We start from the raw sequence: 72,089 nt of genomic DNA on the forward strand, positions 1-72,089 counted from the left end.
GCTGCTGAGGAATGTAATTTAGTTAATTCACAAGCCTTCGTTAGAAACGGTACGAAATATATTTAACTGATCCTTACGCGCCTGAAAAGAAGTAATGCGTTTCTTCTAGTTATATTCTAGAAAAATTAATAGTGTGATCAATAACGAGCAGAAGAGCATAAGTACTAATAATTGACTTTATTGTGAATACTGGATGGGGAAAATTCAATCTTTAATGCATGTAACATACCTGTACATAATTATGTAACTAACTGAAAGTTAGTTATTAATGATTGGTTACTTATTATTTTATAAATTATTTTATCTTATAGAAGGTGTATGGTGAAACAATGAACGTATAATATATATATATATATATATATATATATATATATATATATATATATATATATATATATATATATATATATATATATATATATATATAAAATACGTTTAATATTGCTCTAAAAGTTGAACATTTTCAAGAATGCTGTTATTAAAGACTGAATACATATTCAAATAACAAATATTGAGTTGAACATTTTGTTGTTAGTGGTCTATGACTGTAATAAACGCTGGTTAATCTTTTAGAACCATATGGCATGGATGATTCACCACATGGTTCAGGCTGCATGCAACAAATAACCAGCATGGTCTGCTGCTGCTGCTTTACCTAGGCTAGGTAGGTGTAGTGCGTTGTTTTGTTACATTGTTTTGTGAGTATTCTGACCGGTGGAAGTGTTATTATTTATATACGTTGTATTTTAAAGTATAAATGTATTGTTATTGAAATAATCTGTTTATATTTGAAACTTTTCTAAACAGAAAATCATAACAATGGTTAGGAAAAAGATTGATAACAGAATTAGAGTTTTAATTGAAAATGGGGTTAATTTGGGTCATAGGACAATGTTTGTTGTTGTTGGCGATAAAGGAAAAGACCAGGTGAGTTCATATTTTTTTTAACTTCACTCTAAAACTACTCAATTCTGTTTTTCTTAACCAAATTGCCTTATTCTGTTGAATAAGAGGGGTAGACTTTAATAAGCGGTCTACACTCATTATTCTACAGAATAGGGTTTGATTCTTTTCATCCCAAGGAATAATTCCGAGGGTAGGGTACGATAAGTGGACCCAGTTTTTTATATCAAAGAATATAGTCATCGATACCTAATATTTGATCTCAAATCCTAGACTATCATTCGATATAAAAGTAGCCTATCTATAGTCCTCAATAACAATCATATGTTTTAAATTAAAATATGAATTTAATACTTACAGTCATCAAACGAATTAGCCTATTATAACCAAAATTAGGAAAACTGAAGACGACCATATTTGCTCCTCTCACAGTTACAGTTGTTTCTCTCACACAAATTTCACATTTACCCTAATGGGTTTTTTGGTACGAGTCCAACATGTTGAAGCCATTAAAAACATGTCTTATCATCTTTCAAAGTAATGTCATGTAGTTTTGCAACATTGATTGTCATTTTTAATAACCAAAATTACTTATGTAAAATTGAAATATTACCCTACGTGTATTATTTAAAAGTGTTTACAGCTGTTGATATAGATTATTTAAGTTAATATTTCAATATAATTAATCAGTATTGATTGATTATACGGATGGTTATGATTAAAGTTATATCGTTTGCCAGTTTTGATATAAAAACTGGGTCTGCTTATCGTATCCTACCCTAATTTGATATTACAATTTATTTAACTTAGCATATGATTTTAACTCATTAGTTATAGTAATTTTAATGTAAACAATACACAACAAGAAGTAAATAATATTTTGAGTCTTTGAAAATTGTGATGAATATGAGGTTCGAGATATTTCTCACAAATTGAATAAATGAATAAGATAAGATAAGATAAGAATCTCTTTATTCATAGTTGTATACATTTTATACATGAATAGTGTCAGCATTGTATATACAATATAATTGACTAATCTTTACATTAACAAATTAGAATTCTGGGTATATTTTCCAATTTAAAATAGCCATACATAATATATAATGGTTCATATTATAAATTAAAGAGAACTTTAAATTATTTTCTTTATTGCCACTTCTCCTGTAGAACAGACTTAAAACTTTAAACACGAAAATATGTAGTAAGACGTAAGACCTTAAAGACGGAAAGGTAGTATATTTAACGTTTGGTATAATGGAAAGGAGGTTTCCCTTTTCTGTTGTATTTAAAATAATACGTAAAATATAATTTTGAGAGATTCGTAATTTATCAATCAGAGTTTTAAATGTGCCTCCAAAGCAGACGATACCATATTGTATACGCGAGTGAATTAAAGCAAAATACAACGATCTTAACAATGACGTTTCACAGAAATTTCTTAAAAAATAAAAAGTTCGAATAGATGATTTTATTTTCCTGTGTAGAGATAATATATGTTCGTCCCATTTAAGTTTGTTATCAAAAATAATTCCCAAATATTTAATGCTTTTCACACATTGGATTGTTCCACAGTTACAAACAAGTAAATCACAATTAGTGGAATGGAACTTTATCTCAAAAGGTAAATCGCCACCACCTGGATCAAAAAGTATCGATTTCGTTTTATTAACATTTACTTGCATTTTATTAAAATTGCACCAATCCCTTAATAATTTTAAATCATTATTTATGTAATTATCTAACAGTGTTAATTGCTTATCATTGTAAAACAGTACAATTACGAGATTTGTTTAAGTGGCTTCAACATTTTGCTTTTACTGATTACTAGATTAGCGTAGAACAATATTTCGTCAATATAAAACAGGAATTGTCTTATTGCAAACCCCTCCCCATCCTCAGACAGAGGTCAAAGTCCAGCGGTCTAGTAGATAACGTGACTGCAGAGTCTCGCCGCCCGTCCATTAGAAGCAGCAGGTTTTGAACATTTCACCGTTAACCATCAGTACAATTTTGTCGACCCGGAAACCGGTGCTAATACTCAACAGGTTGAGCGAATGTGGGGTTCAGCTAAATAGCGTAATAAAAAACAACGAGGAACAGCACAACACCGTCTTGACTCATACCTAGCTGAATACATGTGGCGGTTGGCAGTTGCGGCTGAAGGCGGAAATCCACTACACTCACTCATCCTTGATATTGCTGCATTCTGGGCATCATAGGAAAACCATTAACAATTGATAATCGTTGTAAGTTTGTAATTAAAGAGTAGTTTTTTCGTTCTATAATGTTTTTTTCTATAAATTTATATTTTTGTGTTTCTCATACTGGTGTGGTCGGTATAATCCCAAAGTACCATTTTTTATAAGTCTTATTGTGTACGATTTTTACGTATCGAATTTGGATAATATATTGAACTGTTCAATAATAGCAATCGAATAACGAGTGTAGGCCGCTTATTAAAGTCTCCTCAATGAGAGACATCACTCTTTCTATCATTAAAAGTTTCATTATATGACCTAAAATTTGGTATCTGCTTATAAAAACTCACAATATCAGGGGATGAATAAGTTAGATGGTAAGAAAAACCTAGTTTATTACATTACATCAATTCAATTTCTGAATTCTTCAAGCACGCGTCCAGTGCCTACAAACACAGAAATGATGATGCAGTAATGCCCAGGCTCGGGGGTTTAGCCCATTACCTGTGACAGTTTCTTTCATTTCACACGTGTATTCCTTTGACCATTAGTACTGAGTATATATTTTACTCATGCAACTCTCCCCTCCCATGTTTCGTGTTTGTAGAACTAGTAAAAGTACTTGTAACTCTACACCCTTTGTCATGTCTTTTCATAGGGGTTTTTAAGCCCCCCATTGAAAATTGGGATGTTAAAAAATGTTTGTTTTGTTTTCCTGAAAATAAAAATAATTTGCTATCGGATAACTTTTATAAAAGAGGGTCATGGAACCCTTCTAAGTAGGGCCATTTACAAAATAATGGTTTAATACAGATGATCTAAAGTTTGGCAAATGTTTGCTTTAGCCACTTCACAATATTTATTGTTAAACAAATGCTTAAAGAGTAAATAAGAAATAGCAGAAAACAATTAACTTTTGAAAAAGCCGAAAATTTCAAACAATTTCGAGAAAAGAACTAGAAATTGAACGGGTTGACAGTAATGCCTCTGGCCATCAGTCAGGCTATGGCAGCACCTTCAGTATCGAATGAATAACATCTCTCTAGGAAGTACCTGTCAGTAAAATATAAAACTCTATATAGCTGATCATTAATGTTTCAGAGCTAAACATATTACAACCTCACCACACCACTTTATTCTATGTAGGAGGGTAATAGCCACTACTGTAGAAGTTTACAAAGATTTTATATTCCTATTTCGTAGTGAAAGGAAACACACAATCTCTTTTTTGTCCATTCTGACACAATAAGAGTATACTTTAAAGTTCACTCATAACATACATTTTAATCTAATTTGTATTTATGAATCAAATGTAAGGGAAGTTAACTTCATTAATCTACATACTAGTCTTAGCTGATTAGTCCTATTTTAAAATTTCCTGTGACAATGTGATCTGACGGAAAAGTTGGACGATCTGGGACGTGATCAGGCGTTGAGAAATTATCGATCAGAAATGCCTCTGGCCATCAGAGTGGGCCTCAGTGGCGCCTTCGTACAGGACACATTTATTTGTGCTGGTTTTAGCAATGTCTTATGCTTTTGCCAAAAAACTAAAAATGTCCCTTGAGACAGTACCTAAAAATCAAGGTCAGATCACATGAGCACTTCAACCTCTCTTCAGGATGGATGAGATAAGCAGCGGAGTGGTATGTGAAAAACATATTATCGCTGCCAACATTTCGATTGATCTTTTCATCTTCAGTCAACTTTGCTTTTTCCTTTATTTTTATTTTGAAAACAACATGTTTAAGTTATCACAAACTAAACATGGAATAGTTTAAAATCATGTAGTTGAAATAGAAGATGACAGAATATATCATGTATTATTCTTTTTCCATTTATTTTGTCTTTACAATAGTTAAAACCATCTGTCTATATCAATATTAATTGATGTTAATACCCAGCAGTAAAATAATGAACATGTCTATAGTATTATAACAGGGCGTTGACAACTATTATTTGTGATTATAGTCTGATTTGTGTAATTATTTACTTTATTAAATATTGTGTTTCACAGGTAGTAATTTTGCATCACATGTTATCAAAGGCAACAGTGAAAGCTCGTCCATCAGTTTTGTGGTGCTACAAAAAAGAATTGGGATTCAGCAGGTAATAAAATAAGCCTAGTCTGTTTAGCTTACAGTTTTTATTAAGTTGAGTTATATATTTTTCATATTCTACTAATGTTATAAATAAGAGAGCTTAAATAAATTTGAACTTTGAAGGAAGTACTAATAAAAATAAAATTGATTGATACACAGTTTTATGAACTGTCTTTGAGCACTGGACTGTGATATAAGTCCATTTATAATCAATCAGCCTTAAGTAATATTCAAAAGGTTGAAATTCTCTTAAACATTAAGATTTAATAAATAATATATAAAATGATAGCATTGTTTATTTTCATAAGTGCTCATTAAGTAACTATTTCTTTTTTGATCTTATAACCCTGGCCTGCTGGCTTTTTAAACGTAAATAATCTAGAAACTACATATTTGTTTTAAACTACACAACATAAAAACAACAAAAACATAAAAACTACTAAAATCTCTAAAACACTGAACTGAATACATACAATTTTGCACAGAATTGATGTTGACTTGGTGTCACTAAGAAAAGGTCATGGTTTTTTTCACTGACAACTGTGCTTCACTGGGCATTGAAATTAGAAAGACCAGATTGATTTTCTACTGGGCATTTAAATAGGAAAAACATCCTTATTTACTGTAATTTATATTTGTATGGTATTTTTTTAAATTGTATGTTGTCTTGGTAGGGAGAGTATTTATCCATATTTTTTAACTTCAAAGCTTTTCAGGTATGCAGTTGAAAACGGTGGAATTTGTTTCTGGAACCACATGACCATATCCATAGATTTGCTAGATCACAGATGCAAGTTAAAAGCTAAACCACTAAATTACTATTCCTGCTGTCCCTGCCAAGGGAAAATTTAATATTAAATTTGTTAAGTGTTCTGTGTTCAGACCAAATATTCTATTTTTACTTAGTTGTTTTTGTACCTGTCTTGAGGTGTAGTTGTACTGCTCTGAAAAAAATATGTTAAGCGCAAGTCTAGTGTGTTTTAAGGATTTTCTATATATCTTTCATTGTTGTCTCTTGGCTTGAAAGTTATTTGTAGATATTTTTGGAAAGTCTTGACTGTAGCGGGCATGTCAACTTATTAGCGACATTGTTTTTCATTGTATGTTTTTCTTTACTCAGCTCACACCCTGTTGTCTATGAACAATGAACAAAATTCTGTTGTTTTTGTAAACTAATAGGATAAGAATAATAATAATTTTAAAATTATATTTAATATTAAGAATTTCTATGAATGTTTGTTACAGCAATAGAAAAAAGCGTATGAAACAGCTGCAAAAGAAGATAAAAACAGGAAAGTTGAATGTAAATGAAGATGATCCTTTTGAACTATTTGTAGCGTCTACAACAATCCGTTACTGTTATTATGCTGAGACCCAGAAGATATTGGGTAACACGTATGGGATGTGTGTTTTACAGGTCAGTTTTAAATAAAATTATTCCTTAACGAAATATCCGAAATCTTATTATCCTTTCCAATCTTTCATCGTCAATACCAAATTTTAAACAAACAATAATCCTTAAATTGTACAGTGTCAGAGTCAAATGTCCCGTTACTATTACCATTGCATGTAAAGTTATTACTGTTTGGAATATTTGGAATATTAAAGTATAATTATCTAATAGTTAGAACAAAATTTCAGATTCCAAGGTTATTGGTTTAAACATGATCAGTTAAAAGCACAGACAGAATGAGGTTTCACAGTTATGGAAAGTTGTTGATTCATAACAAAAGTGGGTTTAGTTCTAAGATGATTTGAAATTTATTGTGAGTTTCTTATGAATTTACTTTAACCACAAAATAATTTAATAATGTATAATTAATGCTTGTTTAGGATTTTGAAGCCCTGCAACCCAACTTGTTGGCCCGCACCGTTGAGACAGTGGAGGGAGGAGGTATCGTAGTACTGCTGCTGCGCTCAGTCTCCTCACTCCGTCAGCTGTACACCATGACCATGGATGTGCATGAACGTTACCGCACTGAAGCGCATAAGGACGTAGTTGCACGCTTCAATGAAAGGTTAACAATTCTTAATCTTAAAAGCTGAGTTAAATTATTTTGATTGTTTAGAAAAACTTGAAGGATTCACATCCCTCTACTAATTGTGTAGAGGTTGAAGTTTTTATAATTTTGAGAAAGTGAATCTGATGTGGTAGATTTGTTCATTACAGTTCTGTCTCTAGATCAGGACTTAGGTATAAATAGGATTAAAGTTGTTTATAAATAGAGAAGGTAAAAATTGTTTTCTTTTCTCGCATGAAATTAGTCCAATCGGGCACCTGGGTTAGGCCTAAATGATTATATGAAATAAGACATTTTTATATTGAAATAACATATATCTAAGTGTGTGGGGTTTCTTTTAAATAATTTAAGTAGTAATTGCTCTTTGGATATAATTTTTATTAATTTCAGTAGGCATATTTGGATCTGTTACTTTGGCCAAAAATTTCAGAAACTATGTATTGTCTCTTTATATCCTGTATTTTGTTTGAAGACCGCTTTATTGAAGATAATGAACATTATTTTGTTTTTAATAGGTTTCTTTTGTCACTGTCTTCGTGTCAGCGCTGTTTGGTTGTGGATGATCAGTTGACAGTGTTACCAATCTCGTCACATGTGCTAGACCTAGAACCAGTTTCAAGAGAGAATGTTGACTCCCGTTCATCTCAAGAGTTGGCAGAACTGAAGGAGAGCTTGCAGGACACACAGCCTGTCAGCTCACTACTGAACTGCTGCAAGACGCTCGACCAGGTGAATTACCTGTTTAGAATTAAATTGTAAAAATGTATACTTTGAAGTATTGTATTTTAAGATGTAAACATATATTAATGTTATTGTATTGCAGGGTAAAGCACTATTGAAGTTTATTGAGGCCATATCGGAGAAAACACTAAGGAGCACAGTGTCCCTGACAGCAGCGAGAGGTAGAGGCAAGTCAGCGGCTCTAGGGCTGGCTGTTGCAGCAGCAGTGGCATTTGGCTATGCGAACATCTTCGTCACTTCACCCTCACCAGAGAATCTTAAGACATTTTTTGAATTCGTCTTTAAAGGTCAGTATTAGGAAGTCTTTCAGCACTACCTCCGCCTTGATAAACATTATGGATGAGCTGCATGTAGCGAAAGATAAAGGTTTTGGAAGTATTTTGGCGACGCTTGATTTCTCTGAAGCGTTCGACTCAGTGAATTATGAACTGTTTCTTGCCAAATTAAATTTCTATAGGTTTAATGAAATCGCTATAAAATGGTTTGGCTCATATTTGAGCGGACGGAGTCAGGTGACGAAGTTAAAAGAAAAATGCTCTTCCTCGCTGTCGAAGGATACAGGGGTTCCTCAAGGGTCATGTTTAGGGCCTGTTATGTTCATTTTATATACTGCTGATCTTGAACTTGCATTGTCCTCGTGTTCACTCTACTCCTATGCGGATGACTCTCAGATGCTTCTAACATATCCCCCTCCAGGTGTCCATGAAGCGGTGCAGTGTTTCAATGCTGATCTGCGTAGGGTTAGGGTTAAAGACTGGTCGGAAGGACATGGCCTAAAGTTGAATGCAGATAAGTGTTCTGTGGTGCATTTTTGCTCACCGTCCATTAAAGAGACCATGAACAGGAGTATTCTCTCTGTTTCTGTTGAGGGTATTTGTTTGGAAGATCGTGTTTTTGTTAAAGTCCTGGGAGTTATAATTGACAATCAGCTAAACTTTCTTAAACATGTTGAATTGATTTCTCAACGTGCAATGTGTAAATTGAGAGTTTTGAATAGATACAGAGCGTTAATTCCAATGCTTTCAAAGCTGCATATTGTAAATTCTCTGGTATTTCCATCAATATATTACGCCCTTCCAGTGTTTGGTAGCTGCTTAACTCAAGAGGCAAATGTCATCCTTGCACGGATACAGAACAGTGCGCTGAGGTTTGTTTATAATCTAAAAAAATTTGACCACATCTCACCTTATCGCAAAAGAGCAAATTTACACTCTGTTCAAGATATTTGTAGGCTCCAAACTGTGACATTGGTGCATAAGGTTTTGGTAACTGGTGAACCCTCTTACCTGAGACGGAAACTAGTGGCGCGAGCGACTCTAAGAGAACGGCACACTCGACAGGACGACAAGCTGCAACTGCCGCGTGTGCGGTTGGAGGCTACAAAAAGGTCCTTCTCGTACTTTGGACCCCAGGAGTACAATGCCTTACCACCAGTTATAAAGACTTTGTCTGTTAAAACTTTCAAAAAGGAAGTTAAAACTGTATAGGTACCTTAATGATGTATTGTTGTTTAAGTATGAATTTTCTATGTAAATTACCAGCACGCAATATTTGGGTGTCACAGTTTTAAAATACAAATTGTACTGTTATGATTAGTTTGACGTGAGTCGATTTGTAAAACAGATTGTAAACTGAAATCCGCTCAAGAATAAAGGCCTTATTTATTTATTTATTTTAATAGTATATAATCATTTCAATGTAAAAATAAGCCTGTGTGTTGTTAAAAAACCTGGCAATAATAGCATTTATTCTTAATTTGTTTTGTTTCGTTGTTAGATGATGTTGGGATCGATAGATAAAAGTCCTATATGTAGTATACTGTTATCCAAGGTATAGCTGTGTCCAAATCACAGAAATTGGACAGCATGCTTGGTTGGATGACAATGAATGAATGAATGTTTATTCCAGCAACTGTACATGAGATACACTTAAAAATTACAACAGTAATGCACTAAACAGAATTATTTTGAAAACAATAGTTTTACTAGTTATCTAGCTCAGATATAAATTCTATAATTAATAAGGAATAAAGCTTGCATAGGCATTCAGCCTGTGTGCAGACATCATCCGCCACGATACCTTAAAATGACTTATTAATGAGTATCTTTAGATTAAAAATGGATCTATCACTATATTCACAAATTGAAAATTACAACTAAAACTAGACAAACTATTAGTTTATTCAAACTAGATAATATCTGACAAACTTTGCTTTGCCTGTAAGTAAAGTGGCATCGAACTTCTTCTCTGCCTATCAGTACAATATATCACTCTACAAACAAGTCAAGTGTATATTTAATTTTATTACTATATTCTTTAAGTTATTATGATAGAATATTTTATTAAGTTTGTTGTTAACATACATAATAGTTCAGCACAAGTTCTTGAAAAAAGGAAAACTTAAATTCTAAACTAAAATCATTGTACTGTGTACAGGTTTTGATGCCTTAGCCTACCAAGAACATCTTGACTACAGTTTGGTGCAGTCAACAAACCCAGAGTACAATAAGGCTTTGGTCAGAGTGAACATTTTCAGGGATCATCGTCAAACTATTCAGGTAACCTATACTAGCTTGAAATATTTAAAAAAATGTTTCGTTTTGTAATGTAGACACCACAATTTTGAAATCGAAGTTTTATAAACCTAACAAGTATGTTATATTATTAACTTTACAATATAGGGTTATATTTATAATTAAACAAAATAGCAAACTAACACTTTAAACAATTTATTGTACAGTAAAATAATTAAAAATTGTTTTAGTTTGCTTTTTCCTATATAATGAAAAATTAATTTATTTTAAATATATATTTCGATAAAGTTGTTCTCATTGAACAAATATAATTAGTTTAATTTATTGTTAATATTAGAATGTTAAATGACATGAGTTTCCTGAAGATATTACATACTATTAAGAATGCAAAACAAATATGATGCAAAAACAAGAAATAAATATAACTAATAATATGTTATATGACTTTCACTGCGATTCTCATTAACCCTCTGAGTGCCACAACCTTGGCATATCAGACACCTTAAAAACCTTGTAAATTTCCAGTGTCAATTGGCTTGTTGATCCGTATTTAGATGATATTTAACATAGTACACATTTGAAATATCCAAGTAACCATATAGCTGCACTCAATATGTTTCGATGTAACGATTAATGCCTTTTTTCTTTTCATAGATCTTTAGAATGATAATTAATGGTGATGTTGTTATGGTCTGTGAGCTGATGGATTTGTGAGATGTGGATTATGCGTTTTGCTAGTAGCAAAATTTAATTTATTCCGTAATTGTGTTTTGATGTAAACACAAATCATAAAACAGTGCACAAAATTTACATTTATTAGTGTAACAATATCAATATTAATATTTGGATGTTTCCATAGCAACTTGTTTTTGTTTCTATTGTATCCAGTATTGCTGCCAAGTGCTTAAAACTTGGACGATCTATTGTTGACATTAGTTTATTGCATAAGTAGTGTTATTTTGTGCTTTATCTGATGTCTTTTATTTATAACAATGAGAGAAGAAAATTTTGCAGACCGTGAAAACCGTCTCTTACAGTTTTAAACGAGAGTATTAGCTCAATATTTCTCAGTAGTAGGACGGTTGTTGCTGTGATCAAGCTGTAGTGTTTTTTTATAAATTGATTTTCATGTTTGTTTTTATTCAGTAAAATATAATATTATACATGAATTTTGTTAATAATTTCATAGGCATTCATTTGTTATAGCTAAAAATATCTAAGAAAGTAATAAATATGGACAGCTTTGAATAAAACTCAAAAGTTAAAACCATTTTCGTACTTACACATATTAAAAAATATTGTATTTTATTTTTATCAGAAAAAAGTATTTACTATTTTCTTCATTTTATTGGCAAAAAGAAATAAAACAAAAATTATGAATATCTGTCAAGTGGTTATTGAACAATGTTTTCCCAAAAAAATAATGAAAATATTAAATACAGAATATTATGAACATGTTTGTGAATTAGTTGGGTTTTTTATACAATTTACTGTCCTTAGAAAATGGTTTAAATTTAATTGAAAGATAATCTATGTATTAATGGAAAATTCTAAAATTATTTTCTTATTTTTGCATAAGAAAAGTTTGCATTTTATTATAACTTTTACTTTGTCAAAATCATTTTGGACTCAACAGTAATAAATATCATGATGATTATTTTATTAAATCTATAATGTATTTATAATAACAGATATTTCTATTTTTTAAAGTTGGGAGATATGTATCAACTTAACATAAAATAGCAAACATTGTTTTCATTTTTAGCTATTTAGTTGTAGTTCACTTTTTTCGTTTAGTTGCATGTAATTTAAAAATTAGTATATTTAATTGATTTATAAAATGTACAAACCTCCAATATTCAATTTTTCATTATATATGTTTGTAGGGACAAGATAAATTTCCTTCCCAATTCGTAGAAAGAGAATAAATAAAATAATGTTTACTTGAATTATTTAATGATCCTTTTGTAAATCTTTAGATTTTTGTGTTTTGCAAACAAGTTCAGAATTCGTACAACAGGTAATATCTCTTTCATTTTGTTTTTCACATACTCAGACAAAGATATAAATACTTATGTATTAAACATTCCATGTTATAGAATTGTATATTGAATAATGAGATACTTGACACATACAGTTTAATTAACTGTTGTATGCAATACAGTACATCCAGCCTACTGATGCTCACTACCTCAGTCAAGCAGAGCTACTGGTGATAGACGAAGCCGCTGCCATCCCTCTCCCCTTCGTCAAGTCAATGCTGGGACCTTACCTTGTCTTCCTAGCTTCAACCATCAATGGGTCAGTTTTTTAATCTTAGTTTATTCATCTAAAATTATTGAAATAGTACCAGTATCCATGTTTGTTAGGTTCTAGGTTTAGTATATTGTTTCAATCGGAATTCGTGAGGTCTGCATGCTTCTGATACACCGAACCAATTCAGTAAATATGTGATTCTGAGCCCTGTACTCTATAGTGGGAATACATCTCTACAGAATTTACAGTATAGTGAGCCATACAAAAGTAATTTTTTAAATTTGACTGCATACTATTCCTATTCATTACCCAAAAGTAAAGCTATTTTTATAATAGATAAAAATAACTTTAAAGTTTTAAGACTTTTAAAGAAGGACAATATTAGTGGTTTAAAGTTATTAAATTCTGTAAGTAGAAGCAAAATGTAAAGAAACAAGAAAGTACCTGTAGTACAAACTAGTATTATTGTACTTTGTATAGAAAGTATAAAAAATGCACTTTTTATTGTTTATAAAAAATGTACAATTGTTAAGGTATTCATTGAAGTCACTGTATCTCCATGTAATAAAGTAGGCAAATAAAAACAAAGGGATTTCTTCAAGAATCTGAAGGTACCTTTAGCTATTTAAAAAGTCTAGATGTGTGACTGAGTTGTGTCGTAATTTTTAGAAAGAAATTGTGGGGTAGTAAATTAATTAATATTACTCTCCTTGTCATTTTGAATACAGTTCCATTTTTGACTGAGCAACAATATGTTGCCTACACAGCCCGAAGAAGCCTTGTTTGATAGTTAGCTTTAAGAAACCTTCATTCTAGAATAGAATTGTATTTAAACTTTTAAATATACTTATGTGATAAGTAGCCTAACAAGACTGTATTGTTATTTAGGTATGAGGGTACTGGCCGCAGTCTGTCTTTGAAGCTACTGCAGCAGCTGCGGACGCAAGCCGTGTCTGTCGGCACTGCAGCTAATAAAGTCAAGGATCAGTCTGCAGCAACTGGTCGCTGCTTACACGAGGTTTACAATTATTTTGCTTGTACTATTATATTTAAATGCACCAGCTTAGAAATGCCTCTTGAAGTTTCGATTTTAAAATTGTAAAATTTAACATGCTGGCCACACCAGATGCCTTATTGTGTGCATAATCAGATGAGAAGTATTCAGTATAGAGCTGCAGTGAAGGTACCATACTGTCAAATGTTTTAAATACCCATTGGATAAATTCTAGATTTAAAAGTCAATGAATGCAAGAATTTGTAGTAACATTCCATTATAGTGGAGTGGTACAACTAATTGATTAATCAATGAGTGTAATCTATATTTACATTTTAGAACTATAGTGTAAATCACAGGAATATGTTTCAACAGAGTGTGTAGAAAAAATTGGACTGGTTTAAAAGTTGAAACCAACTTAAAACTTATGGAATTTTAAACTGTAAACATCATCAGAGACTTTTCATATTCTTAGAATAGACCAATTTAATTATCAGTTTAGGAGAAACTTAAAATTTGGATAACCTTGAAAAACGTTACGGCCCTTTAAGATTACTCAGTATATTGTTTTTGCATTTTTTTGTAGTTCTGAATAAAGTATAAATATTGGAATTGAAATTGGAAACATTATTCTAACCATTTTAATACTGTATTCAAGTATCGTTTAATATATTTTATTCATTGCAAAATATTTAAACTAATTAAATTCATCATTTACAAGGAAGATGTGTATGATTTCAAAGCCCTTTATGACTGTACACATTCCTTTGTTGTATTATTTTGTTTCCCTATCCAGAATAATGACAGTCTCTAAAATTGAAACTGGATTGCTAAAATTACAAACTTATACAACATACTTTTAATTAAAAGCTTCAGCTTATGATATGGTAATATATGTGTCGGTAATGTAGATTGTGCTGGAGGAGCCGATACGATACCAGGCCGGAGACAGTGTGGAGCAGTGGCTAACTGACTTGCTGTGTCTGGACGCTACCACGGTGCGACAGTTGCACTCTGGTACTCCGCCCCCAGATCTGTGTGACCTATACTACATCAACAGGTTGGAAACAAACTTACACCATCATTGTTACTGTCAGCATATTTGATCATCTATTTAACTTGATCTCTCATCCGAAAAATGTTTGCCTTGGCTCGCTGTTGTGTGCTGCAAACGTGTATTCCTTTTAAAACAAACCATTGTAATTTAAACTTTTTAAAGTGCTTAAGAAATAACAAACCTTTATTGTCATTAGCTGAGCGTTTGCGAAGCCTATTACTCGAGGGGCTCGAAAAATGTCATTTCTGCCTGTCTGTCTATGATATCTTGGGAAAGAATGTAATTTAGTTTCATTTAATGAATTTGCCTATTATATAGACTTGAAATTTTCATAAAGTTTCATTTCTATATAGGCAACATTAAGTTTAACTGTGGTGCATGACTTTTCATGAGATTTGGCTGAGTGTTAGTGAACAGTTTTACATTGGTAATCATGATGACAATGAGAAAATAACAAAATGATACATTTTTATATACACTGAGTACAATCATATGACGTACTATTACATTTAGTTATAGATTAAATTTTGTATGCTACCTCACGTAGTGTGGCGTATTCTTAGCTTGTTTATTTTTAAAGTAAGTCTAAACTGAGATAATATAAATGTTAAAATTGTGACACATCTTTAATATAAAGTGTAATAAATGTACACAATTTAATAATACAATAACTTTTCTAGGGATACATTATTCTGCTACCATAAAGCCTCTGAAGAATTCCTCCACAGAATTGTGTCATTGTTTGTCTCTTCACATTATAAGGTAAGTTTATTTTGTTTTTGGTTTATGATAAAGTCTTCAAAGAGTATCTGGCTGTAGTTGATAGCTATCCATAATACAGGGTATAACTAGGTCGCTATTGATTTTGATTTGTAAAGTAAGAATACTTGCTCTCCAATAGCAAGGGAACACTATGCCATCTTCGGTAGTTTGGACAAAGGGTAGTGAATTTCCCCAGGAGGATCTGATCGGTTGTTTTCGCCAGTTTGTAAATAGGTAAACTGTAAATAGGTTGGCATCATGGTATACTTCCGGGGTTTGTAAAACACCCTTGAGGATTAAGTGCATGGCAATAGGCCACTCCTTAGAAGAGAATAATTTTTGTCATACAGTTTATCAGTTTTCATTCTTTGAAAACCCTTGTGTTCTATGCTTACACTATTCCTCTATCTAGAAATTAATATAATTGACTTTGAGTTTTGTTTGCAAATATCATGTTTTGTACACATAACGTAGCTTTGCACATATTATGTTTTGTACACATAACGTAGCTGTGGTAGGAAGAGTCGATTCAATTGAATTTTGAGTTTAGCTCCAGTTCACTTTCCTTATGTCTGGTATCTAACACTGTCTCAGACTTCACTCCTAGAATCTGGAGTCACGTTCGTCTGAAGAAAGTCTATGAATAAGATACTCAAAACGAAGCATTTGATGTTGAAACTATGTAAATGCTTATATTAATAGCATTACCAATAGCATATCAATAATTTATTATGTAATAAGTTTACGTTGTTTCAACATCAAATGCTTCATTGTCAGATTGTACAGCTGAAAGCAGAAAAATGTAATAAACAAAGGTAGATTACCATTCACAAAAAAATCTTTAAAAAATAATTGAGACTTCTAAATATATTTTTAACAGTTTTCATTATTACTATTCCTAATGTACCAAATTGTGGGTGGTGGATACAAGGTTGTTCAATCCCACTGAGGCCCTGTTTGAGAGGTAAATTGTTCTTCAAGTAGAATTATTATTAATTCCAGAGTAATATTGTGAAAATGAGTTAGTTTCGTCATGTCTCTGTGCACACCACTTATATTATTGTGTACTGTGCAGAACAGTCCCAATGATCTGCAGATGATGTCCGATGCTCCGGCTCATCACCTGTTCTGTCTGCTCGGCCCCGTTCCTGCTGACTCCACCACTCTTCCAGAAGTTCTCTGTGTTATACAGGTTAGAGAATTACCATTTTAGACTTAAATAGTGCAGTAATTAACAGACTAAATTATTTTAGAATGTGTTGATGTGGTGAAAAATGTGTAAAGACATTTTAAATATTTATATAGTTAATGAACATGCATGAAGCACTTCTGGTGTATGTTTACAGGTCTGCCTGGAGGGGCAGGTATCCCGTAGTTCTGTCTCCCAAGGGCTGTCTCAAGGTAAGAGAGCCTCCGGAGATCTGATACCATGGACTGTAGCACAGCAGTACCAGGATCAGGACTTTCCCTCTCTATCTGGTGCCCGGGTTGTTCGGATTGCTACTCATCCTGACTATCAGAGTGTAAGTATTACATCATCCTGCTCATCCAGGTGATCAGAGTATCGTGTTTAAACTAATTATATTATTTATAGACAGTATGAGACTTTGTAGTTATGGTCTACTTGTTTCTCCCTGACATCTGAACGTAAATAATTATGAAAACATTGAATCGTAACACCCATTTCATCCTAGATGTGCCTATTACCCTAATACCTCAGACATGCCATTATTTAGCAATAAAACTTGTGTTTCTTGAATCATTAATTAATGTTATCCTTTAAAAAGAAAATTGCACACTAAAAATATTATAGTAAGATGTGTACATTTTATTTTAATTTCTAATACTAAATAAAGTATAGAAAATCTCTTGGATATTTTTTAAATAATTTGACTGTTTAATGACGGTGATATGAAAAATAAGTGAAAAATATCAGTTATTAATTAGTCTTTAAATTAATAACTGATAATACTCGCTCACTAGTATTTAAAATCTGATGATTTTAAATACTAGTGAGCGAGTCGTAATATCATGGCAGTAGTTGTTATTGCTGTGTACTATTTTAAACCAAAATACTTTTATCCTTTGAGCCTTAGGCTGAAGTACGTGAAGAGTCATATTTACATGCATTATGAAAATGTATTGAAGAATGAAATTGTATGACATTTTTTTATATAATTCCTACAAAAGTTGATTTGAATCCACTACTCAGGTATTGTTTGCTTATAAGGCCTCTAAAATGTTACTTTTAAATGGGCTTGAAATTTACTTGAGTGGGCTAAAATATAAAATGGTACATCTTAAATTTGAATTTACTTATGAATTGATAAAACATAAGTTTTGGATCTCAATAAATGAAGACAATACTGTATTATGTATGTTGGGTAAAGAAATTCATTCTTTGTAACCCTATGTTCTGCACTATGTTCTTGGCAGATCAGCATTGCTTATATAATAACACATGCAGACTCTTGTGTTCATATATAATGGTATTGTCTTTTTATAGAATCTCAGACTAAACAATTGTTAGCCAGTCATTGTAATTGCTTTTGAGTTCTGTACTGCTAGTAACACTGTAGTTTAGTAATAATGGTTTTTCCAGATGGGATATGGGACACGGGCTCTGGCTCTTCTCAAGGACTATTATGAGTTGAGAGTGACAAGCCTGGACGAGAGAGAGCGACCAGCAGAACACATAGAGAGTGTGGCAGTTGATGATGTTGGGCTGCTGGAGGAAACCATTGGTAAATTTATTTTTTGCCTAAGTGGTGTCCGATTGAAAACATTAAATTAAGTTATTTTCAAGAAACTTTTTTATGTTTTACAATACTAGTAGTTTTCTTAAAGCCTAAGTAAAATATAAATTTCATGATTGAAGTGCCAAATATGATAGAGCTGTACATCACAAACTGATCAAGAATGAAATGTTTGGTTCTGTTCATGCATTTATAAAAAATGAGTATAGTGGTCATTGTATTTCTTTAATAGAATTCTGGATAGTTTTTACGTTTACAGAAACGGATACATCAATTATTTAAAATCGTGGTGGGAAGCATACATTGTTACAGTCATCAGTTAACTGTACGGGTATAGAGAATTGTCATATATTCTTAATTTACTCTTCATCTTTTCCAATATTCTAGGAGCTCAGCCATCTTATGAAAAAGTTAAGTGAAGATATCCATCCAGTGGACTGGTGACTTGCATTACTAACAAATAGATTGTCCTTTGATGAACATTACCTCTACCTAGAGTTGCTAAACTTGGTATAGAGTTACGGATAATAATTATATAACGTAAAACATATCCAGTGATCTGCTACTTCTTCAGAGGGATGGCCCACAAGAAGTCAGAATTTAAGCATAGGTTGGTATGCACATAAGGTCTTTATTAGTACAATGCCGCAAACATGATCTCAAATGGACAACCAAACCGGAAGTGGCAGCCGTTCACAGATGGCTTGAATTTGCAATTATTAAGTAAATATAAACATGTTCAAGATATATTGATAAATTTCTTCATAGACAATACTAGAACAATTGGTGATTGCTGAATCCCATTACAATGACATAATCTAGGGATGAAATGGCAATGAATCAAGCATTAGTAGTTGATTACTGCATACAGTGCTTAATTGATCTCCAATTTTATCTGCTTACCAACCTACGCTTAAATTTTAAGATTTTCTTCTGACTCCTTGTAGGCCATCTCTCTAAGGAAGTAACAGCTCATTACATTATGTGTTACATTAGATTTTTATCTAATGTAACTCTGTATCAAGTTTTGTAGTTCTATAATAAATCTTTTCAAAAATATTTGGGCTTATTGAACACCTTGTATTTTGGGGTAGACTCCATGGCATTTGAAGAACTCTTGATTTGCTGATACGAAACTGAATAATCAAGCGTGTATAATAGTGGACTGTAATGTATTAGTCATACATTGCTAATCTACAACACTCCAACATATCTATAATTTTATTTTCTATCTGCTTAGATAAGACCATTGACATTTCCAACTGGGAATTTCATATTTTTTAAAGTTTTTAGTTGTTAATTGGTGACTTAAAATCAAATATTAAAATAGACTTGTTTTTCAATGGTGAGTTGGACAGGTTGTTCTGGATCTCCTAATCCTTGTGTAGTAATTATTATGAATGAAATGTTGATTATTTTGATCCAAACTTTTACAAAACAATATTTTGATTAAATCCCTTTGTTATGTCAATTTTAATAATGGCTAACTCTTAAATGTATGAAATTTTATTGTTAGATTGTTGTTAATATTTAAAATAACTCTCATATTTTTGTCTTTATTTGGCTGTGTCAAGACTGAACAAACACAGTTTTTGTTGTATATTTTCATGAAGTTTTTAGAAAGATTTTTAAGGTCGAGTTAAAACATACATACTATTATTTTGATTGATTCAGGCTTATGTATCCATAGTGTACACAATAGTATCTGAAAATTAGCATAAACTGTAACCTACTTTAACCTGATATTTTACAGAACCACGGAAGTCTCTTCCCCCTCTCCTGCTGAAACTAAGTGAAAGGCCACCCGAGAAGTTAGACTATCTGGGAGTGTCGTATGGTCTCACAGCACCTCTTCTCAAATTTTGGAAAAAGGCTGGCTTTGTACCTGTTTATCTGAGGTTAGAAATATATTTTGAACAATTAAACTATTTGCCACATTTTATTTTAAAATTATGTTTTATGTATGGTTTTAAAATATGTTTGTGATTTTATTAGTAAATTACGTACGTACTGTGTTTATTCTATAAATTTGTGACAAAATCATTAGTTTTCCAATTGCAATCTTTCATTAACCCCTTCACTGTTGTTTTACATAACATCACGTTCATAGTGATTGTATAAAGGTGGATTACTGACACAATATTACACTCTGTTATTTCCTGCTATATTCTGTTGTCTGCTGTAAAATTGCACCAGAAGGTTTTCTATGACAACCGCGTGTTGCACAAGTAGTTCTGCCATTTTCTACTAGATGTCAGCACTCCCTTGGTACTCTGGCATGACTTTTTGCACCTTGTTGAGTTCAATATAGTTGCAAGGTGCAGACAGCAACCTGTATTGTTGCATGTCACCCGTCCTGGAGTATTTTACGTTTTGTCAAGTGGTTATTGTACCATGGAAATGTCCAACGGATAATTAGATGATTGGCTTTGTTTGCATAATGGTGTCAAAAGTACACTGATAGTGGAGAATATATAAAAAGTTCTAAAAAGCGCTAAAAATAACTTTACTTTATAAATCTGCCTCTTTAAACAAACAGAAAAAATTACCAAACAACATAATTGTAGATTAAAAAAACTATTTATTAGGGTTAAGGGAGACTCTTAAAAATATTGTATGTAGTTTCCAAGTATTGGATTGTGTTAGTTTTTAACATATAATGTATTTGTGAAAATTAACCTATGGCATGGCAGCATATCATGTGCATTGATTTTTTGGCACACCATTCTCTCCTGATGTAAACGATTGTTAATAATACTGTACGGAATATTGGAATGTTGAATTCAGAATTATTTGTGAAGAGTCGGCTATTTCTGAGTTATTTTTTCCAGTCTATACTGTCACTCACTCAGTAATGATTTGATATTTTGAAGCCTTCACCTGCTGTTAGTGGTTTATAAATAAATACATTAAGTAGACTCTTCTGAAACAAGTTTTCAATGGAAATATATTGTTAAATATCTTCCAAAATATAAACTTTTGGATTTACCGAACTTTAATAAAAATAACATTGATATAGTAGTAAAAGTTTTTCTATAGTATATACATAATAATTATGTTTTACAATACCATGTAGTAGACTGGTAACTGGCAGAACTGTGTCAAGACTGTTGTAACATAGATAATAATGGGTGCAGGCAGACAATGAATGAGCTGACTGGAGAGCACAGTTGCATCATGCTACACTCATTACACTGTGAGAAGACAGCACAATGGCTGGTGGAGTTCTGGCTGGATTTCCGTCGCAGGTTCGTCTCTCTGCTAGCGTTCCAGTTCCGCACATTTCCCACTGCCCTGGCTCTCAGTGTGGTCGTGAACAAGGCTGCCAATCCTCCTCAACAGAGTGAGTATTCATTCTAGAATTACATCGCCAACTTTTAAACTATCATTCAACAGATAGGCAAACTTAACATTGGCGTTGGAAATATAACTCATTCTAACCAGCAGTGGACATACACATGCAACGCCCACGAAATTGCATACAAAGTAGCAGGTAACTGCTAGCAGTGCAGGTATAAGTGTAGTCCAACTTTACTTGACATGGCAACTTTACTGACAAAAGTAGGCTTTTCAGAGCTGTGTATGTATATACATATAAATATATTTTCTTTTCTTGATCGAAAAAGAGGCAAAATAAGCTGTGAAGCAAAAAATTAACATCAAAGTAATTTAAAACGGCCATAAATACACATTTTTAACATATTTTCTTGTTGTGAGAAGAAGGCAAACTTAACATTGGCGTTGGAAATATAATTCACTCAAACCAGAAGTGTACATAAATATGTAAAACCTACAAAATTGCTTGCGAAGCCACAGATAACTGCCCATTTTGATTTAAACAAAAACCAAAGTACAAGAAAAAAATTGTATTATATTCATTTGAAAGTTACACTAAAATACTATTTTTCAACATAGTCACCATACAAATTTAGACATTTATCATAGCGGTGAACTAGTTTTGAAATTCCAACATTGTAAAATTCTGCCGCCTGAGACTTCAACCAGGTAGTCACACTCTCCCGAATTTTCACATTGTCATCAAAGTGCTGCGATGCAATTCACTTGTTTTACCCAAGTCTCATCTCCTTTAATGATTCGATTGAACATCAATTCACCATCTTTTTCGTAAGTGCCCAAAAATGTCAATGAAGCAGCCTTCATCTGATTTTTATGGGTTTATTTTTTATGAGTTGATGCCCATCTTGCACAATATTTATGGTAATCTAACTTCAACATAACAACTTCGTGTAACAAACTCCTTGAAATTTGAGGAAAACTAAGTGAAAGGAAAGTTCTGTTATTTTGAATCAGCGGTCTTCTTTATCTTCTCATTGACTTTAGGGACAATTTCATCGGTAACAATACTTGGCCGTTCATCATCATGCACATTAGTTCGGACATTTTTAAGCCTAATGCACCATTGATGCATTCCACCTTCAGTAATCACATTGTTCCAATAAACTTCACATAGTTGGCACTAATCTCAAATGGTTTATTGTGCTTAGCCAACAAAAACCGTGTTACCGACTGCACTTCATAACTCGTTGGATTTTCAATTGTCTCTCACATTTTAAATTGTAATTGTAAAACAACAAAGAGCGACAGTAACCTCTCACTAGCACAGCTGGATAGCCACTGTATGGAGAAAAGCTCTGACATTAAAATGGCCGCGATAGTCGTGCCTCTAGCGGCTGCAGAGTGAAACATAATCTTTTTTCTGGATTGCCCTTGTACAATTCATCTGATTTCTTCATGTAATAACACACAGCTCATTGGTACTATTGTTTAACGTACTACTACTACTCATTTTTTCTTTCTACTACAAGTGATTTTGTTGTCAAGAAGCTACTCATGAAGATATTCCATTGGCAATTTCTGAAATATATAAAACTTAAGCCTCATCAATGTGTTGTGTATAGGAAGGACCTGCAGACTTTTTAATATTTATTGTAGTAAGAGACACATCAATTACCGCACCCCACTTCTCCCCTCATCATGCGGCGTTGCCTCATTGTCATATCAGTTGATTCTCATTATGAGGTGACACAACGACGTCTCTATTCGTTCCGTTTGTTTACATCCGTTTTGTTCTTTGGCGTTCAATTATTCTGCATGTTAAGATTTTAAATTTTTTGTTATAACACTGAGTTGCTGTTGCCAGCTGTTTTTGTTATTCTTCCGTTACAGCTGGCAACACCATGTCACAACCCAGGCTTGCATTTTTAGAATAGAATAGAATAGTTTTTATTGAATAAGCCAAAGGCAGTACAATTGTCAATACATTTTGAAATAATATGTTGATATTACAGTCTTGAAAATTGGTTTTGAGTTGTCAATATTCATCGATGTTTGTGTTTTTAAAGTCTGGTACTCAATAAAGTTCCTCTTCTAACAGAATATGTTTTATCTTTTTCTAACTGATCAGTTGTAAATGTTATGATAACATTGATGGATTGTCTGTTGCAGCACTGACCAAGCAGGAGATGGACGTGTTGTTGACCAAGTACGATGTCAAGAGGCTGGAAATGTATTGTAACAATCTGGTGGACTACCATCTCGTGGTGGACTTGCTGCCCACACTAGCCCGACTGTATTTCCTCAACAAGATGGGTGATGTTCATCTCTCAGCTGTGCAAGCGGTTAGTTTCTCCCTCTCTTGCAAGCATTGGTGGAAAATTCCAGTTTATTAAGATTTGTGATCTGATATGATGGGTGTTGTTGGCAGGCATTGCTCCTGGGAATGGGGCTGCAACACAAGATTGTGGACAGCCTATCTTCAGAGTTGGAGCTACCGGCCAGTCAACTTTTGGGACTGTTCAACCGCAGCACACGGCGCATGGTGGCGTTCCTGGTGGCACTGGTGGAAGGGGCGGTGGCGGAGACACTGCTTGCTCCTTCTCGCCCTTCTGATACTCCCCAAAGGCTCCAAAGTCTTCACAGTGAACTGAATCAAGCAGCTGATGTCAGTAACTTTGAATTTATACAATGTGAACTAAATGATATATAAATTATTAGCACACATATTTTTGTACAGGTTAATTTGTAAATATTGTAAATATCATCTACATAGACCTTTGAAATATATTTCTGTGTGCAACATCTGATTCACTATTCTCATAAGGTTTGTCTATGAAATTTTTGTGAAATATTGAAGACTTTAATCTAAAGATGCTCAAGTTGTCATATTGGGATACTTTAAATAAATGTGTATTTGCATAGATATGGAGACTTACAAGCATACAAGAGTCAGATATTATTTTATTTTCGAAGCTTGTATTATTGAACATAAACGATAACCATTTAAAGAAACATGAGTTGTTGAAAGACATCTAATAAGCATATTGTATTAAATGTCAAACATGTGGAGCTCAAACATTTCAAAATTGGCTTTAAACACATATATTCAGTTTTATATGATGTGTTCATAAACAATGTAAATTAGGTAATGGTTAACATATAAATTAATTGTGCAGATGGAATTCTCATTTCTGTATATTTTATTTCAATGCATTTCTTATTCTGGCTTTTACTGTGCATTTTGCAGGAGAAACAAATTATTTATACGTACCTAAAATGGAAATATACATGTTTTATATATATATATATATATATATATATATATATATATATATAAACTATGCATATTCATGCTTCAACCCTTAGAAAAATGAATGTAAATTTCTGCACTTTTCCCTAGCGTACTAATAACATGAAAAATAAATTTTAATTCGCTTAAAGTTGTATTGAATTTAGGTTTCTGAAGTTATTGTAGGACAAAAAAATACAAAACGTGAATTTTTAAAGATTTTTATATATTTACAAATTAAAATGTATGACAATACTAAACATGAAATTCGCCAATTTCAAAGGTTTTCTTAGTGTCAAAGCTTTTATCTGGAATAGATACAATTACAATTTAAAATAAATAAAACCTGTATTATTCACCTACAGCAGTAAACACTGCGCAGACATATCATTTAACGGTCTCAATAGTTGCACTGACACTCTTCCCATACAGAAACATCTGTCAAATGCGCAGGCAGGCGTACAGTCCAAAATGGTGGTTGGTAGCTACAAAAACCAGTTATAGATTGATAACAGGAAGTCAAGAACAATGAATGAAGCACAGCTGTTGTCTGATGTTCAGTCAACACTCAAGTGCATTATATCACCAGTTTTATAAACTACTGTTCACCACTAAAACAAAAACTTGAATTATAAGATTTCCCGTGATATGCGTTTTCAGTAAATTGAGCCGCACGAGATTTTCCGTATGCGTTGGAAGGGTTAAGAGTAATGGCCATAATAAAACTTACATTGTCTTTGCAAATTAAATGCGTACAAGAATGTAGAGTTTAACTTAAATAAGTGTATGGAAATAACATAATTTGCATTTCGTTTTACTGGTTTTAAATCACTTTCTATGATATGTAAACATCCATTTTTTTTTTTTTTTTAGGAGTTGAAGAAAAAGCAAAGTGAAGAACTGAAGAAATTGAAAAAAGAAAACCTAAGCCAGTATGCCATTAAAGGATCAGAATCAGAATGGGACAAAGCATTGTCTAAGGGGTCAAAAAACTTGATCTCAGTTAAGAGGTATGTTTGAATGTATTAAGGTTTAGCTAATGTAAGTAAGATTAACATTTTGGCTAGTTTAAGTTAAAATTATGTACATAACTAACTCACTGTATATAAAAATCTTTCTGTCAAGTGGCTTTAGATGCGTTAACCTATGAGACAATACATCGTTAAAAACAATTCGCTCACTCATTTACAAAAATTGAATTTTTTATATTTTTTATTTTATTTATTTATTTTTAACACATGATTTTACAGAATCATGGCCCCACCAAGTCAACATGACTTATTGGTGTGGTCCATAATGAAACTTTAAAAAGCAAGATATAAAGTTCCATTACAGTTTCATCAATTGTTTGTTTTGCTCAGTTTAGTTTATGCTTTTAAAAAAAATGTTATGTTGCTCTTCGTGTGGCTGTGGTGCTTCTATAACTCCAGATTTTTAAATATTGGCATTTCATATAACATTTTGGGGGTAATACATACATTATCCAGAGTATTAAATAGATAGTGAATTATATAACTGGATAACAATAAATAAAATATCGCCCATCAATAAACAGCATTCTATAAATAGTTAAAGTTATTAGTTCCAGTTAATAGTTCTAAAAATTAGAACAAATCTTACAAAATGCATTACTGTTTTTTATAATTTATTGGTATTACTTAAAACAGTAATTATACATACATTTGTGTGGAATCCATCAAATTACATGAACCATGCCTAATAATAAAGAAAGAATGGAAAGATGGAAAGAGTTTGGTTGAGAGTCAGGTTGCTGACTTGAACACACCGGAACCTTTTTGTTTTACTGGCTCTGGGAAGATGCAACCTGGTTTATGTTTCTGTGTGTGTTGTACTATCTCTAGACCATAGTGAAACAGTGTATTGTATTATTAAAAAAAAAAATTATTTTTTACTAACCATTTGAATAATTTACACTCCAAAATGCTATTCTGAAACCATTAAGTACATTTATTAGAGAACATTTATTTCACCTACCATAAAATAACCATTTTTAATTAGGTTTTATTAAGTTGTATGAAAAAGTGGTAATGTACCAACTGACTTAATAAATTTTATTTAATTACCAGGACTCTTTATCTGCTTTACCGTAAACCTTGACAGAATTTGATAAAATACACTATTTTCAAATACGGAATTCATCGGACACTGGAACTTTTTTTATAAGCTACTCCAGAAAGTTGTTTTCCTTTACATGAGTTTAAATTAGGAGCAAATATTTCAGTAGGAGTTATTAATAGTCACAATATAATATTCATTTAGATAAAAATTATTATTGCTTGTTTTATATTAAGAATTAAAAGAATTTCAAGCCACTATATTAAAATATCCAAAGTAATACAACCTAGAACGCTCACTATATATATGTCATATAAATGAAAAGTAGGATAGACCTAGGTGAGCTTTGATTGGTTTTTAAACCTATCTTCTGACAGTATAACAATAGTCTAATGTTTTAAAGTTTTAGTTTTCGCTAAGTATAACTTATTTATTTAGGACCACTTTGCTTGCAGTATTATACTATTTGTAAAAAGGAATTAAAAATTCAAATATAGATGTTATACTAAGTATTAAATTTTTCAGTGGAGAAAAAAGGCCACTCCCTTCTGAAGATCCTGTTGAAGATGAGGAACCACCAGAACACATAAAGAAAAAGAAGAAGAAGAAAAAGTTTAACAAAGTTGCAAACTTAAGTTGATAAAATGTAAAAATACAAAAAAATAATAAAATGTACATAATACAATACTTTTCCTGTGTTTATTTATAATGCCTAAATATACACACTTAGAAAATTCCTTTTAGACGTTTTGGTTATCCTGACTGTAGTGAGACAAGGTTTCAATCCAGATATGTTAAGCTTTTATTAATTCAGAACCTAAGGTCAGAATGATGTTAGAATTAAAAAAGTCAAAACAGTGCAGACCCATTGATATACACATGTTTAAATGAAAGTCACTACCCAGGATTATCAGTAAATTCTTATCCTCTTTTCATTTTTACTAAAATAAAAATTCACATTAAGACCTTTTCACCACAAATTTGCATCTTATATACATAAATAAAAAATACTTACAATGTAAATACATACACACAGTGGTTGATTTCTATAAAATGAGGTACCCTAACTGTAATCTACCAGAGAGCAGGAGGGTTATGATGAAGTAGTCCCAAAATAGCGTTGGGTGGGGGTGGGTCCAGAGGTCCATTCTTGGGCTTCTGGAATGCCATTCCCCCTCAAATGGAGTCCTACATAAACATAACAATATAAATATTTTTATTTGGGTCTTATGATGTTTACTTTGAGTGAAAGGCCTCATACAAATAACATTAATTTATTATTGGAGAGTAAAAAAAACAGTATAAAGGTGATTGTGCACAATGAGATTACTTCTTCATAATATACTTCTTCTAGATTACACTTGATTTTGTGGTCTAGGTGACTCATGTGAAAACCATACAGAGTTTGTTTTGAAAAGAAATGGATATTTTAAAAAACTAATTATATCTTGTAACTTTTCAACATGATGGAGTTTCTACACTTTTGAAAGTGTTATATTTATACAGGGTGTTAAGAAAAAAAAAGTATAACTTTAACATTTTCTCATTGATGTTCTACGGTACATTAAAGTTTCCTAATGCCGCCAGATGAAAGAGTGGTTCAAAAAGTTTAAATCAGCTTGCAATTTAATCATAATATTCTATGACTGGATTGTCTGAAAATAATTTGGTGTAGCTATGCTAGATAGCTTAAACTGCTAAAACTTATCTAAAAATATGTTTTACTCTGACAAGGCTACTTTTTATTTATGAGGCAGAGTGCACAAACAAAATGTTAGGATATGGGGACTGATAAACCACCTTATTATGAAAAACACCAGGGTTAGTGAAAAATTAAATGTTTGGTGTGTTATTTCTCAGGTTAGAGAAATTGGCCCATTTTTCTTTCAAGAAAACATAATCAATGGCAAGAAAACATAATCAATGGAAACATTTACATTGATATGTTGGAGATTTTGCTCTTACCCGACTAGAAGATTTGCACCAAACGTAATTTTTCAACAGGACTTTGCTCCCATCCACTGGAATGTGTTTTTCCAAGATTGTTTGGATGAAATATTCCCAAAACTGTTGGATTTTCTGATGGGCCAATATCTTCGCCTCCTAGGTCTCCTGGTATTACCCCGAATGATATTTTGTTTAAGGTTCTGTCACGGTTGGGATGTATACCGATAAGGTAAATTATACCAAAGAACTGAGAGAAAGAACCAGGGGAGCGTTATCTGAAATTGATGATCAGTTGTTACTTTGTGTCTAGGTCGAACTTCAATATATATTCTTTATTTACTATACTTGCATATAATATAAACATCAAAATCGGATAAATGCCTTGTCACAAATTTTGAGAATATTGCCTATATTTTGATTATAATTTTATAACTAAGTTGAAAAGTATGTTTTATGTTTATCTGAGGTTGTAAAGATTTCTTAAAAGTATTAATATCATGACAACCATTAGAGTTGATAATATAATCATTGTTCTATAAATCAATTTTAAAAACTAATAATGCACTTCCGGTTATTTGAGATGACAGCCTTTCGTGAAACCAACTAGGTAGTTTCTTCTGTTTGCATTGGTATGGAAATTTCATTTGAATGTTTTCTTTTTTCTGTCCTGACGAGAATTTGGATACTTACTTTAGCATGATGACAAGTTATACAATTCTTATGTAGATTTTAATTTAATTAGATTTTTTAGCATTTTTCTTTTTGTACTTTCACCTATACTGTTTTTTTTTCTGATGCAGGCATAACAGACGTTTATAGTGATGATTTCTAGTCTCTTTATATAGTTGTCTGATTGTGATATAACTATTTATTTATGTCTTTCAAGTGTATCAAGGTAAGAAAATATAATTTGAGACATTAACGTTTCAAATTTCAATACCCTTCCATTTAGACCTCCACTAAAAATAGCTTGGCTGAGGATCAATTCTTTCCTTTGGAAAAATTCCTCTATCGATTTCAAGAAAAACCAGATGTGTGCTTGTATAGTGCAAATAGGCTCTAAGATTTACAAGGTTTATTTATATTACTCTTTCAGAAGCCAAAATACCAACAAATATTCAGTTATCACATAATGATGTGTATCATGTCTGTTAGGGTAAGGGGAATCACTAGAACTGCAATAGCTGAAAAAAGCAAACAATTAGTGAAATTTGACCTCTTATCAAGTTTATTGCATGTTACTTTGGTTTGCTCATCAATGCAGAGGTACTGCCTATCTTTGTACTATTTTAGTACTGCATATTTTTTAGTTAATCATACTGGTTAAACAACAGTATAAAATACAATGACACTATTGAACCCCTAAAAGTCACTTATTGCTGCTATAGTCGGGCTAATGAAGAAAAGTGTAGAACACTTATGAAGGATGAATCCAGGATCACAGTTTATTGATATTTTGACCCTCCACTGTATATTAACATTTTCCTTTGAACAAAAAAGATGGTTAAGAAGACGAGGGGACCGGGATACATCACAGAACAGGTTGACTAGAGCCGTCGAAGACTGCAGGATGTATATGTCCAGCAGTTTGATGATCTACTTGAGCTTGTGTTCCACTATTGGAGGCTGAGGAATGAACAGCGCAGTCTTATTAAAGGAAGCAAGTCCAAGTTGCAGAGAAACCCACAAAGAATAGCTGTAACCCAGCCATGGCTATCTGGGAGTTTATAAATAGTCTCAGACCAGACCATCAAGTAAAATTCACTGAGGAGGTTGAGCAGTCTGGAGTATGAAGAAAAGATGACAGATCCATTAGCTATACAATCTTTAAATATGTCATATATCAATGCAGCAGAGAGAAGTCTCAATAAACAAGCATTGAAATAAACAATCTTTAAATTTCACGATACTGTCCATCAGACAATTATATTTCTTTCACAAAATTTGGTACAAGAAACACTACATTATTTAATAATAACAAATTTGGAGAAATTTTTTAAAATCTCATCAGCTTAACTTAAAGCATTTTTAATGGAGCTATCACCTGTACTCACATGTTTGTTTAACACATAAATGTCTGAGGGAGTTTTTACTACTGATCTAAAAATCACAAAAGTTATACCAAAGGCCAAACTGAAAGATAAACCAAATATAAATGTCTTCCGTCCGATTGTCTGGACTCCAGTAATATCCAAATTAAAAAAAAACGTACATAGCAGATTATACAGTTTCCTTAAATGCACAACATCCTCACACCTAATCAGCATGGCTTTAATGAATCTTAGAACACAGAAACTTCATTAGCCTATATGCTCAAGACTTCTTTCTTCCTTTGACTCTGACGAGCACACTTTAGGACTTACCTATGATCTGAGCAGATCGCTCGATGTTGCTAACCAAAATATTTTTCTCCACATGGAAAAACATGGCAACATTCTTTCATGGTTTCAATCATATCTCTCAGCCAGAGTTCAATGTCTAGCTCAAATGTCATGGAAAGGATTATATCTCAGGGGTTTTTATAATTAAAACTGGAGTACCTCAGGGATCTATCTTGGGCCCCTCTCTTTTTCTGATTTTTATTAATGATTTACTTAGGTTCGCTCTAACCCATGGGCACGATGCAAACAACACAAAGGTATCACTTTCTGCAGATGATACAAGTATAATTTTGAACTATAACGAGTTTAATGATCTTTCCGTTTGTATCTACCAAACTATGATTGAATTGAATAACTGTTTCCAATTTAACTATCTTGAATTAATTATCTCTAAAACTAATATAGTGGAGTTTCATGCCTAAGTCACATATAACTTTCATATCATATCTTCTGTAAATATCTCCCAATAAAATATGGTTGTGAAGTCAAAATATTATTATGTGTTCATTTTGAAGCTAATCTCAAATTGTAATCATATCTGAAAAACTTAAATAAGCAATATTTACTCTGAGGTGCCTCTCTAGATTTGCCTCTGAACTAATGCTCAGTCTAGGATACTGTGGCCTTTTTGAATCAAAGCTTTAGTTATAGATTCTGGGATTTCTGTAGTACCACAATGTTTGGTACTTTTGTTACTATCGGAGGCCACTATTTTTTAAAAAGTTTTTCTTAACAACGACAAAAAACTACCTTATTATAAAGAACAGAATTTATTACACTTACTGTTAATATTACATCTAATTATGACGATCGGTTCTTTTTGTTTCCTGTCCTCCAAAAGGAAGAGGTGTTGGTGAGGAGGCCACTCTGTCACTATCTACTTAGATTATCATAAATGTGTTACAAGTAGTACTACAGTTAAAGATAACCTTTACGAGTAGTCACGTGATCTGAGTTTGAATTTGGGTGCTACCTCGAGGAATGTTTTTCTTGTCACGTCAGAAGTGTAGGGTGGCTCGAAGCCCGCACTGATGGCTAGGTGTTTTCCGATCGGTACTTTCCCGACCTCAGATCGCAATCATGCAAGATCGTCCAACGTGATCTGACGTCGGAAAACTCGCAACTATATTTACGTGATCTAAAGTGCGCAACTGAAAAATCCCGAGAGTGGGAAGGTATGGAATGTCCACTAGAAGAAAGAGGAGCTTTTCCCCGAAGTGTTTGAAAATATGAGGTTCAAAACAGTTTTTATTCATTTTCCTGGGGTGGGGAAGAAAGCAACCCGCGCAGAAAGAGGCACATAAAGGATCTGGTGCATTCCGCCCCAAATCGAGCACTGTGTTCATAACAATAACAAATTGAGTTCTATTTAAATAATTAAATACAAGATTCCTTATTATCACTGGCCAGAGAGAGCTTCCAAGTGTGAGCTCGGCCGCCAAGCCGAGTCAATAGCGCCGCCGAAGCTACCCGAGTTTGTGTTCGGTCTTTGGATCGTTGGAGGTAAGTAACCAATAGAAACTAAGTATATTTCTATATCTGTACACAGAGATCTTAGTTCTTAAAACTAAATATTCAGAAATTTGTTTATTTTATTTTAGGCCAAAGTTATACCAATAATTATACTCTTATCAGAAAATAGTACTCGTATTAATAAGAAACCTACAGGACTTTTCTAAACTCATTTGGTTGTCCATATCAACTCTCTTTACATGTGTAAGCTTAATCGTAATTTAAATCCGTTTTTAAAGTGTATATTTTTAATATATCTATATTTGGCAGCACTTTTTAAACTGCACTGTGAGTGTCAGCACAGGTTGCAGAGCTTAGAGCCATCCCTGGTTGTCTCGTCAGGTTGTGGGTCTGAGTACGGTACATGTGCACTTGAGGAAGCATCTCCACAAAGTCGGAATTTTTCTGGAGGATTCGCTCTGTACATTATGTAATTAACAGAAGGAAACTGCTTAACTCCTGCTCTTTGACTGCCCTACAACACGAAGGGAGCGTTATGTCATCGTTAGCACTCTGTACAAGGGTAGTTAATTTCCCCCCAAATGTTGATGTTGATCGGTTGTCTTCGGCGGTTTTAACAACTGCTGAAAAGGTGAACAAGTAGGCCACAATGTACACTTTTTGAGGCAGCAAAAAGCTTTTGAGGCTTCAGCGCACAGTAATAGGTCGTCCCTTTAAAAAAAGAATAAGAGGAATCTATAAATTTATGTGACGACATTTTTTCTTCACGTTGTTTTTTCATAAAATTTTGGTTTAAAGTTAAAAGGCCGCCATTTTGAAACTTTTAGCAATACATATTTTAGCACATAATAAGTCATACAAACATACGAAATTACTTTCGGATATTTGCATATTTAATGGGTGGGATTTAAGTTATTAGAAAATAATTCGTAATACATTATTATAAGTAACACGTAAATCTTTTATTTCAAATGTACATTATTAAATTAAGAAACACGCACATTAAATATTGAGCTCTTCTTATGAATGTAAACAATGTCAAACATGACACAAGCCGGCTGTGTTTCATGTATGTTCAGTCCTATGAAGTCTCTTAACTGTAAGTGAAGAGATGATAATGACTAGACACAAGGATAGCGATGTTCTGTTTTGAAGGAGTTTGTCATCTACATGTGCCTCCAGACCAGCATTTGAAGGCCTTTTTGAGCCACTTTGAAGCACTTTCCTTTTCGCCTGAAGCAAACCGTAGTGATCTTTGGCGAACACTTCTCCTGCTCGGAGGTAGATATTCGTTTCCTGGTCTCTCAGCGTAAATGGCTTGGGTAAGACCAGATGTTGAACTTGATTGAGAGGCAGAACTTGATTGTGCGTAGGATTGTTGACTAGGAATAGGTATCTCAATTTGAGTTGGAGATGCCTGTCCTTGTGCAGGAGGTAAATACTCTGGACCTGGTGTTGAAGGGGTCGGTGTTGGAGATGGACTGGGAGAAGGATATGGAGATGGGCTTGGAGAAGGATATGAATATGAGGGACTTGGAGAAGGATATGAAGATGGGCTTGGAGAAGGATATGAAGATGGGCTTGGAGAAGGATATGAATATGAGGGACTTGGAGAAGGATATGAAGATGGGCTTGGAGAAGGATATGAAGATGGGCTTGGAGAAGGATATGAATATGAGGGACTTGGAGAAGGATATGAAGATGGACTTGGAGGTGGGCTTGGAGAAGGATATGAGTATGGAGGACTTGGAGAAGGATATGTGGACGGGCTTGGTGATGGAGTTGGGGAATAATAAGGAGATGTTGAGGGAGACTGATATGGAGTTGGCGATGATGATGGTGATGGAGCTGGCGCATATGTTTGAGATGGAGGCAAATATTGATTGGAAGGTGGGGGACCTGGAGTAGGTGGTGGTCGTGGAGGTGGAGGAGGTGGAGGAGGAGGAGGAGGTGGAGGTGGCGGTGGCGGCGGTGGGGGTGGAGGTGGTGGTGGAGGTGGTGGTGGTGGAGGAGGTGGTGGTGGTGGTGGAGGCGGCGGGCGCGGCGGAGTCGGAGATGGTGGAAGATATTGATTTGAAGGTGGAGGAGGTGGAGGCGGAGGAGGAGGCGGTGGAGGAGGAGGTGGTGGAGGAGGTGGTGGTGGAGGAGGTGGCGGCGGCGGCGGCGGCGGAGGAGGAGGTGGTGGTGGTGGTGGTGGAGGAGGAGGGGGAGGAGGTGGTGGGGGAGGAGGTGGTGGTGGAGGGGGACCTCGTGTAGGAGATGGTGGTAGATATTGGTTAGGGGGCGGTGGCGGTGGTGGCGGTGGTGGCGGCGGCGGCGGCGGCGGTGGTGGCGGTGGTGGCGGCGGGGGTGGTGGCGGTGGTGGAGGAGGTGGGGGAGGGGGAGGTGGCGGCGGCGGCGGCGGAGGTGGTGGCGGAGGCGGTGGCGGGGGTGGAGGAGGAGGAGGAGGCGGTGGCGGTGGTGGAGGGGGAGGTGCTGGCGGCGGTGCTACATACTCATATGGAACATTTCCACCTTGAGATTGTGGCGCTAGACCTGGAGCTTGTCCTTGAGCACCTCCTCCTGCTCCTCCTCCTCTGCCAGGTAAATTAAACGATACTTGCGGTCGGTCGTAGTTGTAACCTTGTTCGGCTGTGGAATGTGTGAAACATACTACGGCTATGAACACCTGAAACAAAAAATACAACATAATTCAATTGTTTATTTTGAATGATTTCTAACCTTGCATGTACTGTTTACATGTTTAGCTGTTGTTTTGTTTTTAAATAATATTTATATATACATATAAATTTTATTTTAAAAATATTTCTCAACCGAATTGGGGTCGTAAGAGTAACCTGCGATATTTAAGAGTGATGTATTGTGAGGAGATGGATGACAATTTCTTTCAGTTCCAGGGATTGACTTGGAATTATCACATCGATCACGTTTGTTCGAAACTGTCCTCGGGCATTTATGTTTTGGGTCTTTAGCCAAATGCTGCCCAATTCAGGTACTGATGACGGCGTATTATGGCTTGATCTACCCCCACTTCACCTACGGTTTGGTGCTGTGGGGAGCCAGCGCAACTACCAATTCTTCAGAGCATTCGAGTTGAAGAAGCAAGCGATTCGTATAATCGCACAGTTAAGGTTCAGAGAAACATTCAAGGAAGCTTTTAAAAAACTGCAACTGTTGACTCTGCCGTCCTTCTACATTTTGGAGACAATCTTGTTTTGTATGTCTAAATGACACGTGGCCGAGACATACATTCGTATGAGACAAGAGGCAGAGATATCTACCGAACTGTAATTCACAGGATGGAGGTTTACGAACCCTTGCCCTCGCAGGCAGAAGTTCTTTTTATCAACTAATTGCCAAATTCAATAAAAAATGCCCCAACGCTTAAGGCGTTAAAAACTTGTTTAAAGCGGTTTCTAGCGCCTCAAGCATTTTATAGTGCTGACGAGTTTACGGCATTCGACTGGGTGACCGCACAATTGGAAGACTAGTAATCGGCGTTGTAAAACGGAAAAATTGGCATGAATGAATATGATGCGACAGAAAATACTGTATGTTTGACTGTCGTCTTGATGTGTAGTGCTTGCTCAAAATTGTAGAAAATATGACGATTGCTATACATTTCTTATAATATCCTGGCAAAAAGGATTTTAATTTTAATTTGAATTTTTTATAAATCCAAATTAGTACCAGTGGCGTACATAGGGGTTGGCAGGAGTGACCTCTGCCAAGAGCGCAAGAGCAAGGGGGCGCAAACTCATTAGACCGCCGCCGACGTCGCGACAAAGTGCCGCGCCCCGCACTCCCGTGTCGTCTGTTGCCAATTCGCTGAAGGACCTTGGTACACACACTGATCATGTCAACCGTGAAGCTAACTGCCCCCTCAAAGCTGTATTCACAGTTACACGGCCCTGCAAAACTCACAGTTACCGGTTCACCTGTAGCTGTGTAGTATGAGGAAGCGCACGGTCGTACATCAAGGATGGTGAGTCATGTGTTCTGCTATAGCTATGTTTCCTGTGCTCATGCTCATGGTTCGGAAGCAGCTACTATTCAATCATGTTTGAATGAACTCTTATTTTGTTTTGTTAAGTAGTTAAAACACTTTTCCCCTTTTTTTCGCAGTAGAATCGCAATATTTTTGGTTTGACGACTCTTACGCATATCTGCTTTATTTTGAAGGCTTTAAGGACTGGTTTTTTGCAGTAACATTTTTTTATTTGAAATGTCTAGCAGAAGGTAAAACTACATTATAATAATATATAAATATCAAAATCTGTGGAAAGTCATGAATATGTCACTATAAGTTTCAGTCGACATAGATGATGGCAAAAGCATCCCTTGGGAAGATACTTAAAGTTTTAATTTTGTTGTTAACGAGTACATGAAAAACCAGAGTTTAACCTTTTATTATTCAAAATAATATGAACTCATTCATGTATAATGCCAGTCATGCAATTTTTCTTTCTCGTAACTATTTCATTTACTAAATTTAATAAATATGAACATACTCGTATTTGATAATTTTAGCATCTTAATTGTTTATTTCAGTAACATTTGATATGCTACTTAAGGGATTTAGCTGTTTGCCATATATTGTTCATATGTTTTTTACATTTTTGAAAATTTATCCACGCTTTCCTCCACACTGAAATAAAAAACCGAACATAAACTTTTTTCGTTTTAAGACAATCTTCCCAATCCTATAGGCCCCCATGCCGCTTTAGTAACCCCATAGCAAATTTAGCATCCCTGGCTCCCCTACTATTATAACAGACGTACCAGTTAAATTACACATCAGATTTTAAAGTGTTGAAGATTAAATCAGTTGTTTTATCCTAAACGTCATCACATTCGATAAATATAAAAAATTACACATTTATTGTCACCGTTATTTCTGATCTAGGTTCTACATTGTGTTGCTGCTTTGGGGTTTTTCTTGATATTTTACATTTAGAGCAAATCAAAAAGTCGATGGATGCGTATTTTTAAATATACCTCTTCTATTTAAGCATTAGTCTTCGAAGTGTAGCGACCGTTTAGGGCATCTTATAATCTTCAAGAATGTTTCCTCTTCATACATTCAGTGTTTTATATATTCCCATTGCAAGCGGAATAATAACAAAATATTCACATGGTCTGGATGATTAGTATGGGCCCAACATAGAAAACTCATTGTCCACCCTTGCAAAAACGTTTTTATTGAAGAAATATATTTTTCATTCGTTTTTTTAATGTGATTTAAAAATTAATCATCAAATTATTTTGAGGGATACCTTATGTATCTCTCTTACGTACCGTTAAATGATCTCGAATCGGAGTACAGAAATCACGATAGCTAGGCAACTGAACGGCTACTCTCCTTGGAAAATTTCCATTTCCAAAAATCGACATGACAAGTCTGATTACATAGTCTAAATTCCACCTGACCCGGGGAGAGTACTTGAGTCCAGAGGATTCTGTTGTATGTGGCCCATTATAAGTTATTCATATGTTATTGTTATTATTGTGTTTATATGTTAATTTTATTTTCATTTATATTTTATTTTAGGTTAAACCGTTTATTTTCATACAACAAAGAGATGAGATCTAAAAAAGGTCTCTGGAAGTACATTTAAAAAACAAAGAAAAGAAAAGGAAACAACCGCAGTTCTCCTTTCAGGACACTTGAAAAATTGGCTAAACCCCATTAAGGAGGTGGACTCACGCAACAGATCAAGATGAGAGCAATGCTGATTTTGAATTTGAAGATATGGATATCACGTCCACATACAGGTGACAACCAACCACAACCATCAACCTCCCATCATATAGCCCCACCAATTTCAGAAAACAACTGTGAAGATGACAATTCTCCACACATAATTCTTTAGATGAGGAAAATTAACAGTTGGTTGTCAAGATTTACCTCTACTAGAAATTACCTCTACTGTTACCCAGAAATAGGTGGAATAGTTATTAATGATCCAATAAAATGGCCTAGCTATACATTGATTAGTATTCGAATTCTGCTGGTTGAACGTGGCCCTCAAATAGTTGACGTATCAAGGTTCCCTTGTCGGATGGAGATAGACATTTCGATGGCAAGTGGTTTTACAAAACGCTCACCAATGGCGAACGTGTGCTAAGACAATAAATTGTTACTTTATAGCCAATCGGAAGATTCTCTATTTTGTTTTCCCTGTCTCCTCTTTGGAAAGTATCATCGTGGAAAGTCGTCATCATTTTCAGATGTTAATAAAGGCTTCAATGGCTGGAAACATTTAAACTCTTTAATTTTACAACCACGAAAACTTTTAAAACCTCAGGATGTTTTGCATGCAGTGGAAATATTTGTAAAACCGACTAAAACAAAAGAAAACTGTAAATAATGAAATTCAAGAAAGTATTCAGATGGAGGTAGAGAAGTGGAGGAACATACTGAAAGCATTCATAGATGTGATTATATTTTGTGCTAAGAATAATCTGCCACTACGAAGAACAGCAAAGTAAAAAGTGCATTGGTGAGTCAAGTAGTGGAGTTTTTTAAGCACATTAGAACTAATAAGTAACCATCATCCTAAACTAGCAGAAAAAATGGCTCACGTTAAATCAAATAAAATGGCACTCAGTACTTTCCCCCTAAAGTCCAAAATGAGGTCATAACTTTAAAACTTGAAAAAAAATCAAATCATATTTTATGTGTGAGACATGGAAGAGCGGAAGTTCTTAACTTCAACCGTATCGACAGGGAGGCCTTCACATCACATGGGATGCACCTCAGGCCGCAGCACAAACGTCTGCTGGCCGAACTTTTGCTGGAGAGCGTGAAGAGACTGGACACGACCCCTTCGCCCGCTGCTGTCTGCGAGTCGCCGCCGCTACCGTCGGGATCGCCGCTACTGTCGCCGCCACCGCCCAGTCTCATCGACAGTTCCGACTGAGCCTCACACCTTGGCCTTTGAAAACTTATGCTGAGGCACTAAAAAGCACATAGTGAACACTGACATTCCTGAACAAAAAAACTGTATGTTCATAAAAAATGTAAAAACAAGGTAGACGCAGAACTAAAGTGTCAAAATCAAAAACAAAAACCAAATTAACCAAATTCCAAATTCAACCCAAAATTTATCGGTGGTACACCAAAAATGCACAGTGTGCCACCAATAAAGCTGACGAGTTGTCACTTATGGCAGGCGAGTTGAGTCCTGATGTCTTTGTAATTACAGAGCACAGTTTCAGATCTGAAAACAGTCGGAAATTTCAGGATTGACAAACTATGAATTGGCAACATCTTTAATCGAGAACTTTTTAAAGGGGGAGGTGTGGCAATTTTCGTAAAACTTGGTATGGAATTCCTTCCCTTCAGGATCGATCATAGTTGTGATTTAGATTTTGAAGTGGTTGGAGTAAAAATCAACCTAAATCCCCGAAAACAAAATTATCATAATTGGTTTATATCGCTCTCCAAATGGATGCAGCAACACCTTTTTTGAAAAATTTGAAATTCTTCTAAATTCTCTCAGTTTAAAGTCGTCCAAGTTTATTATAACTGGCGATTTTCAATATCGACGTTTTTGGACCACACTAACCCCTTAACCCAGCGGCTACGTGATATTCTTAATTCTTTTGCTATAATCTGGTCAGTAAACACGCCAACACGAGTGACCACCACATCGAGCACAGCCATCGACAACGTCATCACAAACATTCCAAAACGCCACAATCTCTGTACTGGATGTAGCCATATCTGACACTATGCTCAGGAGACCATAATTAATAATTTCAGGCCCAAAATTATAACTCATTCAGCCAAAATGAAAAGGGACTTGAGTTCGGAAAACATCGCCCTTATGAATTCATTTTTAAAAAATGAGTCATGGACGTTTTTAGATCAAATTGAAAATGTCGATAAAGCTTTTTCCGCGTTCCACGAACGTTTTGTTTTTCTTTTGAACATAGCTTGCCCGTTTAAACACTTTAGAGAGCGAAAAAAAAGACAAAATCTAATTCGTGGATGACTCAAGATATTTTGAAATTTACGTGAACGTTTGAAATTTTACAATCCATCTACGTGCAAACAAAAAACGAACAATTCAAAGCTTTTTATATGAAATTTCAAGACCAATTATCGAAAAAAGCAATAAAAACAGCAAAAGCACGTGAAATCGAAAAGAAGCTATCAAATTCTGAAAATTTTTCCAAAACTGCTTGGAGCATCATAAAAAATTTAACGACCAGCCCAATGAATCAAAACAATATAAAATTCCAAAACTCTTAATACAGAATGAATTAATTACAGATCCATTAAAAGTAGCAGGTGAATTCAACGCTTTTTTTTCGTCGGTTGCGTTATCCGATCCATCTTTCAAATGCTCCAACCAAGTGTCATTCGTGGGACCGGTCCTCTTCCATGGCACTGTCCTCCAGTGAGTGAGGAGGAGGTGTCTCGTCTGATACAGAGATGCAAACCAAAACATTCATGTGACATTAACGGCATGTCTATGTGGCTGCTCAAAACGCTGCTTTAAGCATATTTTTGACTCCACTGAAAAATTTGATCAACATGTCTTTCGCTCAAGGCATTTTTCCTTCCACCCTGAAAACAGCGAAAGTCACGCCAATTTTTCAAAAAAAGACGATCCTTGCCTTGCAAGCAACTATCGTCCTATTTCAATCCTTCCAGTCATAAGCAAAATTTTTGAAAAGCTTTTTCTGTCGAGATTAGAGGGGTTCTTTGAGCGTTTTGATGTTCTTTGTTTCTCATCAATTCGGCTTCAGAAAAAACAAAATCCACTATCGATGCCGTCACAAATTTAATCGAAACCGTTGTCGATGGACTGGAGAAGACGGGAACATGTGCTAAGCATATTCCTTGATCTTTCCAAAGCATTCGACTGTGTACATATCATGAGACATTGTTGTGCCAGTTGAAGACATGTGGTGTTCGGGGTCTGCCGCACGAATGGCTTTCGTCTTATCTCAGAGATAGGAGCCAGTGTGTGCAGATTGCGAATTCCCTGTCAAAAGAGGTAAAAAATGGCCTATGGTGTCCCGCAAGGATCTGTCCTTGGACCAGTACTATTTCTTGTGTACGTCAACGGGTTGAATTCGTCGCTCCTAACAGGTAAAATGGTTCAATACGCTGACGATACAACGCTCTGTTTTCAAAGCTAAAACAAAAAAACCAAATTAGAAATCAATAACTTTTTAGAACTGAATTCATGTATTCAGTATTTCTCAACATTGAATCTGAGAGACGAACAGTTCCAAATCAAATGTGTTAAATTTTTGCCTTCGACAATATGAGCCCGATGATTGCGTTTGCTGTGATGGTGGATGATGTACTCCTAGAGGAAAATGATTCTACCAAGTTCCTAGGGATGTGCCTTGATCGAGGCCTGACATGGGACGATCACATAGAAAGCATCTGTTCAAAGGTTTCTTCGGGCATTTATGCTTTACGAAATCTCTCCAAGTTTTGCTCCTTGGACTTACTAAGAACGGCCTATTTTGGCCTTGTATATCCTCATATAACATACGGGCTGAGACTGTGGGGCAGCTGTTCTAAATACAAATTTGAAAGAGTATTTAGAATTCAAAAGAAAGCGGTCCGACTAATTTCAAAATTGAAATTCAGAGATTCATGTAAAAATTCCTTTAGGGAGCTTGAATTACTGACTTTGCCCTGTCTCTATATCCTTGAGGTTTGCTCTGTACTGCCGATTCAAGTGTGAGTTGGTCCAAGGCAGGGACGTTCACCAATACGGGACTAGAGGCCGGGACAATTTCCGTATTCAACAGCACAGAACCGCCATGTTCGAACGTCTTACCATCCGAGGTTTGGCGTAAGGTTCATAAATAAGCTCCCTGATGAGATAAAAAATTTAAATGATCCTAAAAAATTCAAAGCTCGATTGAGAAACCTATTGGTGTCGAGGGTGTTCTACTCTGTTGAAGAGTTTATGATGAGCCGCTGGGATTAAATTTGAAGTTAATTGAAATAAATTGGCTAGTCCTTTAGTTCTGTTCTAAATTGTAATCAGCATACCTGAAAACTTTTTAATGACTGAATTGACTTGCATTTGAATTTGATTTATTTTAATTAGTTTAATTCATTTTAATACATGTATATTGACGATTGTATACAATTTGCTTAAATTGTGAACACAATAAAGATATTATTATTATTATTATTATTATTATTATTGCATTTTTTCCATTGTACATTGCATCGCAAATGTCGGTAAATCATCATTTGTAAATAGTTATTCATTCACACATGCATGCACACAAACTTACACTTCCACACATTCACTCAAGCACATTTTCACTGACCCCTGATCCTAGGCCTCTCATAAATTCCAGCGGCTCATAAAGAAATCATAGACAAAATAGAGTTGTTGTGGCAGATGCTGCGTCAGCGTCAGCCTGTGTTGTTGGGCTCGATAGTTGTCCCTGTCTCATGTCTCATATCGGTGAATGTCCTCGCCACGGACCAAAGAGCATGTTGTGCAGATACATGATCACGTCAAATATGTAGAGGCAGGGCAATGTCAAAAATTCGATTCAAATTCAAGGCTCTCTAAAAGATTACCTGCACGACTCTCTGTAATTTAACGTTTAAATTATTCTGACAGCCTTTTTTGGAGTCTGAAGACTCGCTCAAATTTGTTTTTGGCACAACCTCCCTGACAGACTGCCTATTTCAAACCGTTTTGCTTCCATATCACTGGCTGACAAGACGCCCGTATTTGAAGAAAACCAAACACCTTCGCTTCCAGTTTCTTCAACCCGGAAAACTCACCGGCAACCTAGGAGACATGGGAAGAAGAAGTTCAGCCAGAGTATGGCAGTTTCAATACATAGTGACAGTCACGGACGTCATATGTCAAGAATTTTGGCAAGGGAATTTGGACAAAAAACCTGCCTGGTGAAACCTGGACTTGTGAGACCTGGAGCTCCATTGGAAGAAGTGGTGAAAGGTGCTAAGATGGACTCAAATGGCTTGAAGGATAATGAATTTTTGATTGTAATTGGAGGTACGAACAGTGTTGACAAGTATGATGACATCAGCATAATACAAGCCTATAATGATTTGCTGGCCTCTGCTAACAACCTAAAGGTAATAGTTTCAACAATCCCACCTAGGTTTGATTTGAGTCCATTGGCTAAAGCAAACGAGTTCATAAGGAAAGTAAATGTAGAAATAAGAAAGTTGCCATTTAGGTTTACAAATGTAAAAATTCTTGATTTAGGAGTTAAAACCATGAGCTCATTTGATAAAAGAGGTATTCACTTTCATATGAAGGGAAAAGCTAAAATTTGTAAAGAAATTAAAAACTTAATTGTTAAATGGAATGAAAACGTATCAATATCTGATGTTTTGCCTACACACGACTCTCACACCCCAAATTGTAGTCCCCAACCTTCCGGCCTGCGCGCCACTTCCCCTACACAAAAAGAACTCCTTCCAGAACCCAAACCTTTGAACCCTTTGCCCTGCTGCAGTTCAGCTCCATCACCAAAATTGTGTACATTACCAAACAATGGTTTTTTAGATTAACAGATCCCAGCACAAGTTCAAATGTCTTAAACAATCCACAAATTAGCAATAATTCAAATAAAATATGTATTAAAATTTTCCATCAAAACTTAAGGGGCATAGGGAACAAATGTGCGGAGGTCGAGACTGTGTTGCATGCAGAAGACGTCGACATTTTGTGTGCTAGCGAGCACTGGCTAACAAGTGACGAGGCATCAAACCTCTCACTACAAGGGTACAAACTCGTAACATCGTTCAGCAGATCTGAATCTTTTCGGGGAGGATCTGCAATATTCTTGCGTGATGACTTTCCCTGGAAAATAAAAACTCGTGAGGATCTAATGCAGCACAGTACCGAGCTCATCTTAGAAATTTCAGCCATCACTTTACCAGAACTCAAAATTACAGTGGTCAGCATTTACAGGTCCCCAGCAAGCTCTCTTAGCTCTTTTTTCGACCATCTTTCTGTTTTTTTTTAGCAAAACTAAACAACGAAACAAATAGTGTTATCCTGGCTGGCGACTTTAATGTCGACATTCTCGTTCAGTCCCGCGACTCTGCACTTTTCTTAGATCTTCTTCACGGTCACAGTCTTCTTCCAACAGTTCGTGGTATAACCAGATTTTCTCCCAGTGGTGGGTCGTGTTTGGACAATATCTTCACAAACCTTCCTCTTAAAGATTTTTCTTCAGGCATAACATCAACTTGTTTGTCAGATCACGAGGGTAATTTCATTCAAATATCAAAAACATTTCCAAATAAAAAGAAACATCAAAATAAAACTATTCTTACTCGCAACTTCAGTTTGAATAACAAGAATAAACTTCATCAGTATCTTTGCAATGAAAACTGGAGCAGTGTATACCAAGAAAATTCAGTTGATTCTATGTTTTCAAAATTTTCAGACACTATCATCAATTTTTTCAATCTTTCTTTCCCTATTAAGAAGAAAACCGTGCCAGCTTCTAGAAGACCGAAGTGGATCACCGAAACAGTTCTGGAAAGCAGAAGAAGACTGCAGGATGCCTACTTCCTGCAGCTGAGAGGTCCACCAGAGCTGCGAGCCCATTACAATCGCCTGAAGCAAGAACATCAAGCACTTCTGAGGGAATCCAAATCTAGACACGCCCAAGAGTATATTTCCCAAAGCCGAAACCCTGGAAAGGCAACCTGGGACATCATCAACAGTTGTCGACCAGGGAAAAAACAATCAGCTAACAAGGAGTTTGAACTTGAGGCTGAAGGTAAACTTCTCAAAAATCCAGTTGAAATTGCAAATGTTCTTAATAATTCTTTTATTAATGTCTCAGAAAAACTCAAAGTTAATGTACCCGATAATTCTGGCCCTTATCCACCAACAGCACCATTGCCCACTATCTTAGACACTTTCTTCTTTTTCGACATCACCATACCCGAAACATTAAAAGCAATCAAAGCCTTGAAAAACAGCACATCAAAAGATTTTTTCAACTTATCAGCCCCCTTTCTTAAAGAATTCGCGGTAGGTTTGGCTCCGATTTTAACGTATCTCTTTAACTCATCAATCTCAGAAGGAAAATTCCCTACCGATTTAAAGATAACCAAAATTGTTCCTATACCCAAATCAAAAAATACCTGTGATGTATCTTCTTTCCGACCAATAGCCATCACCCCAGTTATCTCCAAAGTTTTTGAAAAAATTGTACACAATAGAATGTTCAACTTTCTAAAGAAACACAAAATTTTATCTCCTTTTCAATATGGCTTTCAACCACAGATGAACACTGAAGTAGCCATTGCTGCAGTGATTAAAAGGATCCTTTCATCTCTCGACGCCGGTGAGAAGGCTCTAGGCTTGTTCTGTGACCTTAGTAAGGCCTTTGATGTAGTTGATCATCAAATGTTACTTTCCAAATTGCAAAAATACGGTTTCCGAGGTGTTACTTTGGATTGGTTCAAAAGTTACTTGCAAGGTCGTATCCAATATGTCCAAATCCAGTATAGCGGCAATCAGTGTTTTTCCGAATTTTCTATCGTCAAAACAGGTGTACCTCAGGGCTCGATTCTTGGTCCCCTTCTATTTTTGATTTTCATTAATGATCTTCCAGATACAATCCTTCTAAATCAAAATAACAATGTCTGTCCCACAATATCTCTCTTTGCAGATGATACTAGCCTGATTTTCAGCAACAAAAATTCAGTTTCCCTTTCCAACCAGTTCTCTGAAGTGTCGTCCTCGCTCTCTCACTGGTTCACAGTAAATAAGCTTTTTCTTAACACTTCAAAAACACAGGTTATGGAGTTACAATCTCAAAAAAGCTTAAATCTTCCGAACATATACTCAATAAACAATCAAAATATCAGTAATTGCTTCAGTTATAAATTTCTAGGAGTTCATATAGATTTCTTCATGAAATGGCAAACTCATATAGAATCCTTGTCTAAACAGATCAACTCATCAATCTTTGCTCTGAGGTGTCTTTCAAAATTTTCCTCTCAGGAAGCTCTAACCACGGCTTACTTCGGCTTGGTCGAATCAAGGCTAAGATATGGTCTTATTTTCTGGGGGTTCTCGACCTTCCAAAATTTTAATAGGATTTTCATCTTACAAAAGAGAGCTTTAAGAGTTGTTTGGGGACTGAGACCAGGCGAAGGCTGTGGAGAGCTGTTTCTTTCAAAGAAAATTTTCACGCTAACCAATCTTTTGATTTACCACTCATCAATTTTTGTTTTCAAAAACCGCAATCTTTTCCCTATAGCTCAACATGACCACTTTACCCTTCACAAAGGTAAATTAATATCCGACAGATTCAAACTTAGTCTGTTCAAAAATTCCATTTTTTACTACGGTCCAAAGATTTTTAATTGGTTGCCTATAGAAAACCAGGCTAAAAACTCAGAAAATTTAAAATTATTCAAATCGGAATTAAAACGAATTTTGAATGAGACAGCTTTCTACAGCCTTGGGGAGGCGATAGGCCCAACAGGGTTGTGAGGCCAGCAAGTCCATTTTAGTTTTAATTTTAATTTAATTTTAATTTTAATTTACTGCTACAGTTGTCCATTCACATTATTTGAATTCAAATTAGATTGATTTGTAGTCACACGTATGCATTTTTTTTGTAATCGACTTGTACAAAAAACATTATGTTCAATTGTACGAATAAATTCTTTGTCTTAGAAATAGATAATAGACTCATTGTCTCAAAGTCTCACTCCATACTCAAAGTGTGGGTATATTAGGCCATAGTAGGCAATTTTTAGAACTTTAGAGGAACATAACTTTGTTAGGTTGCGCAAAACGTATATACCTGCTGAAATTCTATCACACATGTCTACGTGGTCATCCCAGGTCAATCTTCTGTCAAGGAACAATCCTAGAAACTTTGTGGAGTATCCTCTATAAGGACATCATCCACAAATACAGCTGGCCATTCTGAAAGATGTTCTGAGAGATTCTAAGGCAGAAATGTACAACATTCGATTTGGACTGGTTTGTTGCCAAATCATTTCAGCAAAGTATTGAATGCATGAATTAAGTTTTATAAACGTCTTGATTTCCAGTTCTTCAAATGTTTTGCTTTTAAAACAGGAGTCTTGTCGTCAGCATATTGAACAAGTTTTCCATGCTGAAGCCAGAATCCAATCTAACGACTTAAATCAGGAATAAAATAAACCAAAGGATAGATTCTTGAGGGACATCATGTGGCACTTTAATTTTGTTTCAAACGACCTTCGAAACCTTTACAGTGTGATCTCGCTCCTTTAGGTAAGAGGCAAGCCATAACTGTGGGAGTCTCCGGACGCCACATTTCTCTAACTGGTGCAACAGTGTCTCATGATGCATACAGTCAAATACTTTGGATAGGTCAAGAAATATGCTAAGCACATGTTCTTGCCTTTCCAATCCATCGACAACATTATCTAAAAGGTCTTACACGGCATCGATTGTAGATCTGTATTTTTTTCTGAATCAAAATTGCTCTACATTCAGATATAACTTGTTTTCCAAAAAGCTTTTAGGTCTTTCATGGAAAATCTTTTCAAAACTTTGTTGAACACGGGCAGAATTGAAACAGGACAATAATTGCTTGCAATGCAAGAATCGTCCTTCTACCCAGCAAGGATCACTTCTGGCTGGTTTGTACCTTCCAGGTGAACCCACCATTGGGCACAGCAAAAACCGATGTGTCGCTTAAATTTGGGCAACCTTATGGATGTCCAGGAGCGGCACATCACTAACCGCAAATGTCGATATTCTGGGATTCGTGGGCAATTCGATATGTCTAGTCTACTGTGGGAGATGACTGCTGGAGTTGGTGGGGTTTGTTCCCTAACCTCAGAGGTTCTTGCTAGCCTCAACAAGGGTGTGCCACACCCTACTTTGACTGGAGAGGCTGGTTCAGAGCTGGCCTCCCCTTCTTCTGGAGAGACATGACTTTGAGATGTAGTGCCCTAATTCTTCCTCGTGGATCTCGATAGGAGGAGGCCCCTACTCCCTAACCATACCCGTCCTGAATATCCTGTCACCCCGGAAGCAGCGCAAAGGTTCTTACAGGACTAAGTGCAATTTATAAGCTTCTTGTCCTAAGAGAACAAAAAAAGGATCGTCCTCTTTGAAAATTGGAATGACTTTGACTTTGGCTTTCTTCAGAAGCGTGGAAAGGTACCAGATTCAATTGAAAAATTTATCAATTTTGTGAGTAGTCCCAATATGTGCCTGGAGCAGCGTTTAAGTAACTACACTGACATCCTGTTTCTGTCACAAGTTTTTTTGTTTTTGTTTTTCCCTGTATGTCACGTGTTACCACTTCACGCACAGGGGCTAGAGCCATGGATGCAACCGGCTCTAGAACACGCCTTCCACAAGATTGTGTTCCTGCAAATGACGAGTTCATTGAAGCCACAGAAGAAAAGTACTTATTGAATTCATTTACCAATTGTAATAGCTCTTCAACAATTTTGCCTCCAACTTTGATTGCAATTAACTTGGAACCTTTGGCTTTACGTTTTCCTATATCTCGAGAAGAACTATTAATAATTTTCCAGGCTCTTTGAACAATTTTTACACACACCCAAGGCTCTATTAATGTCATAGGCTTTAGCTGCACGTATGACTTTCTTATATGCTACGGTAAAAAAGTGTAAAGTCTTCATTTTCAGTTTGAATGAAAATTTTGTGAAAGAATTCCAGTTTCTCTCGAGACAAAAGACTTTCTTTTGTAAACCATGATATCTTTTGAGTTTTTTTGATTATTTTGGATTATTTTGACCGGACATGTAACATCCAAATAATAATTAAAACAATCAACAACCAACCAAACAGCAACCAGTTATTTCCAAGGTACGTGTATATTTTGATGTGGTAGGCGTTTGAAGTTAGATTTTTAGCGTGTGAGAGAGGTCGCCGGGACTCGCTCCGACAAGGATCTTCTTCAGAAAACAAACTATAATCACCAATTTCCACATAGATTAAATTTAGCTGGTTTTGTGAATTTAGAGCGCCCTTGCTCATCTGATCGCGCAATCCGCCAGATTGCACAATCATGGTGCCAACGGAAGTCAACAAACTAATACAACAGTTCACGTCTCTACAACATATAGTAAGATACTCAAACCATAAGTACCCGCTATAGGTTACTGTTACAGGTACTTCACTATGGTACCGGTCATCGCCGTTACTGGTAGAAAGTACCCGGACTCGCTTAGTAGTGATAGTAATTGGAACATTTACCTGTACCATTTTAAGAGTATTCTGTAACGTATGATTCTAAATCAGTAAGAGTACATTTATTTCTCGATTACTGGGAGTAACCGGAACAGATACAAGCAGTAAGAAGTAATAAAAACGAACCTCACTTTCATTGCTGTTGTGACAGTAAAATTAAAGTATTTAACGTTTTGGACAAAATCGTATTGTTACATATGCAGTGCCGCGTATTTCGTAAATTAAAACAGTTATAAATAATGTAATACGATTGAATCTATGTATCTGATAATGATATATTTAAAAGTTCTCACACAAATGTCGAAATAGTCTATTCGTCCCTCCCGTCCTTGCACCCCTGCCATACTGATTTGGTATATACCAGTATACTTCGGTCCTACACTGGACCGAAGAATTAGAATAATATTGCGAACAATGATATGAACAAAGGCATGATATTGGGAAGCAAGAACATGTACTTTACTGTATCATGTATAATCTTTACACATGGATAGCAACTGTCAAAATGTATGTATTTGAAATGTGTAACTATTATTGATGGTGATATTTGTTTTTAATGTTCAATAACAGTATCTACATCCATACAATTTTAAAAACTGTAATGTTTTGAATCCAATCTCATTGCAAAATTATATATAGATCTATTTATATTGTTTCTCGGGGCAAAATAGCAAACTCCGCGTTGTAAATATAATTAATTTGAACTAAAAGTGCAAAAACCTGAAATAAGAATTATTCGCAATTTTTAACTTCTGTTCCTCTTAATAATATAGTCTACACTGAAAATGGGTACTTGATGCATGATATATGAATAATTCCATTTTAAAATATCATAAGACCCTATCGTATTACGTCACAAGTGCTTTCACTTCTTTCAAATCCTTGAACTTCGAATTTGAAGTTCGTCTACACTGATAACATTTGTAAAGTGTTACTGAAATCGTGGGAGCTGTTCAAACAAATATACAGATTGTTGCACCGAAATTGCGGGCAAAGACGCATATATGTGCTAGTTGATCATATAATCATTCAATGTGTTGGTTATGGTACGGAACGTAAAACAATGTTTGAAACTTGAGGAAAGAACATTTTGCAACTCAACCACATATAAACCCTTGAATGAAAAAATTCATATAAACATATGTCCGGAAAAGCTTTGTTAGCGAGCTACGGCTAGCAAAATATTTCGCCTGATTTTATAGAAAAGAACGAAAATAAAGCGAAACTAATGTTTCATAGCGTAAACATATTTGTTATATTAAGTCGATTTTATGTAAAATAAACTGAAAAATTGAATAAAATACGTTCCAGATCTGTAAGACAAATTAGACAAAATATGCAAAATTCGGTCTCGAAAAACATGCTTTGAAGTACATTAACTCCATTAAATGGGTAATAAACAAGCTAACTTACTAACCAAAACTTTTAGAGAATTTAATTCCGATGTAATGTAAAATAGATTAATAATAATCAAACAAAATGTTTAAATATTAAAGCTTAATTAAATCAACTTATACGAAAAATAAGACAGAAAATGCAATATCTGTTTATTAAATGAACGTTTTTCATAAAAACAAAACATTTTAGTTTCTGGTCTTTGTTAATCCTTTATTCAGATTTCCACACCTTATAAATGGCGTTCAAAATTATTTCCTTGTTAATTTATGTACAATCTAGTGTATTTTATTTTATTTTAATGAAGGTTTTATTTGAGAAAATTAACTTTTTTAATAAAAAAATATTTTATTTCCTCCAGTAATATCTCGTGTAAAAAACGTACGGCAAACAATAATTTTTGTCTTAAACTGAGGTTCTTTGGGTATGGTTACAAGGTTTCCTTATGGTATGATCAAAACAAGATTTATCCATTTTTTAATCTTTAGTACTGGTACCTTAAAAAGCTGTGACAAAAATTTTGTTTAAAAATTAAACTTAATTTTAATTTTTAAATTATATATTTTTAAATTTAAAAAAATTGAAACCGAGAATTCACCAATTTAAATACTGGTCTAGAATGTGAACCATTCAGTGAATTGTTCATAATACCCCATTTATAGACATGTGAGAACTCAGAGCCGTCTACTACAAATATCAAAAATTCTCAGTTACGATCAGAAGTAGAAAACTGTGTAATTTTTTTTCTGCGAGTTTATTCTCGCCTCCTCTGCACTTTTTCTTGACAAACGAAGGTTTAGAACAAAATTATAAACATGATTTTTCAAAATTTTATAAAATATTGACCTGTTGCAGTAACCGTAAATATGAGGTTTCAAATTTGCTAATCACTATTTAACTAATTCCCTAGCCTTTGTGGCTGACCAATTGATTTAGTACTGAAATAAATGAGAAGAATGTACTTACATAATATAAAGCAGAGCGACATGGACCTGCAGCAGTTGGCCGGGTCATGCCGTCGCCATATCTCGCAGCATGGGCGTGCGGGGGTTCTCTTATAGACAAGTTACCTCAGACCGTGAGGTGACGACACTTCTCCACGACTAATTACTGGAGCAGTAGACTCACCTTCTCCGACTTTCCGGGGACAGAACAGTCGGAGCACTTGAATGGTACCTTACTATTCACTGTATTCACCCGAAATTAGTAGGCAAAAGTAATATACGCGCTCTCCTACTTACAATCAATAGTACAAGACTTTTAATCAAAATCTCTACAGGTTTGGCTAAAGAAAAACCATAACATATAAACTGACCAAAACAAAATGCTGTTCTTGACATTTAAAAATGTCTTGTAGTCATATTTAAAACACTTCTTCATAAAAAAAGAAAATTATTTAAATAGTCAAACAAACGTGAGATCGGTAAACCAAATACAACATCTATCTTTGTCAAACGATTTTCAATATTTATTACATTACATTTTTATAGGTGACTGTTTTAATTCATCCATTGTCTAGTGGTCGTTCATATTTGTGCAAAATTTTAATCTAGAATATTCCACAATATAGATCAAGAATTAAATTTTCATACTTTCACATTTTATGTTATAAGGCTGCCGTTTTTTAAGTTCCAATATGAATATTTACAAATCAGTTATTATCGGAGAGCAAAATGGAAAATTGTTTTAGGTTGTTTACAAAAACGTTTGTTTTTGTAAGGGTGTGGATATCGTGGAAGGTTTCAATATTATAGAAGTATATTAGCCATAAGAGTACTGGCCGATAATAAGTTTGAAAATAGCATTCTTGCGATATTTTCATCTTACCAATTACTTAACATAGATCAAAACTTGGAATATTTTAGGAATTTTTAGCAACTTCAAACAATTTATATTTCTGATGGTTTTTAGGTGGCGGCCTTTTAAAGTTTTGAAAGGGAATACAATATTATCATAATATAATGTAATCCATTAATAATATATAATATCATCTTTTCACCAGCTAGTAGCTAAACTACCTCAAAGCAAAAATGGAATTTAAAACTCCTGAAGTTTCATAAATGGGCATATAAGCGTTTGCTCGATAATTACATACACAAAATGTAAGTTCTTAATGATTGAGTCAAAAAGGGGTTCTTATTGATAGAAATACAGATATGCTTATATCTAATTCAATATTTAATGTTAAAAAATTTACATTGTGATTAATTGGGGTTTAATTTATAAGTTATCACACTTTAATTTTAGAGTGATTAATTCGGGAAATCTTGTGCAATTTGTAACAGATTTCAAATAAAGGAGTGATATCATTATCATTCATGCACCATTACTGTCGGCATTCTATTTTATTTATACTCGAAGCTCTTTCCAAGACTACCAGTGTCTAGGAAATTCAAAATGCTTCAAATAAACCTATGACGAAACTATAGTCTTGAAAAGCGTCTAAATCCAATATACGATAAGATATCAGAAATGCAGGTTTTAGCTCTGTTTTTTTAATAAGGAAAGTAACTTAGCATCGATCTCGGATGAACAATAAATTTACACTCCATCCGAGGTCAGCAACTTACTGCCTTGTGTTTTCTCAGCCATTGAAATAAAGTAGGAGTACGCCAGAATGTAGGCCGCGCAAAATCATTCGCTGAGGTTTCATGCAACATTTTTAGTCCATAGATTATATCATTCTGCGGGCAGACATACATAATTTTTTACATCCCCTAAAAACGAAATTGTCACGTGATGGTTCACTGACGCTCAGTGAAATCCCATGGATGGACATGCGCCATCATATAATCCACTCTTGTTTATGAAGAAATAAAGTTTCATTCATTAGACCAGCTTTAAAATATTCGCTAATGCTCAGCCAAATTCCATAGAGTGACTTTCACCATCATCGAACTTAATGTTACCTATGAAGATTTAAGCAAAATTACAAGTCTATCCAAGTTTTAGGTCAGTTCGTTCTCTAACATGCGGACAAAATTAAAGTTTTTCCAGCCTCTTCGCTAACGCTCAGCCAATAATTGATGTACAGTTTCTGAGCCCGCACTACAAACATTTTTTGTGTAAAATGTTTGTTGTTAAACTTCTATTCCACTCCAGAGGTCAACAAAATTCTTTCTTTTTGAAAAAGGTTTTAACTATTCGACGAAACCTTCAAAATCTGCGAACTCTTAATTGTTTTGTAAGAGGCTACTTTATTCAATAAAATCTAACTTAGTAATTATTTAGTAGGGTAGCTAATGTAAGGCTACATCATGTACTTACTATCTTACTACCATGTACACAGGCTGCCCGAGGAGTACTTAAGGCGGTATAAACACTTTTGCTGCACTAAGAGGAAGATGAAGTAGAGCTAAACCCAAAATTCACATTGATTCAAACCTTCCTACCAGCTCCGTCAAACTTGTATAGTTCTGCTGGCGATTACCGGCGGGGAAGTAGTGCTTGAAGATTTCCACCCTCAGCCTCGGTTTATAAAAAAATGTAACTTTGCAACTAAAAAGGAATTATTGAACTTTCTATATACACATTATAATAGCGAAATGTTATTATAATGGATCAAATTAGTCAATAAGATAAAATAAATTATCTGAACAACCTTCACGTTTTGGATAATAAACGGTTAAAATTAATTCTGGACTATTAGAAACATACAATCTCTCACAAAGAACAAACTAAATAATTTCTTCTTAGCTATTAGGTTACGAACTTATTTGCGGGTGGTGTAATATTACTCGATTGCATACAGGTTTTTCCTTTACACCGCATCGAAGAATTACTTAGAGAGTTTTGTTAGATTCTTGAAATATTTAGATAACGCTATGGAGAAATACCTTTAGTCAATAGATGTTTGCACAAATGTTGTGATAAATTAGATCTGAATACATTACGGAGAGTTCAGCACTTGAGTTCCATTGAGGATTCCACTGCTTTACTTGGAATTCTGGATCGGGATTACATTAATAAGCCTGCTCTTCAGGATCTGTGTTAGCGGCATTGATGAAAATTGAGATACACGTAGATATAACGGTTCAACGTTTAGACCAAGAATTAGGATGTGAAACTGCTTCATAGCCCAAGTGGGCGGGGGAAAATTATATAAACTACAGGTAGCACAATAAAGGAGTAACTAAGACTTTCAGTTAACACTTTGTTAAAATCAACCATCTTCAAACAGGAATACACACCAACTGATGAAAAGAACAATTAATTAAAAGTATCGAACCTCGAGCCTGATCTCATACGGCTCACGAAATGCACCGATAAATATATGAGCAAAATATCATTGGTATTGACAGTGACTTGAATGTAACTGAGTTTAAAGTTAGTACCTACTAAAGCTTCACGTCTGATAGGTCATACGAGTCTCCAACACTGTTGCTTTGTTCTTCAAATAAGCGTCAAATAACCATGTGTACCTTACCAGTAACCAAGTAACCTTCATCTCAGATAATTTCACAGTTTACAATACGACGTCAACTGCCTTGACCTTACTGTTGTATCATGCTCACTGTTTTTCAAGAGATCTGATCTGTGGTCCGAACGTTTGGTTTTCTTTGAATTACTTCTCCCATCCAGGTCTTCTACACATCTCTCGGAACAATACTGAAGAATTTGACTTCATGAAATTTAACATGTTGGTGTAAGACGACTCCGCGTTCTAAGTGGGAAGATTGCTCTCATCTGGACGTAGGTTAAAATATACTATATTTTTGTAATTAATGGATTATACCGTTGTTGCAGTGGTAATACATTGTAAGTATACCCAGTGACCATACTCTTTGTAGAACCATACTCTAGGAAACCCTAGCAGACAATAATCTAGTCCACTGCTTTTTGCAATGACCAGGAGAGACAGGGGCCATCTTCCTTCTGAAATCTGCATCAAACTGCTAAAACAATGATTCTCCGGCCTTGGGATACTAACAATTCAATTCGGAAATTATTTGCGTACCTATATGTCTCCAACTGGAATGTTATAAATGGGCTGACATGTTTTTTCCCTGTGCGCTATACAAATATCAACTAGCACTATCCCGTTTCGTCTATTAGGAGCCTAAAAATAACTCAGCCTATAGAATGTCCTGTATTCCTGTTCTCATAAATGGTAATACCCGATATCATTGCTCATAGTAACATAAGCTGCAGATTTCTATTGATTAAACAATTGTCTTTCATCTTCAAATTCAAAAAATTTACAAAATATTTACATTTTAGACGCATTTCTGTTGTAGGTGTAGCACCAAATAAATTTTAAGATTATGTTTTCATTATATCTATATTAACTTTGTATCTTGCGATTTATCTCTCTCCACTACTATTAAGCGATGAGATAAGTTTGATAAAGAGTAAGGATGTTACGCAGTTCTTCTAGAAGATGCTTCTAGACGCCAGATCTGGTATTCTATTTTAGCTGAGGTCGTATGCTTCCTACAGTTAGATTGTAATTGTAGTACTGTACAATCGGGGAGAGGAAGATTTCATATGCTAAATAGGTTAAATTTCTTGAAGTCCACGTTACTCATGGATTGCGACTCAATCTGCCATAATCTAGTTGTAAGTAAGCCAAAAAGTCTTGTTTATTGTTGTCATAAACAAATAAAAAACCAATGTTGATAGATATCGAGGAAAGCGGCACTTTATAAACAGAGTACAAAGGTTATTAAGTGGAAACTGTACAGGTTTTCCTTCTCAGAACATAATTCAAAATAAATTGATGCATGACTCATGGATTTACTGGATATCTGTAAGATAATTAGTCATTGGAGTACCTACCGTAAGTCGGGTTATGAAAGAAACTCTTTCTGTTCTTGATAAGCGGCTAGCAGCTTGTGCCTGATAAGATATCAGGTATCTGGATTTTATACTCTGAATAATCCGGAATAATTACTTATGAGGAAAGAGGACATTGGACGTTCTATAAAATAAACGTTAGTTTGCTGAACATTTCAGACCAGGCCAGGTTGTACGAGAGAGAATACTGAGATGGCATCCAAGATTCTTTTTGGAGTTGTGGCATTGGTGAGTTAATGTACTGGTGTTAGTAGTTTGTAACCATAACATACATTTTCAAACAAAACAAAAGTTTTTATAAATGTTTAACACTTAAAAAAATGCTTATTGTATAAACACAATTGGGTTTATTATTCTTTCGCGGTGGACATCTTGCCACCTCAGTTCCTGTTGACATGTTACTTGGTACACAGTCAAAGCGGTGGTGAAGGTGTTAATTAAAATTACTTCGTGCAGGTTGATATCTACTTGATGTCACGGTCATTTAAGGGTTCAATAATCAGTTGAGCAATATCTACCTTTTTTACTTTGTTGTCAAGCAAGTTTTGTTATGTAAACATCTAAAGAAAGGTAAATGATTGCATGATGTGAATATTTGAATAGTGTTATTATCCCCAGCATGTTTATCATTTGAAAATTGTTGAAAATTTATAGAAATTAATCACCTTACTCTATTTTGCTCTTCGTCTTTACTTGTCCTGCTCCACGTGTCTTTAAAGTTTAATAAGAATTATTCAACCACAGATCCGAATATTATTCAATTTTGCAACAAATCATGTAACGTCATAGTCGTCACTGAAACGGCTGGACTGCCCAATTCCAGAATTTCGTCACTTTGGTATTTCAAGTTATAAAGCACTTTATTAACACAAAATACTGAAACAAATATCGCTTAAATGTTGCATAGATATAGGAACAAAGAAACGGTTTCGTATCAAAGGAGGTAAACATTTCAATAGAAACAACTAAAATGTTGTAAAAGTGGTGATTTATCTTCTGAACCAAATAACTCTGCATTTTTCATTTACATTGACAGTATGTTATTTTTATATAACTCCGTAAGAAACTTCTCGTTCTCGTACTTCAAGACAGCACTTCATTAGCTTTTAATTTATAATTTAGATACATTTTGTAGTATTCAAAATGAGTAGCAAGAGATTCCGAAGTTATTAAAAATGGTTTATCAAAAAAGTTATTTTTGTTTTGCATAGAAATGTAAGAAACCATGCGTCATAGTTAGCACCTTGGTATTTTGGGGCTTCTTCAATCTCGTTAACGCTTCTGGGCTACGATACAAATTATTTCCACATAAAAATAATTAAATTTCATCATTGTTCACTTGCTTGCAATTTTTCTTAATCGTGTACAATGAAGCAAAACCTGAGTCGTTATTTTCCAACTTACTTACGTTGGTAACTAATATACTACTAACTTTTAGAGGATATGCGATAAAGTTTCTTTGATGGTTTGGTCACTTCCATAAAGAACTTGAAAATTTACAGTTACTGTCATTTTATCAAGGTTAGACTGCTCATCCTTGCCAGTCAGCCTCATTACTTCTTGTGTAGATCGGCACAGCCTGAAACATCCGACAGTAGGTAAGCATGAAAAAAGGAACGTATGGAGTTATCGGTAATGAATTTGAATAGCGAAAAGGATAATCGGTAAAAAATTTCGTTACATTCTGTTGAATTCTTCGAAACGCCGTTATCGGGTTTTTATGGTTACACACATCACTGCGATACCTGTCGGGTATCGAGACAGTTTAGGACAGCCGGGATAGCATCAGTGACTGCCGCAGTTCATGTGAATATTCAAATAATAGAGAACATTTATTGAGAACGATCACAGTATCGCTCTTGCGATCTTGTTAAATCAGCCTTGTTTGACTTCATTGCAGTTGGGGAATTACTTGCCTACAGGTTAAGTACTTTAATATAATGTATATATTATAATAATACATAATTTATTGTACTCACACAATCTTCATTGTTGTTTTATTGTTTTATTTTTTTACTTTGAATAGTGAAGTCGCCATCTAACTTTTAGGGTAAATAACTAACTTAAAACGCAATTGAAATAAAATAATTAACAATTAGACACAAATTAAAATATAATTTTGGCCGCCGCTTTATACACGAATGAAATAAAAAAAACACACACGTATGTGTGTTTTGATTTCATATATATATATATATATATATATATATATATAATGTATATATATATATATATATATATATATATATGTATATGTATATATGAATGTATATGTATATGAATGTATATAGGTAGAATATAAAATGTATAAGAGTATAAAAATATATGACTATTTGTCGGATATTTATAGAGTTACATAGTTTATAGTTATTTCAACTCCTAAAAATCTTCTGCCTGCTTTGACACATCTTCTTTGTTTTATAGATTCCACGGGTTCGCTCAGTACTATGAAGGATACAAGCCTAGGTTAATTTAAGAAATTATAAGGAAAACCTCTCTCTTTGGTTGACTGAAAGAAAATAATAAATTTTTAAAACACTTTAAAATAATGTTAAAATTTTATAATTCACAACGAACTTATAATGTAGTTATTTATAACTGGTGGGGGAAGATAACCTGTTATTATTTAACAAGTTATTATTTATTTGCATAATATTTTCTTTACAATATATAACAAAAAAATTAATATTCTTATTAATAAGATCTTATACATATTGAGAAATAAAACGTTCGATTTTACAAGAAGTCACTAAACCAACAGTAGAATAATGTACTGTATTATGAACTGATTACTCATATCTTTCTAAACGCTTGATATTTTTTGATGAATACTACATCACTTTTACTATCACTTTGACGTAGTTTGGTTTTCAACACCTTTAATAATGTAATGTATAGCACTAAGAATAATTTATTATGGATCGATTATTATAGTTATATGAATCAGAATTTGTAAAATTATATTAGAAAAGTGGGTATTCCTAAACATTTGTATTATTCATAGTAGTATATCTTTCAAACAAATACATTGTGTTTATTTTTAAGTACTTTTACTTGCAACTTCAATATATTAAATTACAGCAGCTCCTGAATTTTCAATAGACCAAAGTCTTTATAATATGGTATAACATGTTGATACCCAGATTTCTAAATTTGGCCTTATGTTCGTATTTTCTGTACTAATCTGAACGTTGACGTTGTACAAGTAAGTGCAAGGTAAAGTTCGTTGTGAGGGCCAATTGGAACGAGATACCGGAGCACAGCACCAAAAATAAAACGTTTTTCACAAGTACTCTAGATGACTTGTGGTTGTGTGGATTCGATCTAAGTTGACAGAGATTATTTATTTATTCTCTGGAATAAAACCCAATATGTATTTATTTTCTTGGTCAGTGCAACAACATAAACGCAACTGAGGAACCGTAAATAAATTAGAGTAGAAGTTAATTTAATCGGTCGTATTTTGGATCGCAGTAACTTTTTAGTCGTACTTAAGTTATGTATTTTCTTTATCCGGATAAAAAAGCAAACTATCCTATCACTATGGCACTTGAAAAACCTTAGACAGTAAGTAGGTTATTTTCTTTATTTTATTATGAGGTTATTTTCGGGCCCTTTTCGACGCGTTTTACACACTAAATATGTCTAATAGTATCGCTTATATAGATCCATTAAATACACTGTAGATGAAGTAAAAATATTTATCTTTCTTCTCTTCTGGTTATCAATGCTAATAACTGGACAACTAAATACCACGATATATTCTACCGATTTTATATATTCTAGTAAGAACGTATACAAACAATGAGAATTTTCAACTCGTTCTAATTATTTATCTCTATGAAGCTATGCACTTGATTGACAGCTAAAAATGTATCTTTAATTGTATGGTTCATGTTTGCAGGTTTATATGTCACATGCGTATATCATGGTTAAGATCGATCCATGCACAAATATTTCTTAAAATTAACGAGCAACGTTTTGTCGACAGTGCCTGACAAACACGCTTGCAGACTCACAGTCAGCGGATACGACCGTCTCTGACTACATCTACTGGAAGAAAGCAGACATCATGCAGTGGCATCAGTACTTCCCGAGCTGGGTGCTTGAGGAGGAGAGGCAGACCAACCTGGCAGCCGTGGCCGCAGTCTCTAGCCTGGCCTCTAGTCTCAACAGCAGCCTCAGCAAAATAGTAGAGTTTCAAGCTCAGGAGCTGCTCACGGCCCAACAGATGGTCGCCGGCACAGACGCTGAAGGCTGCGTCAATGGCATTTCCGAATATATGACCAAAGCTATCAATGATGGTGAGTTGTACTTCTTAATTGATGGTCTATCTGTGGAAACTAGTAGGAGAATATCTCTACCATCAAAACTTACGCGTTTTAAGATGCATGATTTGCAGTGAAAAGTGTTTCTTTAGGTTACAATCTACTTCATGGTATATCATCAATGTATGTCAATGATTTTTTTTTAAGACTCAGGACTTTATTTGAAGCTTATTATTGATGTTGGGCGCGCGCGTGTGTATGTGTAGCTGGCAACCTTGTAGTTCGTAATTGTTGGTTTAGAGGATATAATTCTTATCAATATAACTCAGCAATATAACGTTAAATGTATCTAGCAAGTGTTTGCATATTTAAATTATATTTATTGGAATTTTAAAAGTATTATGAGCTACTATAATGTAACTCCTGTTTAAAGCAAACCCTTTTCATTAATTCGCCAAATTGAACAATTCATTGGAATCCAAGCTAAATGTTCAAATTTACATCACTTTTCACTTGAAGCACTAAATCTGGATGTTTACTACGTTTCACGTCTGTATGTTTTCTAACACACCAATGCAGTGGTGGAGGCATGCTTTTTAAATGTAAACTTTTGTACAAGATATCTGAAAATATTTCCTGCAACACATTGGATTATCCTTAAATGCATAAAATTTAACTAAAGGAATAACGAAACGCCTTGCATTATTTCGATGTTCGATGATAAATTGAATGTTCATTTGAGGAAAGTGTATGGCATAGTTTTCTTCCAAATATATTCGTACATTTTAATAATTAAATGTGTTTTGATTCTTCAGTGGTAAATTTAAATTTACAAAAATCTGAAAAAAGATGTTTGGAATTTCAAATTTAACCCAACCAAAGACTATTCCTTAGAGATCCATTACCATATTCATGGTATGTCTGAGTAGCTTTATAAATATAATGGTCGGGAGGACAAGAAAACTACCATAAATTCAAAACTGTGAACGATGGGGTTTTACCTACTAATGAGAAATTTTATTTCGTTTCAGAGGTATCAACTTACAACGATTGCGCAGCTGACGCTTTATCAAACCTGAAACGTGTGAACAAGACTTTAAGTAGTCTTAAAACAAAATACACGACTGCTTATCAGAAGGCACTGGTCCGCATTGACGTCTGCGCCAAAACTTACCCAAACAAGGACTCCCTTGACAGACTCAAGTCCTGTGTGGAGGCGATGAACAAAATGTATTTCACGGTAGCAAATGCCACTCAAAAGGCCTTATTTCCCAGTCCGTCCATGACGTACTTCCAGAGCGTTGTAGTGGGGTGTGCGAGTGACGCTGCTACAGCCGTCGCAACCAAGGGTGCACAGTTCCTTCAAGAACTGTTGGACTGTTCAGTTCTTGATTCTAACATCGACCGAGCAGCATATGCAGAGGAATTGGTAATTTATTTCTTGTTTACACTATATCACCATTTTTTGTTTTAATAATTTTTATAAGGCTAACATTTAATATCCTAAAAATAGTAAAACGTTGGCGATAATAACGTAAAAACAATTCAAAGCCAAAAACCAGTGAAGAGATCAAAAAGTATTATAAAGAGGAAAATAACATTATATCTGAACTTATCAGGTGTCGCCCTTACAAGGCACCACCAAAGCAACACATTTAATGCACTGTCACAACTCAATAAATTGTAGCACTTAAAGGCTAGTAACAAAATAATGTAAGGGAGACACTAATACAATTTTTGACGTTTTTTAGATTGTAGATAGTCATAGGAAACTTATTAATGTATTAAGAGATAAATGTATTTCATTTCTTAAAATAAAGTTTAAGTTTGGACCGATGGTATCACTCATATAATGTTTGTCATATCACCATACAGTTAGTATAATACCAAGCCATCAAAACATGTGTATTAAAATAATAAGAACCATCGTGTTGTGCATTCTTTTTACGATGTTCAATCATACGTAAGAGTAGGTAATATAGACCTATTTTTGGTCATTTTGCTATGATCCTTTTTCTCTTTGACAGAGCCAGTGGCAGGGGTACAACGACACTCTGGCCACCCAGATCGCTACAGCCCAGAATAAGAACTACGACCAAGTGTGGGCAGTCAAAAACCAAACGATAGTCTATTATAATCTCCAGAAGGATGTGCTGGAGAAATATGTGATTGAGTCCAGGGGGTTGTCATTCTACCTAAACAAGATGTACTCCTACCTGAGCGACTACTACAATACTGTCACCGCCACTTCTATTGACAATCCAGGAGATGCTGCTTGTTTGACCTCCGCCACTTCTTCGCTTCAATTAGTTGTGAACACAGGTAGTTTTAACATTTATGTAACAAATGTTTTATTACCAATAATAATTCCTCTAACATATTGGTGATCTTTTTCGAATCAGTGTTATAAAGATATTCTATTTAGTAAAATTATGCTTAATAACTCACAAATGTCTTGTTTTCAGCTGCCAGTCAATCACTGTCTTGCGACCATGATATTGTTAATAACACGAGGCAGATGATGAATCAGGTCTCCGGAGACTTCTTGCGTCTGAACACGCTGATTCCGGCCATCGGCAACGCTGCGATCCTCAACTGCATTGTGAAGGGCTACGTGTACGCTCCCGACACCATCGACAATTGCTTCACCCTCGTTTCCTTGGAGTTCGACATCGAGCATACCGACCGCAACGCCGACATTACCAGAAACGTCAACATCCTTAATACCTATATAAATTCCTTTTTCAGCGGATCTGATCTCCCCTGTGGCGGTACCACTCTCAAGGCCGCATACCTGGCCGCGGAGGTCACCCTGTACAACCTACAGCGCTGCTTGTACATCACATCGGGAACCGTCTATTCTGTCACCACCCCTCAACCTATCACCACCTCTGGACCCATAACCACCCCCGGACAGATCACCACCTCACAATCCAACGCCACCAGTTACTGGTAGTTCTCCGGTTTGGCTTCAAAATAGATCGATTAGCCAATCACACCGTGAAAGTTGCTGTCATTCAAGTAATGAACATAAATATAAATGAATTTGTATTATTGCTTGTAAGTTAAGAACGTCACAATTTAAAGTAAACATATCTTGCTTACGGAAGTTTTATTTTACTCCAATAAACTCTTTCTGTAATTATTTTTAAAATGGTAAAGTACAATAGTTTGCAGTATACGGATTTCAACTGAAGCTACCTCGGTGACTTACGTAGTTTAGTCTCTTTAAATCTGGCTATATATAATGAAACCCGTAGAAAAAGAATTGAATTGTAACAGAGTACAAGTTTCAATAAGTACAGTCGTTTGTCAAGTATCTTGGCATTAAAAGTTTAACTTTCTTTTATATTTACAACCAGTTCAAACAGCATAAATATTATTCTGATACGTTACCAAAATTCCAGAGAAACAAAAATTGATGTAGCCTATCTTAAATTTTGCAAAATGTATAAAAACAATTTCAATATTTTATACTCAGTTTTAAATAATAGAATATCCAAGACACTGTCAACAGGATGTAACTTCCTACCAAGAGAACGGAGTTTCTTTTAAATAAGAAGGAGAGGATGATCTACTTTTGATAAAAGGTGCTATGGTCACAGACAGGATTTGAACTTGTGCTATCTGTAACTCAGATCCAAAGCGCGACGTCAAGACCACTCGGCTATCGGTACTCCCAATAACATAATATAATAATAATATTAATGATATTAAATATTAATCTGCTGCAGGACCGAGAGTGATTTCATTAAAAAAGAATGAAATTTCAGTAATAATTCAACTTAATTCTATCATTCTTAATTACACTGTCTTGACATACGCCTCTCCTGCTTGGTTCTCTGCTACACCACCGTCATCCTGGAGGAAGTTGGAATCCTTCCACAGCAAGACCTATCGTTTACTCACGGCTCTTCTCACGAAGTCACCCGTCGTTAACAAAAATCTGAACTAAGATCGAGGCCTAGCGGCTGTACAAAGCAGCCAAAGCTCTGCAGACTAACATTTCAAAGATTGGGTAACCAGGGAAGATTCCACGTCCACGGGAATAACTAGGTGACACATCGTAGAAATATTAACCCTTAGATAAAGCCAGCCAGACCAAGCCTACGAACATAGGAAGACCGACTAACAACACCACTAGTCCCCACTCACTCTAATTCCTCACTAAACCCCATCACTCACAATACACAGTTTAAGTGCGTAAAAGCTTGAAAGCTACTATGCAGAGCCGACCCCCAGCCATTGTGATGAACTTTCACAGAATCTATCTGAGAGTGGGACAATATCGTCCTCGCCAATGTTATTTGAAAAAAATTCAAACAACATTCATATTTATTCTTTGAGTAGCCTTAGCTATTATAATTTATCATGTAATTTTATTTGCCTGCCTGCTGATACGACTGGTAGCTTAGTAATGGCAATGACTAAAAAGGCTGATCTTGTTTATACGCTTTTCTTGTTTATTTTAATCTCAGGGTAGAATTATAATTTATCTGCACAAATCACAATTCGCCTCGAGCAAAGTATCTTTCCTTGTATAAAATTAAAGCATTTCTCTGGCACTCAAGTTATAAAGCAAAAAATAAATAAAGCATATTAAGCTGTAGCCTACTGCTTTTAATTGATACAAATTCGTCTAAGCTAACAATGCATATGTTCTTTAATTTTATTTTGTATTGTATAACAGGTATTTTATTTTGGCTATTTTACACTTAGAAAATGAAACAATTTAAATAAACATAACCATATGCAAACATTAATAGGGCCATATTTTTATCCACCAACATTATTTTATTGCAACATAAGATTTGCAAAATTCTAGAGGTAGGTTTTTCAGTTTAATGTCGATATACATGTTTAATGATTGTAAATAATGTTGGCCTTCTACACATAAAAATACTGGTTAAATCACCTTGAAGAAAATTCAATGTTAGTTTTAAATGTGTCTGAAAATCTTTTTGTTGAATGAATGTACGTTAATGAAAACCCAAAAATTCAATAATCATCTTCAATATCACTTTATATTTTGTTTGATTATGTGATTTTCAGTCAACTGTACTAAACTGTTATAATCAAAGTAGTCTAGGTTTAAGTAAACAAATTGCTCAAAGTTGAAGAAGAAAGATGTATTACTCGAAATAGAAGAAAAAGTCTTTGGGGCCTACTTTTGACAGTTTATCAATCTTTGTTTTAATGAAATGGTCCTGTGCTAATTTAGTTGTATAGAAATTCGATGTCACTGCTGTCCATGCGGGAAGGAAGCGAGGTGACAGAAGTGATAAAAAAGACAGAATTACATATGCGACTAAATGGGCAAATATAGTTCTACAGCGAGAGCACTTGGAATAACATGGTAAAGCAAAAAAAAGAAAAGATTTGTCCGGCGACAGTTCGGTTTCTTGTTAATTTTATTAATGTGAAAGGTGAAAGCTTCTGTTGTTCGTAATTTTTTTAATGAAAGCACATTGTTTTTTGTTGTTTCTTGGCACGAATAACTTAATTTGAAACGCCTAATTTAATAAAGATTGAGCTAAAAAAAAACTAAAAATGTTTTACTTAAAGTAATCTCCATTCTTGTAAATAATAATTTATTGGTTTTTAATAGTGTATAGGCCTCTACAGTATTATCTTTATATGTTTTATAAAAAGTAATTCTTACAATCAAGTATTTATTGTTCTCAAACTAGCTCTATGGTCTAAACAAAAGAATATGTATTGTATATCTTATTCTATTTATTTAGACATAATTTTTTGAGCGTAAGTGAAGTCTATCGCTCTTGGGGCTAGACAAATTTTATTTGTGTCTGTCAGTCCGCACGATATCTCAAGAACTAATCTATAGACTCGAAATTGTGCATGAAGCTTCATTTCCATATTTATAGGTGACATCGAGTTCGATATTGGTGCATGTTACTCTATGAGATTTGGCTGAGGGTTAGTAAACTTTATTACATTTGTTTTGTGGGAAACCATGATGGCGACAAGAAAATCACAGAATAAATCAATTTGCAAGCAAACTGAGTAGTCATATGAAAGCTAACACATGTAGTTATAGACTTGAAATGCTGCATGCTACCTCAATGCTACACACTTGGTGTAGAGTAGCCTACTCTTATCGTGTATTACAAAATTAGCATTATTGTATGTGTTATTTTTGTTGTATAGTGAATTTTTATTATAAAGCAACTTAATAAAATAAAAATAAAGTACCGACGAATACAAAAATATGTTTAATAAGTACTATATTTTATGTTTTTTTTTTTTAATTTATGTAAGTGTCTTGTTTAATTTTAAAATTAGTCCATCTCTTAAAAGTTAAAACCAAAATGGAATTTGTTAGTATAGTAGTTTGTGGTCTACCATGACACCTCTAAAGGTATTATTTAACCAATCAACACGATCAATATATTTAGTTGTTCATTCAAACCGTTGATATACATGTGTATGTTTCATTACGAGTAAACTCAACCTTCTTTCTAAAGAGAGAAAGAAATAAGGTTGTATAATATGTTTACCCTATCTTTATTAATTTATATAACAACTAGATTATGTAAGTAAGGTAATGCATTGAAATTGTGAGTTAACATAAATCGAAAGAACTTTTCATTTATAGTACGTTGTATATCATTTTTAGTTATCATTAAATATTATTAAAAAAAAGATATTGCTAAAACAATGATTTTTACTTTTTCAACACACAGACAATTAAATAAGTTTTAAATGATAATCACTACAAATTTTCTAAAACTGAATATGATACAACTATAATGGCTGGTATGTAACTAATTACTGAGCGTTAGTGAAACCGCTTCACTCAGGGATTGGCAAATTTCCTCAGTCAATCTTATTCGTAGAGTTTCTCAAGAGAGAACTGACTTATAGATTTGAACTTTTATACGAACATTTTATTTTCTTATATGAGTTCTCTGGGATTAAATGAGGAGGGGGGAGAAAGTAAAAGTGCAACAGTTACGTGGTATGATCACTATCCATAGCGGACGGGCAATTTGTTTAACCCTGTAAGGAAAATGTTAGCAATTTAATCGTGTAACTGTTGGTTTAAGTATTATTTATTTAAAGTAATTCGAACTTGAAATTATTATTAGTAACTGGAAAACATAATGGTAGCAATCAACAACTTTTGAATTGCATCTTTAATGGATATTATGAATTTATTTTCTGGATAAATAGTTCTACAAACTCTAGTTTTGTAGAATTTGTGATTGAACTAATCATCTAAAATAGCGGGTGTTCACAAAATGTCTGAATATTCTAGAATTCAAGAACATGTTTTGTTATTTGAGTTAGCCACAAGCTGCTCGACACCCATGTATATTATTTTGGTAATTTTATGGAATTAAACTCTCACAGTGATTGAACTAAAGGGTGTATACATGAAGTATAGTAGACTTTTATGTATTGCCAACTTTTGATAAATCTTAACATAAGATTTGTGACTAAGTTCAGATTTGTGGTTCTTAGGAATCCACTCGCTCAGTAATAGCACTTAAATTTGGTAATGATAAACAATCGAGGGTGTATCCAAAGTAGTTTTTTATTCTTTAGATAGATAAACAAATTCGTTGGATTTTGTCTGATTTCTTCTATGATTTCAGCAAAAATATATTTAAATTAAAAGTGCCTATATGAGTGTAATAATTTTTATTCTGTGAACAATATTGTATAATACCTTCACTGCGATTATATTGCTTGACCAGACTTATCAGACCATCGTGCGCCGTGAGGTGTCTGTATTAGTTACATTCAATTATAATCTATTAATTATATTTAAGACAGTACAAAACTACTAACGGAGCAAGTTTTTCAGTTTTCTCTCTGAAATCTTCATAGTAAACCCACTCTCCGACTGTTACTAAAACTGTTAGTAATAGTGCACTGAAATAGCTAAGAATGCTGGGCCACGAAATAACCTAATTGTCAGTATGATGGTTATTGCAGACAAAATAGCGCGGGAAACCACATCCGGCCCGCAGTTTCACCTTAACCTTACGTAGCAATGTCACCTTAAATTGTAGAGCAGTGTCATCGATTCTAGGAATGAGCTTATTCGTTTTACAATGACAGTCTAGACTTAAACTGTCCCCATTTTTGCGTTTTATCAAACTGAATTCCTTGGTGCCTTGGTGAATTCCCGGACTTACAAATTTGTCGTTGGGCTTTACTGTTCCATTTTAATCAAATTCTCCAAGCAGAACAGACACAACTTTTTGTGTGGAAGAACTGTAATTTAATCAATGAACGGATTATCTCAATAATTCTGGCTATGCCCATATGATTATTTGTTAACATGTAAAAATTCCTTGCCCAAACAGAGGTTCGAACCCCTGTCTGCAACCACAAGTCTAACTTGGAAATATATGTGTTATTTTGAGCATTCTAAAGAAAGATAATGTCAATATGGATTGAATCGAATGGAAAGAAGGTTACTTATTCATTGAAGACTGTAAGTTCAATAACCAATACCAATCCAACTAACCTAATAACTTGAATATTCGACTAAGCGTATTATTATTTTTACCTTTTGAAAGTTAGTGATAAATGGATGTTGCACTATTCTACATATTTGTATATTAATAAAATATTTTCTTGTATGTAATAACATAATTCAATTTATAAACACTAGTAGACAGATTCATATCATAATCATAATACTCTAGAGAGACTATTTCATAGCGTGAATCTTTTATTGTAACGTCTAAAAGCTCCAAACGTATACTTATTACTGCATTGCAGGATCACCGAGAATCGTAAGAACGAATGGTATACTCTTGAATCCTACACCCTCTTTGGCAACTTATGTCTGGTTGGGACAATTCATTTCTTTCTATGCGAAACCTGTCAAAAACACTCATATCTTGTTCCATCAAAATAGCAGCCAGAATCAGTTAGACATGTCTCTTTTTCAAGTCAAACAGTGGTAAAATAGGAGGTATCGACATAAAATTTTATGTAACAAGGAGCAGAGAGAGCTACCGAACTGGGAGACACAGAGCGGTAGCCCATGAACACTTGCAATCACAGACAAGAGTTCAATTTGTCAACAATTTGACAAATTCAGGCAAAAGTGCTCCAATGCTCCAGGCATTCAAAACTTGTCTTAAAATTTGGTTGATTGCAAAAGCATTCTACAACACAGACGAGTTCTTGGCATATCAATGGAAAACAGCAACATTGGCATACTGACCAGGTGCTGAAGTGGGACAATTCGAATGAATCAGAATGAATGGATTTAGAAATTGTATGTTTGAAAGGGATCTACAGGGAAGAATGGATAAAAAGTTGTATAAACTGCTACCATAAACCTTTTAGGAGGTTTCTGACGATTGCCATGTAATGTCAAAATGTCTTCGTAAAAACATTATTATTATAATCAGAACTTTTGGATCCTTTATCCTTTGGTAAATTATAGACCATTTGTAGACGTAGTAGAGTTTGATAGCACTCGGTTTCCGTCCTTGACAGGTTCCAACCTGTGTGTAAGTTATTTGAAAGACATTTAATGTCCCTTTAGCCCAAGTCCCTTTAACTCAAAGGGCGCCATACATAATTTTGATTACATTGTCATAGAAGGTTCTTATAAATTATGGTTCATTCCTAGGACGTCTATGATATTCATGAGTCCTAGGTACTCCCCCGTTCATTCCAAAAGCGATTACGAACTATCTGCGGTTAATTTTGTTTGTACTATAGAATGTCCATTAAAATTTTGTTTCAATTCAATGCGTTAATATGCTTTCAACGTGGTTACACTTTTATGCTTAATATTTAAAGCTTTACCATTTTTAATCAAGTCCACTTGGAAACTATACACATGCCCCACAACCAATCTGGCACAATTAGCCTACAAAAATAGCAATTTCTTACAATAATGCTTATATTGCAGTTTTGTCTATTTTAGGTACCTTTTCCATTTGCTGGAAACTTAACTTTGCGATGTTATTAAATTGTACGCCTCGATTTGCTCACCGGTGCGCCTAGAGCTAGAGCTAGGACTGCGCTAGACGAGAAGCGTGTCACTACGCGACATCAGTAGGTCGAGTCATTGCGGTTAGGTTAGTGTCATCGCCCGCTCTCGCTTACCCAAATACTTGCGCCACAGACTTATTATAATTATCTATGCGGTGTAAATATTTGCGCTCTTGTTACTTATCCTCTTAGGTAGTTTCTAGAAGCAGACTCATTCACTTTTATCGCTACTTTGACATTTTAGTGGGCCCTTTCGTATTCTCACTGTGGGAATGTAGTCTACTGTAGGAGGCTCAATGTTAAGGCAAGCAGGGCCGTAGCCACACCGGTTTTCTTGGGTCATTTGCCCGGGCCCCGTTGCTTCTCGAGAGGGGACCGGCTTTGAGACTGACCCATCCTTCACTTCAAAATGGTCGAACTATCTATGCTTGTGCAAAACCATCACTGAATCCTCCTGAGACCTCCTCGTCTATGTGTTTAAAGTCGCTTGATTTGAATCAACCTGATTTGTCCATCAAATTCCTAATGTAATATTTTAATTCTAATCAATAATTCTAATATTTTTATGGGTTTCTTATGTCTGTTGTATTTATTTATTTCTGTATGACTTCTTACTTTT

The 72,089-nt window shown here is 34.5% G+C and overlaps 2 protein-coding genes across 2 annotated transcripts; both read left to right on the forward strand.

Annotated features, from left to right (window-relative positions):
- The first annotated feature begins 625 nt into the window (after positions 1 to 625).
- Positions 626 to 27,676, forward strand: LOC124357533 (RNA cytidine acetyltransferase). The gene is made up of 20 exons (XM_046809422.1): positions 626 to 927; positions 5,122 to 5,213; positions 6,452 to 6,623; positions 7,040 to 7,224; positions 7,743 to 7,956; positions 8,051 to 8,255; positions 10,405 to 10,526; positions 12,667 to 12,803; positions 13,647 to 13,776; positions 14,664 to 14,812; positions 15,490 to 15,571; positions 16,647 to 16,763; positions 16,918 to 17,094; positions 18,174 to 18,315; positions 20,081 to 20,225; positions 21,465 to 21,670; positions 23,794 to 23,966; positions 24,053 to 24,289; positions 25,787 to 25,923; positions 27,515 to 27,676. The coding sequence occupies exons 1-20, from the start codon at positions 820 to 822 to the stop codon at positions 27,627 to 27,629; spliced, it is 3,045 nt and encodes a 1,014-aa protein (XP_046665378.1). The 5' UTR covers positions 626 to 819; the 3' UTR covers positions 27,630 to 27,676.
- Positions 27,677 to 57,312: 29,636 nt separating this feature from the next.
- LOC124357534 lies at positions 57,313 to 64,584 on the forward strand. The gene is made up of 5 exons (XM_046809424.1): positions 57,313 to 57,440; positions 61,204 to 61,516; positions 62,512 to 62,909; positions 63,508 to 63,802; positions 63,946 to 64,584. Exons 1-5 carry the CDS (start codon positions 57,405 to 57,407, stop codon positions 64,434 to 64,436), a joined length of 1,533 nt encoding a protein of 510 aa, XP_046665380.1. The 5' UTR covers positions 57,313 to 57,404; the 3' UTR covers positions 64,437 to 64,584.
- Positions 64,585 to 72,089: the final 7,505 nt, after the last annotated feature.

Source organism: Homalodisca vitripennis, chromosome 3 (genome assembly GCF_021130785.1).
Source record: "Homalodisca vitripennis isolate AUS2020 chromosome 3, UT_GWSS_2.1, whole genome shotgun sequence".
Lineage (NCBI taxonomy): Eukaryota > Metazoa > Arthropoda > Insecta > Hemiptera > Cicadellidae > Homalodisca > Homalodisca vitripennis.

Coding starts and splice junctions, on each gene's coding strand:
- LOC124357533 (XM_046809422.1), top strand. CDS start 820: ATGGTTAGGAAAAAGATTGATAACAGAATTAGAGTTTTAATTGAAAAT. Junction 7,225..7,742: donor GTTGCACGCTTCAATGAAAG/GTTAACAATTCT, acceptor TGTTTTTAATAG/GTTTCTTTTGTCACTGTCTT. Junction 16,764..16,917: donor AAGTTCTCTGTGTTATACAG/GTTAGAGAATTA, acceptor GTATGTTTACAG/GTCTGCCTGGAGGGGCAGGT.
- LOC124357534 (XM_046809424.1), top strand. CDS start 57,405: ATGGCATCCAAGATTCTTTTTGGAGTTGTGGCATTG. Junction 61,517..62,511: donor GACCAAAGCTATCAATGATG/GTGAGTTGTACT, acceptor ATTTCGTTTCAG/AGGTATCAACTTACAACGAT. Junction 63,803..63,945: donor TCAATTAGTTGTGAACACAG/GTAGTTTTAACA, acceptor TCTTGTTTTCAG/CTGCCAGTCAATCACTGTCT.